This window comes from Solanum dulcamara, chromosome 7 (genome assembly GCF_947179165.1).
Source record: "Solanum dulcamara chromosome 7, daSolDulc1.2, whole genome shotgun sequence".
Lineage (NCBI taxonomy): Eukaryota > Viridiplantae > Streptophyta > Magnoliopsida > Solanales > Solanaceae > Solanum > Solanum dulcamara.
Window position 1 is genome coordinate 27,714,934 of NC_077243.1, and position 72,089 is coordinate 27,787,022.

The following is a 72,089-nucleotide window of genomic DNA, read 5'->3' on the forward strand; positions in this document are numbered from 1 at the left end:
ATGTATAATATATTTTGATTCTAACTTTTATTTTTAATATATATATATATATATATATATTTATTGATTATAATATTTATTTTTTAATATGCAGTAAGATTATGAGCGGCACATACGTGATATGGGAGATTCGATCCAGCTAACGCCTGAACATTCCACTCAAATTTTGATAGAAAAAGTTGTTGGAGGCAGCCACAGGGGCCGAATAAATGGAATGGGCTCTACGAATAATGTACGACGACTCCAATCAGGTTTAGAAAGTATTGGATCATCGCGTCAAGCCGAGTCCATTAAAGGTGTTCAAATAACTGCAATGTCTCGGCAAATTGCAGAACTTACACGCGCATTGGCAAAATCTGAGAAAAGAAGGGTTAAGGAGCAAAAACATATGGATGAACAAGTTGAGCAAATTAAAGAACAAGTGTTCAACCTCACCCATCAGCCTCTGCCCCGTTGTTCAAGAGGGCCACTCCGGATGAATCCAACGATAGTGATGAATACATAACAAATAGTCCTTAGGTTCCCTATGTTAGTTTATGAACATTTTGAAATTTTTTGTTAACTTTGAAATACTTTAAATCGTTCTAAATTATGACTTTATTCGGTTTAAGTGTTTAATTATGTCTGTTATTATGTATTTTGCGTATTTTGTTTGTTGTTATTTGTGTTTGAACGGGCTGAATTAATATGAAATAAATTGAATTTTGACTAAAGGTTTCTACTGTTAAAAATATTGCAGAAAGGCGACGGACAAGGTCCTTTAGTCCGTCGCTTTTCTGAATTTTTTAAATTTTTTTCCATAAAAGCGACGGACGGAGACTTTAAGTCCGTCTTTTTTCTGCAAATTTTTAAGGGCACAATATCAAAAAGCGACCGACGGAGACCAATAATCCATTCCTTTATATTAAATAATTATTTTTAAAATAAAATAAAAAAATGGAGTTCGTCGTTTTTTATATTTTTTTAATTAAAAAATTTAGGAGCGATGCAGTTCGTCGCTTTTTACTACCTTGTCCGTCACTTTTTTAAAAGCGTCGAGCAAAAAAATAGCTGAAGTGATTGCATCGCTTTTCCGTTGAGTTTGACCAAAAAAGCGATGCAGTCCATCGCTTTTTTGCGTCGTTTTTTTACCTTTTTTTAGTAGTGCTTGCATAACTAGACCCTACATTACTAATACCTACATAACTAAACCCTGTATTACTAATACTTGCATAACTCTAACCAACAACCAAATGGTCCCTTAAGATACTCTCTACGGACCGTATAAGTTTCTACGGTCCGTAGGAACCCACGTAGTCCGATCCGACAACTTTTTCTTCAGGATTATTTTGAAAATTTCCTATTCTTTTAATGTCTAAACTAATTCATTTTGGACTACTTTACCACGGCCTATAAATACCCAAATCCTCCAAAAAATTTCCGTTCTCTCTCAAACTCTCCCACTCAAGAATCTTCTCTCTAAAATTCTCTCAAGTCTTATTCTCTAAGTCAAGCTAGGATTTTAAGCTCAAGTCTCCATTACAAGATATTTTAAGGTTTTGATTCATCAAGGTATATGGGAATTTCATCCATGGATCCTCTTCCATCCATGGAGTCCCAAAGATTCTTCTACTTTTTTCATGAATTTCAATCCAATTTTCTAGGGTTTTGATGATCTTGTGTTGGGTTTATTCAATTATTCTTTTATTCAATCTCAATGATCTTATTATGCATGAATGAATCTTAATTACATGTTTTTGATGTGTTTTACATGAACTCATGCATTATGCCTATTTTCATGAATTTGACCTATGTTTAAGAACTATGTGCATCATGAATTTATGACTATGATTTCAAGGATATTTTTATGGAAAGAATCAATAATGATTTCTATGAAGACAAATGTTACTTCAATGTAATGTATTCTATCATAAATTTTATGAAACTAAGGTTTACTTCAAAAGAGAAATAATCTAATCATGAAGATTTTTCATGATTTTTCTATGATTGAGCTTATCGAGATTTTGATGCTTAGATAAGTATCTCAATGAAAATGTTATGATATCATGATTTACTAAAGGATTTATTCTTATGATTTTCAAATATGCTATGATGAAATTATGACTATTCTGTTGAAAGTATCACCTAGCACCGAGTTGGACTAGTGGCGATTACTCAGGTCCTACAACTACTTGCCCCCGTAGGATTTACCTTAATTAGCCTTAGCTAGTTGATCCACAATAGCTCATGTTTATGATCCTTACCTTGTCAAGTAGGACAATCTCTTTTTGGTATGGGAGGTATGACACCAGACTCCATGTTATAGCTCACATAGTTTATGTCGGTTAACGGTTATCTCTCACTATGTTATGTTCTGTATGAAGATTTACTTATGAGTTTTGCGTTGATCATGCCTCATGTTCCTAATGAGGTTTTAAAAGCTTTCAACTATGTTTTAGCTTGGTCATTGCATTATCATGTTTATGTCATACATTGTACATTTTCTATACTTGATACATTCTATAATACTGAACGCCTTCTTTTACCTATATTATTTTATAATATAGGTCACGACGCTCCCCATCCGGCTTGCGATTAATATTAGCTCCTATCGGTGTTGCTTGTTTGGTGAGTCCTCATGCTTCGAGGGTACAACCACTTTATGATGTTTTTTTTTTATTTCATGACCTTATGTTTTAGATTATTTGACTGAGCTTGGGTTTGTCCTATGCCCCCGTCTATGGTAGTTAGAGGTTATGTCAGACTAGCATGTTTATTTGTTCTTTGCAAGTTCTATTATCATATTCTTCATCTTGGGTTGCTATAAAAGAATTGTTTAAGACTTATCTTCCATATTTCTCTTATTTGATTCTTACATTATTCTAAGTCACACTATGTTATGCTAAGAAGCTTTTTTAGGGTCTCTCGAGATCCTATTCGTCGTGTCATGTTTAGATCTAGCTTAGGTCATGACAAACTTGGAATCAGAACATCAAGTTCAAGTGTCTTAGGGTTTCTGATAAAGATGCATCTAGTAGAATCTTGTTTATGAGTACCAAGCGTGCCACATTTATGAATGAGAGGCTATGAGGCATTTTCTTCACTTCTTTCATCACTCTTAAGTCGTGCGATAGAGTTTCTCTATAATTTAGCACGATACCAATTTCAGTTTCAACACAGATTATTTAAAAGATGATTTTGAGCAAAATCTCATACTTGATTCAGACAAACAAATAACTTATCTATTCATGAGCTTATTAGTATGTACAATTTTTTTGGGGAGAATTATTTAGCATTGAGAGAATGTAAATTCCAAAAATTCAAATCTTATAATAACTATGTGTCATCGTAGAATTTGAGCACACCACCAATCAATACCTTTTGTCCCTCAAATTTTCAAATTCTTCATGGTGCATAAGCTTGAACTCCGTAGTCGCCTTAACCTCTCTTTGCAAAGAAGCACATTTGAGCTTGTCTGATACGCTGCTATATGAATATAATAAGTCAAACCTTTCACGAACTAACAAATCCTCTTGATCTCGTTTGATAGAATCACTAAGGCATGACGAGACAACACAAAATCTAATCTCTTACTCAGTCACTAAAATGCCATCTTTAGTCAAATGTTCAAACTAGTTCTTCCCCTCCTCTCACAAACTATAGGGAATGAACCGCTCCAAGAAATGTTTAAGCAAACTACTCCCAAGACATAGAAGGAGATCTGGTTGGCCTAGTATCAACGTAACACCGCCACTAATGCTAGGCTAGGCCACGAATTGAAAAATGATATAATCCACATTGTGGGACTCCACCAACCCCACATGCTACAACATTTCATGACAACTCACTAGAAATTCATAATCATCCGTTGCCTAACCATCCTGAAATTGAGATGGATCCATTTTTCTAAACCGCTTAAACCTTCTCTGCTCCTCGTTAGATAAAATAGGTCTGGCATAAATGGTGCACCAACCCTTAGTGTGAGGCCCTGAAAGTTGAAAAGTTGAGTTTTAAGTCAAAAACGAAAACTGTGAAAATATATTTTCATTTGAAGCTTACGAAATAGCTTCTGTGACTTACAACAAAGGACCAAAGGCTCGCCCTTTTTTACTGAAAGCATTCTTAGTGAAGTCTTTGGTGACTCGCCAAGTAGGAAAGGTGAACAAAGAGTATCTCGTGAAAATTTTCAAAGAAATTTGCTCAGGAAATCAGGAATTTTGGAGAGCTTATGGTCAGGTTGGCGACTCGCCAATTAGGTTCTGTAAGCTCTTTCTTATCGCCAAAAAATCTAAGAGATTAGAAAATATAAAGGGAGCTTAGGCGGGGCAATGGCCACTTCAGCGACACACCTACTATATCGGCAAGCCAATTCATGCTCGGTAAGATTCCTTGAGGGTTTTTAATCAGAACTCGAGCAAGGTTAGCGAGGACTAGGGAAAAATTGGCGACTGGCCTACTGGGTCAACAAGAACGGACTATCTCGTCCAACTGTCCTCCGCCAATTTAAATAAGGTTACTTTTGTTCTTTCCAGCTCATTTAACTCCTAGACTACTTCATTTTACGCCTATTCCTAAAGACTATAACTACCTAAACTCTTTAAATTCCCCCCAATCACTCCACAATCCTCAATTACAATAATCTTCTCTCTAGAAATCTCTCCCAAAGGTCAATTCTCAAGTCAAGCTAGGGTTCAAGAATTTCCATGGTTTCAAGTCTCCTTTTTCAGATTTTTGAACTTTGTTAATTAAGGTATGTGGAAATTCATCCATGAATCCTTCCATCCATGGAGTCTTAAGGTTTTCTCAAGATTTCTCTAATTGAATTCTATTTATAAAGTCCTAATTCTATGAAATCGCGTTGGGCCAATCTAATTATAGTTTCTTTCATTATCATTTATTTAATTATGCATGAATTAAGTTAAATTGCATGATTTCAAATTGATTTTCATGGACCATGTATTATGCTATTTTCAAGTATGAAATTATGAAGTTGTGATTGCGAATTGATGAAGTATTTATGAAAAACTATGATGATGATGAATTATGATTTCAATGATATTTCAATGATGTTTCAAGCAAAGAATAAAGGTTGTGATGGATTTTCCTCACACACTCATGTTAAAGATGGTGAATGATCCTCTCACCCACTCATGGATTCACAAAAGCGAGAGGTTTTCTTGTATGAATCAATCATGTTTATGAGCTATTCTTATGACTATTTTCATGATGATTTTAATGATTACGTTTTAATGTATTCCGTTAGGATAATGAATAAGTTGCTAATTCGACTTTCTAATTGTAACGCCTTAAAAATTTCCATGTCAAGACCCGAATCATTCTTCATAACCGTATAGGGTTGAAGCCGATGACTACTAATTTCATATATGAATTGGGATCAATTCCTAAGTATTTGAAGTGTATTATATGTGTTTAGGGGTCATAAGGGACCTTTAACACCAAGCCAAGCCTAAAGAACTTCCACCGGCTAAGTTTTCGTACGAGTCCGGAATAAGGTCAACTTCAAATCCCATATCTCCTAGAATACAAAGAATTGGGTGGACCATGAACTATCAAATTAAAGGTCTTTGAGTCTTCTTTCCAACGCCACCAAGTTTGCCTCATTCCAAATTCGGAGTCAAAATCACTACAGAAATTTTTGGCCTGGCGCTTCAGTGGCGCCCGGCGCCACTATAGCGCCCGAAACTAGCCTCAGTAGTTTGGGTGCTGGCGCGGCGCGCCAGCTATCGCTCCAGCAGGATTTTTAGCTCGTTTTCCAGATTTTAAGGTCATTTTAGTCTCTTCTTGTATTTTAAACCAAAGTAAGGTCGTTTTGGGGACTAAATTGACCCTATCTAAAGATCCTAAACCTTCTAACTCTCTCATTTTCTCACAATTAGACTAAAACACTAAATCTTCTCCTCTCAAAGTTCTCCCAAGGGTTTCAAGAAGAAAATCTAGGGTTCCATTCAAGGTTCTTCAAGTCTCCATTACTCTCAAGTTTGCATTTGGGAATTTATTCTCCAAGGTATGTGGGTTTTCATCCATGGGTTCTTCCACCCATGGAGCCCAAATGTTTTCTCAACTTTGTATATCAATTTTAAATTATAAAATCTTATGGTATTTTATATGATGGTTTCAAATGCATAGATTATAGTATATTTTAAGTTATTTACTCCTATTGATATATATGTACATTGACTCTTAATTTCAAGTGATGAGTTGTTTTTTATGGATTTTCATACTATGATTCCAAATTTATAGATTCTTGAATATTGAAGTTTATCTACCTATATTGACTTATGTTGATTTTTATATACATGAAATAGATGATTTATCAGTGTTCTTATATGAAGGTTTGAAAGGTAGTTTTAAAGTACATACGGTGGATTATTTTTTTTAGATGTTTGATTGGATGCATTCATATCATTCTCACGCATACAAGTATCCTTTAAATGTATTTGAAGGTCTCTTTTTGAAATGAACCCACCTAGCTTCCTATAATAAATAAAGTCGAAATGAAGTTTGACTCCAATGAATGTTATGAAGTAAATGTTTACGAAGGGAAGTCTTTATGAAATGATTGATTGATAAAAAGGGCTTCTTAGTCAAAGTAAGGTTTCAATGTGAAAGGACAATTCTCACATATTTGAATCAAATGAAATGTTTTAAGGAGCTATTCCACCGATGATGATTGATGTCTAAAGTTATACAATGCTTATGTTATTATGGTATTCAAATGTTATTCTGTGGGATTGACCTAGCACCGAATATAGCATGTAGATGGGGACTCGACCTAAGGGGTCCTTAAGTAAAGTCTCATGTTGCATTAACTATGCGCCAACATAGGATCCCTTGTAGGCTATTTAGGCTAGTGGATCCACAATAAGCCAATAACATTAAAGTTAAAGAATGCTAAAGTTGACAGAGTTCTACCCGGCAAGTAGTCTCCCCGTGGCAACGTAGAGGGTTATGTTGGATTCCATGTAATAGCTCTCATGGTCTTAAATGTCGGTTAAGGTCACTTCCCCACAAAATGAATGTTTTAAGGTTTCTTATGATGATGTCTAATGCATGCATTCAATATGCACATTGCTTATTCATATTCCTCTTATGTTCTTCATTAAGTAGCATACTCACATACTTAGTACGTTCAAAGTACTAACGCATACTTTTGCCTACATGATATCACCATGTAGGGACCGACGTCTCTCCCCGACCTCCTCCACGCGGCTAGCTTGGGTCGATTGAAGGTTACTTGTGGTGAGTTTCCATATTCCGGGAACAACCTCCTTTATATTCTAAGCTCGTGTTTTGTAAAACATTAAAACTTTTATGAAGACATTTCTTAATACTATTTTGAGGGTGAGCTGGGGACATGTCTTAGCCCCCGCCAAGTTTATTAGTAGAGGTATGTTGGGTCATGAATGGAAAATGTTTTGAAATCGCTAAGGTCTATTGTTCCACGATATTCCCCTTAGTCCCGATTCCCTTTTTATTTATTTACTTTCTGCTTGTTATTGTATGCCATTACCAATCAAATGCTTAAAGAATGCTAAGAGGCTTGGGTGAGGTACCTCTGGGTGTCTCATTCGTCGTGTCACGTCTAGGCCCTAGGCTCGGATCGTGACACTAATAGACTTGGACTTTAAGGTGGAGTTCGGTTCGACAGGCAAGTAGCTACCCAAGGAAATCCTAGATTCAACCTTTAGTCCTTAACTACGTTGCCCGCATAGGTTTGCCTTATAGCCTAACTAGTAGATTTACAAATAGATCAATGTTAAAGAAAGGTTCTCATGGAGTCTACTTTGGCAAAATAGTTCTCGATGTGAGAGTTACGTCGGATTCCATATTATAGCTCAAGGGTTAGGCGACTGCTAGGGTTGTGAATTGTGAGTTTGATTTTCTCTCTTTTTTTATTTCTCTTCTTCTACCTTTTCTGATTTCTCTTCTTCTCCGTACCCACTTTCTCAAAAAAATTGATTTCGATGGTAAATTTGAGTTCGCTGGTAAACAATTAGGAGATTATTTCATCTTAACTGGGGTTAAATCTAATGAGCATTTGAATATTTTTCTTAAGAAATTATTTTTTCTTTTTCAGTAATGTTCAAGATTTCTGAAAATTGTTGAAGAAGTTGTATATTTGTTTTGAAAGCATTTTCTTATTGGTTAAATCGAAAATCAATCCGTTAAAGACCAAAAACTGATAAACCAAACACCGATAAAAATATCTTATTGGTTTAATTATCGATTTAACGTATTTAAAAAACGAAAACCGATAATACTTAAAACCAAACTGAACCGACCAATACATATCCCTAGCTGGAACACGAGCAGCCGCCTAGGCTCTTGCACTAGCGAATGCTGCAACCCTGATACCAAACCTTCATGAAAATATTTATAGAAGCAGTTAATCAACATGGCCGAGCAGACAATAAGCACACACAAATATATCAATATCAAGAGGCAACAACAAAATGTTTTTTATGAAAATAATTAACTACAACATTCTTTTATCGCAGAAGTCATTTCAAAAGTAGTTTTAAAGTTTGTGGTATTTCAAAGATTAATCTTGTACCACTGAAAGAGCTATCTTCGGGTTAGTTTTAAGGATAATTTTCATAGGCACAGACAATCTTACTTTGATTTACATATATATGCATATTAGGGAGGTATATTAGGTCACTTTTAAATATCAACATTTGAATAGTAAAATTAGAAAGTGAAATCATTGAATGAATCTCCATATCCCTTCACATGTGTGTCTTAGATATTAAAATAATATCATGAAGCAAGAAATGCATCTCATAAAGCTAATCATTAGTGCAATAAAACAACTTAATTACAGGATATTCATAAGCATATATGTATTCACATATTTACAGTTAATATCACTTTCCACAATGTGTATCACCTCACCAACACTTAGCTACATACATCGCATTATTAATAAACGACAGTGAATGAGCATAAACCTTTTGCATCATATGCTAGATATTTCTTCACTCTTTTCTTGACTTTTATTTCTTTTTTCTAAAAATAATTGTGATATTCGAATCAGTTTATAGGCACTTTGATTAATGCCATCTTTTACCAACAACATATACTAAACAACTCCATCCATCAAAGCGAAAATAAAATTGGGTAGAACAAAAGTAATTTGTCTCAGTTGGGATCAAAGTAATCATTCTTTATAATTTTAAGTTATATTAACCGCAACTTAAAGTCTGTTTGGATAAGTTTTTTTTAAGTTGGAAATTTCAGCACTTCAATTTAAGCTTTTTTTAAAGCTATTTTGCCTTAAAATAACTGTTCAAAAACACTTTCTTCGTATACCCAAACACCATAAAAAAGCTTAAAAGTTATTTTAACTTTTAAAAGTACTTATAATAAACTGTCTCTTAAGCTAATTGGCCAAATACTCTAAAACAGAAAGAATGAAAACTGTAAAGCACCAACAGACAAAAAATTGGCCAAGCTGCGACATTTTTTAAAACCAAATTAGAACATTCATGTACAGAGGATGGTGATAAAAGAAAGAAAAGATAAAGAACAAATCGCAAAAATGAAAGCATAGCCAATATTTACACTCGATTTCAGAACAAACAAAAAATTGTAAGTATAACGTAAATCAACATTTATATCACAGTAAAAATAATAAATTTAGGTAACTCAAAGAAGAAATACAATCGAATTATGTACCTATCAAACTAAACTCACCAAAAAACAATCATTAATAAATTGGAGAAGAATAAAAAATGTCCTTAAATTATGTGAAATGAACAAAAATATCCTTTTTGCAAATAATACATTTTTTTAAAATCTTACATACATCTTGTTCCGAATAAAAACAATTGCTTTTAAAGAACTCTATTCTTGTTTTCTTTCTTTTAAAATCACTTTAACTAATAAAAATATAGAAAATAATTTTTTTCCTTCTTAATCTCATTTTTAAATTAAAATAAAATAATTTCATGTACCATTTTAACAGATATGTATCATAAATATAAGATTATAGCAAACCCATCATTAATTTTTTATCTAGATAACGATAAAAAATAATTATAAGAAATAAAAAATATTATTAGATTTTTTTTTTCAAATTGAAGTAGGATAAATATTTGCTAACAGAAAAATATTATTAGGAAAATTATGTGTTCAAAAAGAAAATAAATAATAGATTTATTTGGAAAAGGGACATTTTTGATCCATTAAGTAATAATAAGAATATTTTTGGACCATATTATTGACGACAAGAACATTTTAAAACTAAATTATAAACAAACGACATTTTGATATGTTCAGCAGCCCACCAACACTTTTTAGAAACTGCAAATCTCTGACTGTTAGCCACAATTCTAGAAGTTGCACACCATTGTTGAAGCTAGGGGTGTCAAAATGAGCCCAAATATAGGTAATCCGTCCAACCCACCCAAACTTTTATGAGTTGGACTCAGGATAATTTGTAGGGAAATTTACATAAATGTACTACATTAAGAAAATATTTACCATTTATAGTAATAATATTTTTTTCACTGAACACTTATAATACAATTATAATACAATTTTAATATATATTAGTGAGAATAATTTATAAAACTCATATAATACAAGTTTTATTCATGAATAATATATTTATCAAATACTTTAATACACTTATAATATATTGTGTCAATTTCTTACCAAACAAGTATAATATATTTTAAAACACTTATAATACATTTATATTGCATGCATAATTCACTTTTAATACATAGTAGATATATCATAATGTTGCTATATATTGCTATAAATGGTAATAAATAAAGAATATCGCTAAAATCAGTAATTATTTATTAAAAAGTGTTTTTTCTAGTAATCTTTCCTAATTTGTATTGGGTTCAATCACAACTCATTCAAACCTTAACCCGTTTTAAAAAATTCTTCAATTGAGCCCAACTTAATCTCCAAATTCAACTCATTTTAAGGTTCTTTATTTGCATTTATGTAATGTACGTTCTTATATTAAAAACATGAATTACTATCTATTTTATATCTTTTAGGATTAATCTATCCATTTATAATTTTTTTTTATTTTCTTGACTTGAAATTCAAATTGTGGTTATAAAAGGTAATAATAATATGTTAAAATTATTGAGATTAAGCGGGTCATGACTCAACTCAAATTTTAGACCAATTGAGCCCAACCCATTCGAGCCCAAAGTAAATCTGGGCGGGTCATGACGCCTCCATTGTTGAATGAAAAATTCAGCCACCAATCACATTTTTAAGGCTATAAATAGAGCCTTATGATTCACTTGTAAATCAACACACAAAAATACAATCCAAGAAGATATTGTAAGAAGAAGAGAGTGTTTGGTGAGGTTTTTTAGAGAGAAATACTTGGTGTAAATTTTATGTAATTCTATTCTTGTGAAATAGAATTTTTTTTCCTCCTAAATATTCTTCATAGTGATCAGAGAATTACAACAAGTGATATCAAAGCCTTCAATTTTGTGTTTGTCGAAAAATTTCGAAACACAAAAATTTCAAGCCGGAGTTGTATTTCTTAAAAAACATGATTGTTGGTGTGTTTTGATTACTTCATTAGATTTCTTGCGTTCATACGAATTCAACGCAATTTTCTGGAGGCAAAATGGAGCTAAAACAAAGAAGTTATGGCAGTTTAAAGTTTGTTCTGTTTTTGGTGTAGTTTCTGTTGAGAGGAAGAAAAAAGTGAATAGTACCTGTCACATCATCTAACTCCAACCAATCAGAAGTATCCACGTCAGCGCCCAGTCAGCGCTACATCATTGCCCAGTCACCCTGCCACGCAGATGCCATATCACGCCCAGTCAACGCCATGTCTGTGCCTAGTCATCATAAATTTTCTGAAATTTATGAAATAACCCCTGGAGTTACTGAAATTATATGTTTTCCCCAAACATTCAGTATATTTTTAATTTAACCCCAATAGTTTGATGTAAATTTAAATTTTTTCTAGAGACCTGATTTTGATCTAAGAAGAGTCAATCCTATCATTTTTCACCATTACGGATGCGTTGGTGAGTTTTGTTTGGTGAGATTCTGCTCCAAAATTTTGACCAAGTCATTTTAAAGATATAATGAAAGAGTCGTCATCATCATCATCTGGAGCTATGATAAAGCTTATTGCTACAAATTACACATTGTGGAGACATTGGATGGAATATCTCATCAGTTGTAAAGATTTGTATGATCTCATAGAAGAAAAGGGAAAGAACTCCAATTCCACCAAAGAAGCAGAGTGGAAGAAATTAAATAGGAAAACTATCGGTCAAATTTGACAATGGATTGACGATAGCATTTTTCATCTTATTGCACAAGAAACAGACATGTATGCCCTCTAGATGAAGTTAGAATGGATGTATCAAGCTAAGACCGCTCAAAACAAAGCCCTGTTGATGAGGTGTTTGGTAAATTTGAAGTTAAAACACCGAACTTCAATTGTCGAGCATACCAGTGAGTTTTAGATCTTGATAAATCAATTATCATCTGTTGACATGCCGTTCGAGGATGAGATGTAAGCCCTACTACTTCTTAGTTCTCTTTCTAATAACTAGGAGACGCTGGTAGTCTCTCTTAGTAATTCAGCTCCTGATGGAAATCTGACTATGTCGATGGTCAAAGATGCCTTATTTAATGAAGAATCTAGAAAAAAGGACACCGATCATGGTGAGTCGCATACCCTTATTACAGAAATAGGGAGACAACAAAGAAAAAGTCAAGATAATAGGAGAGACAGAAGAAAGAGTAAGGGAAATCCATAGATGGTAGAAAGCCGTTATATGAGTGCTACCACTGTGGAATAAAGGGCCATTTAAAGAAGAACTGCAGAAAATTGCAAAAGGAGAAGAGACAGTTGAAGGAGAAGGATGGAGATACATTAGTCATTACCCACAGAGAAGTAGTCATTTGTTCCATCCAAGAAGAGACATGCCACAACGAATGGGTGGTAGTGTAACACCCCAATTTTGTTTTGGCGAAGACTCGAACCATTCTTCATATGAGTATAGACTCGAACTGAATGACTTCTAGTTGTGTATATGAGTTAGGATCAATTCCTAAGTATTTGAAGAGTATTAGATGTGATTTAGGTTAATGAGGGATCTCTAACACCAAGCCAAGTCCAAAGAATTTCTATTGGCTAAGTTTTCGGATGAGTCCACATAAGGGTCAACTTCAAATGACCATAACTTTCAAAATATTAAGAGTTAGGTGACCCATGACCAAAATTAAAGGTATTTGAGTCCTCTTTTCAACTCCACCAAGTTGGACTCATTCCAAGTTTGGAGTCAAAAGTTATGATTGTTTTACTAAATACTACCACTACAGCAGTTTATGGACTTAGCGCGGTGCGCCAGCAAAGCACCCGAAACTAGATACAGTAGTTTGGGTGATAGTGAGACGTGCCACTATCGCACCTTCAGGGTTTTGAACTCATTTTTCAAATTTTTTCTTGAGATAGAGCATTTTGGACTTTTCCCTATCTATCCGAAGTATAACCCTAGCCGTTTTGGGACTGAAAATCAGTTCCCTCATAATATTCGAGGAGGTTTTCCTCTTCTTCACCTTAGGAGATTTGAGAGAAGAGACTAGAAAGGAGAAGAAGAGTTAGGGAAAACAGACTCGAAAACGGAACCCTTTCTCTAGCGGCCTCTTGGCTTCTTTGTTTACAATTAGTCCAGGCCAGGCCACAAATTGGGAGAATTTGCACCTACATTAAATTTTAGAGGACATTCAAAAAGCGATAATATATTTCGTCGTTAATATTAATAAAAAAATCTCATCCACTTGAAAATTCATATAAAAATTGCTAATTCGACTTTCTAATAGACTTGTTAGTTCCGCAGCTCGGGGAGAAAGTTCCATAATGAAATTGTCCTTGGTTTTTAGTGAGATAATCTTCATTCCAGGTATGTAAGGCTAACCTAAAATATGGATTGAGTTCTTCCATATGCCCCATAGATATGTTGGATGGAAATTGTGAAAGACTTGAACCTTCTATGAATATTTTCTTGATTTTTCCTAAACTCTAGAATATTTTTACATACTATTAATTAATTGATGATTTTCATGACTTGAATAATTACTTTTCATAAACTGTAGCTACATATTACTGCAAATAATTATGTATATGTATTGATTGGAATGAAAAGAATGAATTGGGATACCTATGAAGGTGAATGACATAAATAGGAATGAAACCTTGGTGGAGCTAGAATTTCCTTTGTGTCTCTATAAATTGAACATAGAATTAAATAAGAATTTTGTAGCAAGATATTTGATGATGATGAAAATGATGTTCATCTTTAACAAGTGTAATGGTTGATGAAGATGTAATGGTGATGATGATGTTTTGAGATGTAATGGATTGGAGTCTAATGTGACTACATGATATGATTTGCATAATTTGATTTGATTGGAGTCATATGAGGATCTTGAGTATAAATGATTGTTTGAGGAAGAGTTTTAAAAAATGATTTATGAACGTTTTTGAATAAATTATTTATGCACTATTTTGAGTTTAAAGAATGATTATTTTCATCTTTGATTTAGAAAGAATTTAAGCATGATTTGAGTTTGTGAAGTCTCTTAATTATCATTTTGAGCATGAGTATTTTGAGTATAGGTGATATAAAAATACAAACAAATGTCAGGAGTACAATGATAATGAAGGATGTTCATTGTGTGCCAAATCTTCGGCTAAACCTAATATCAGGGATAACTCTTGACAAACAGGGCTATGAAAGTCATTTCAAAAAAAGCACATGGAAATTGCTGAAAGGAGTTATGGTTCTCTCTTGAGGACATATTTATGGAAACCTATGTAAAACTCATGTGAAGGTATGCTCAGACAACCTCAATGTTATGGAAAAAAAGGCGTCTCAAAATCTGTGGCACCAGAGACTCGGTCATATGAATGAAAAGGGGATATCAATTCTAATTAAAAAGTAGCTTATCAGAATGGATAAAAATATTGCTTTAGACCCTTGTAATTATTACTTATTCAGAAAGCAACACAGAGTCTCATTTATATTTTCTTCAACCAGAAGATTAGAGTTACTCAATCTGGTACACTTTGATATTTGTGGTCCCATAGAGGAGAAATCACTTGACGATAATAGGTATTCTCTAAATTTCATTAATGATACTTCTCGAAAGGTGTGGGTGTAATTCTTAAAGACAAAGGACCTGACATTTGACTATTTCAAGATATTTCATTTCATGGTAGAGCGTGAAACTGAAAAGAAATTAAAATGTCTTCACTTAGATAATGGAGGCACGTATACTTCTAATGAGTTTGATTCCTATTGCAAGAGACAAGGGATTCGACATGAGAAGATGGTCCCACACACCTCATAACACAATGAAGTAGCCGAGAAAATGAACCGGGCAATCATGGAAAGAGTCAGAAGCATGATCACTATGGCAAAGCTGCCTATGCTATTCTGGGGAGAAGTTGTTGGTGCAGCCTGCTACCTAATCAACCGATCACCATCAGCCCCATTGAGTTTTAAGGTTTTAGAGAAAATATGGTCTGGTAAAAATCCCTCATATTCTCACCTAAGGGTATTCGGTTGTATAGCAAACGCATATGTATCCAAGGAGCTTAGGAAGAAGCTTGATGGTAGAACTATACCATGTATCTTCATAGGCTATGGAGATAAAGAATTTGGATATAGATTATGGGATCCAATACAGAAGACAACACGAAAATCAGACAATAGAAGACATTGAAAAGCCCACAATGTCTCATGAAAGAAATTCTGGTGCCCAGAAAGTTGGTCCAGATCCACTGCCATTGCAGTTTGCCACAAATAGCATGGAGGAGCATGAAATAGTACCAGAAGCAGAACAACAGGATGTTCGGCAGGGGGAGGCACAAACCCCTCTAGAAGCTTCAGAACTATCACAAGGGAACAATGATGGTACACCCCCTAAAGCTAGTAATCAACAATTTCGTCGATCTGAACGAGGTCGGATTCCATAAACTCGATACTCAGAATTTGAGTATATTTTACTTACTGAAGATGGAGAACCAGAGAGTTTCCATGAAGTTATATCTCATAAGGATAAAGAAAAATGGATGCAAGCAATAACTGAAGAGATGAACTCCTTACAGAAAAATAACACTTATGAGATTGTGAAACTTCCATAAGGAAAAAAGGTATTGAAGAGAAAATGGGTATTCAAGCTCAATAAAGATGGCACCGGAAAGGTGGTGAAGCACAAAGTCCGGTTAGTAGTCAAAGGGTTCCTACTGGAAAAAAAGGAAATTGACTTTGATGAAATATTTTCATTAGTTGTAAAATTGACTTCAATCCATATCATCCTTGGATTGGTAGCCAGTTTGAATTGGAGCTTGAAAAATGGGGTGTTTAGACAACATTTCTTCATTGTGATCTAAATGAAAAAATCTAAATGGAGAATTCAAAACGTTTTGAGGTTTTAGGAAAAGAAAACCTCATCTATAAGTTTACGAAAAGCTTATATGGCCTGAAGCAAGCACCGAGGCAGCGGTACAAGAAGTTTGACTCATTCATGATAAGTCAAGGATATAAAAGGACTGCTGCAGATCAATGTGTTTATATTTAGAGGTTTTCGGATAGCAAGTTTGTTGTACTTCTACTTTATGTGAACGACATGTTGATCGACGGACAAGATGCCACAAAAATCAGACAGTTGAAGAAAGAACTCTCTCTAAGACCTTTGAAATGAGAGACTTAGGTCCAGCTCAACAAAATTTGGGATTGCAGATAACTTGAGATAGGATAACGAGAAATTATGGCTATCTCAAGAAAATTATATTAAACAAGTGATCAAACGGTTCAATATGAGTAATGTCAAACCGATAGGTGTCCCTTTGATAAATCACTTTAAGTTGAGCAAGAGTTCGTGCCCCTCATCCAAGAAAGAGATTGATGAGGTGTCTAGAATTTCATATTCTTCAGTAGTTGGAACTCTAATGTATGCCATGGTTTGCACGAGGCCAGATATCGGACATAAGGTAGTGTGGTGAGTCATTTTCTTTCTAACCCTGGAAAGAAACATTGGGAGACAGTTAAGTGGATTCTTAGGTATCTTAAGGGTACTTCAAAATAAAGTTTGTGCTTTAGGGGAGCTGATCCAGTCTTGGAAGGCTATATAGATTCAGATATGGTCGGAGATCCTAATGGTAGAAAATCAACTTCAGGATATCTTTATTCTTTTGTAGGAGGAACTGTGTCATGGCAGTCAAGATTGTAGAAGTGTGTTGCACTATCCACAACTAAAGTAGAGTATATTATTATAGCGGAAACTGGTAAAAAAATATTATGGTTAAAGCGGTTTCTCCAAGAGCTAGGGATGAATCAAACTGAGTAAAAGATACATTGTGATAGTCAAAGTGCTATTGGTTTAAGCAAAAACTCAATGTATCAGTCTCGGACAAAACATATCGACATTCGCTCTCACTGAATACGTGACGTGATGGATCAACAACTGTTGAAACCAGTGAAAATCCATACGAAGGAGAATCCAGCAGACATGTTGACAAAGGTGATCACTCAAGAAAAGTTAGAGTTGTGCAGAGACATAGTTGGAATAACTTTCAGTTAGTAATTGTGTTGGAATGCAATTGATGGGGAAATTGAAATGTTCAGCAACCCACCAACCCATTCTAGAAGCTGCAAATCTCTGACTCTTAGCTCACAATTCCAGAAGCCGCACACCATTGTTGAAACCATTAGCCACCATTCTTGAAGCCTCCATTGTTGAATGGAAAATTCAGCCACCATCCACATTTTTAAGTCTATAAATAAAATCTTATGTTTCACTTGTAAATCAACAAACAAAATACAATCCAGGAAGAGATTGTGAACTGAAGAGAGTGTTTGTTGAGGTTTTTTTTAGAGAGAAATACTTGGTGTAAATTCTCTATAATTATATTCTTGTGAAATAGAGTTGTTTTACCTCCTAAATATTCTTTATAGTGATCAGAGAATCACAACACATTTTTATTCATTTCACATAATTTAAAAATATTTTTGAACATTTTTGATTAATAAATTGATGCAAAAAATTGGTAGGTAATATACGAACTAGAAAGAATGACAGAGATGAAGAAAGCAAAGCACAAAATTACAGAAATACCCTTGTTCTCGGAACTTAAAAAAGTAAGCTTTTTTTTCTTAAACTAAAAAAGAAAAAAAAGAAAAGGTGAATCAGAATTGAGAAAACGCTCCGCCGTAAGCTCGACAATGGCAAAGCAGAAGGAAACTTCCGCCATGGAAATCGACGATCAGAGTTCTATTCCTTCTGATCAGATCAGTAACCCTAAGTTCTCTGTCAATGGTACCCTCCTTCTCTCCTTCCCTCCCCAGAGGCTTATCCGATAAAACTTCTTAATTCCTTTCTCCAATTGCATTGAAAATTGTGGTATATTTTTTTCTTCTACTTTACTGAATTTTAGGTACATTTGTATGTTTTATAGTGTTACAGCTTTTAAAATCTGCTCAAATGCAGCATGGATTGCGATTCGGCGATTACGCTCGTTATAGGTGCTCTCCCGTTACACACCATATGCTCCTCAGAACAATGAATAAATGATTTAGGTCTGAATTGTTTTGAGTGATTTTTTTAAGGTTTAAGAAAATTGGAATTTGCAGGAGGTATTGTACGGCTCGATTAAGGAGATTATATAAATCGCTCAAGTTTACTCATGGACGTTTGAAGTACACCAAGCGTCCAATTTCAATAACTACAGTCACTGAAGTGAGGTGTGTGTATTTGTATTTTGTTTGTGATGTTTTGTATTCCTAGTGTTAATTTAGTTTACTATTAAATTGATGGATTCATTGAAAATTTCGGTTTTTTCTTGTTCTTTGAAGTAAGGGACCCCTAGCATGCCACAACATATAGAAATGTGTTTTGAAGATTGTATTTACTTGTTACAACAACAAAAATAACCCATCATTCTCAAACTAATTAGGGTAAATTATATGAAGTCTCTACACTTTGTTGGGTCCAAAAGCTTACTCTTTTCTTTTTTAGATTACGGTGGTGTCCAAGCCAGCTTGCGCGCCACTCAACAATTCCACCACGTACTTGCTACCTCCCACTAGTAGAGTTAGTTGATAAATTTATCCACCAGGGTTTAGGCAATTGGAGAGAAATCACGTAGTGTTTCTCTGTTGGGATTCAAATCCTAGTCTCACTTGATTTTCATCCCACTTCATTAACCAATGGACTACACTTATTACTACAATGATATATATCTTACTAGACTAACAAAGAGATCAGTTGAAAATTCACACAGGCATTGCCTAGTGAAGGTTTATCAGAGAAGGGAAAAAGAGAGGCGAGTAGAAGAGTTTCTGCTGTATTGGGTTATTTTATTCAACAATTGTATGTTTAGAAGTCTAAAAAGATCTAATTTCTGTCATTGTTTGATGTTGATTAAGCTATCATTACACCTTTTTTTGGAGCTTTGGGTGCATTTTCTTGAGTTAATTTCTAAAAAGTTGACATGTTAAAGATCTAGTTCCTTGAACAAGTATAAAGAGAGAAGTATTATACTTTTTTTTTGTAGTGTGATCTATATTTTCTGGGTTGGATTGGAATTGAGTAATGAACAATCTTACTCTGCCTGATATGAATCATATTTTCTTTGTTATCTCCTGAATGTACATACTTGGTTAAAACTTTACAATGTCAATGATTTACTTGTTGTAGGTTTCTTCACGTGGTTCTCTATACAGCTGAGAGAGCTTGGAGTCATGCTATGGAAAAGAAAACTTTGCCTGATGGACCAAATGCACGCCAAAGAAGTTATCTCATTGGTCGGTTGAGAAAGGCGGTTAAATGGGCTAGTCTTTTCCAGGAATTATGTTCCATCAAGGGAGATTCGAGAACATCTTTAGAAGCGGAGGTATGCTTCTTGTGTCATGATTCTCGTATACATAGCATTATGCTTGCTCATGAGAGCTTTCAGTTTTAGTCATTCATCCAAACCTTTGGTCATTTGGCCCTTGAGGTGCTGCCGGAGGTGTTGAGTTGTTGATCTTCTCAAAATGCTTTTCCTTGCTATTCCTGAAGTCTCTTTGTTCATTTTTCTTTTGATTAGGATAATCTTTCTGAAATACATTAAGTCAGGGAAAGGAAACTCAAGCCACTAATGGATAAAATTGTAGTGTGACAGGAAAGCCATTGGGTCTTTCTTTACCAAAAAAAAGGGAACAGGAAAGTCATTGGGTCCTTTAGAATAACTGTGTTACAGATCTTGGTGGATAGGCTTGATTCATATGTTAATATCTTACAACAACATACAACAGACCTAGTGAAATCCCACTAAGTGGGGCATATGTTAATAACTTATGACTTAAAATTGATACTGAAAGAACACAGATGCTTCTGTGACTTATTTCTCTATTTACCTTTCAAACTTTGCTTTTCTTGGTGCTAAGACTGGATTTATTTCTACTTTACCAATATCCAAGAAAAAGAACTGGATTTATTTCTAAAAAAGTCTTAAGACTTATTTCACAGAATTACCGCCTAATAGCTGACACTACCACAGCTTTATCCGGCAACAATCATTTTAGTCCATGAAGATGTTTTACTTCCTGTTAAGAACCTGACCCTTTAAATGGTGTCTGAAGTTTTAGCCTTTAGTAAGGCCATTTGCTGTATGAAAGTTTCAGGAATTAGCATTTGAAGAGCTTAGATGGGAGAAGTTTCAGGTCATCTTTTGTTATTTATATGTTTCTCTTCAACTTGTTAATCAATGATCAACTATACCTCAATCCCACATTAGTTGGGTTTGACAATATAAACCATCTATATATTTCATTCTATTTGGGTCCGTGCCATTATAATACTGGTAAGTAATTTGTCTTTTGATGCAAATTAGATGTTCTCTAAATCTTGTATTTATCTCAAAGTGGATCTAATGTAAGTGTAAAAACAATAATTGAGTATTAACCCTGACTAGTTGTTATTGCCTATATGGATTTTTTCCTTCTACTTGATCAACAAATGGATCTTTTGCTTCTATTCTGTTTTATTCTTAGTTAAGTCGGCAGGGATTCCTAAAAATTGTATATCTTTTTTTTTTCTTCTGAATTTGGTAAAGATTGTATTCCTCAGCATTAAGGGTATGCTGTCCACCACCAAAAAGGGTCAGTTACAAGCTTCCTATCAAATCTAATATCTGCTCTGTATCTACTATACACAGTTGTTTACACCAAAAACTAAAGATACTATACAATTCCATTTAACCTTGTGTATGAAATTGGATCTATCTTCAAAACATCTACTCCAAACTGTCCACCATATGCATGATGGTATTAACCTCCCTCATCTCTTTTGATTCCTGCTGCTTCCTCTCCTAACCCAACATTTTAGCAGCTCTGATGTATGTTCTGGCATACTCCAGTTAACACTAGAGATGCTGAGAAACAAATTCCAAATTTGAGCAGTGAAGTTAAGTGCAAGAATAGGTGGCTATTAGTTTCTCCTCTCAAATTGCATAGCAAGAGTAGGTGGCTAAAAATTGTATATCATTTGAGGCAATTTCTCTCCTTGTGGTTTTAGTTTTACCTCGTGGTGCACCTATAAGCGGATATGACCCAAGCAAATACTATTACTATGAAGATTCATCACAGTATAACTAATTCTTTTTATACTGACCATCCACTTACCACAAGCATCTTTAATTTGTTAATGGAACTGGCTTTGAATACATAGTGGAGTTGTCTTGTACTTGCTAATGACTTCATAAATTGAATAAGTTCCTAAGTATTAGTATCCTTGTCTAGGTTGTAGCTTATACTCTTGGAAGGATAAAACAAACTAATCCAAGTGACTTACTTGGATAGAAAGGATAAAAGTGAAGAAAAGAGCTTCATTTGGATGACAATTAGAGGGCCAAACTTGCAGTTGAAATTGAGGAAAAGAAATATACATACATTAGCTGGTGTATATGTGTAAATGCTTGAAAGAAAAGGTGGTCTACTTGTAGCTATATTGAGAGGTTGTTAGTCAATTGTGGTGGTCACGGGACTGTACCGATCTGTTCGACTACAGTCATTAATGTTGGCTATGGTCAAGGATGCGATATTCAGCTACACTCTCGGAAGATGAAAAAATGTAGCTCCTTTCCTATCAACCCGGTTCTAAAGAACGGTTTAAAAGCTGCCGATTTCACTAATCTGTCTGCCCTTTTGCGTGGATGATCATTTACCCAACCCAGTTTATCAATTTTGTTTGCTTAATGATAACTTAGTACAGTGTTAGATCCTTTTTTTAAGCTTATATAATTGGTAATGCCTTTCACCTTTCCTTTTTGGCACCTTACCTTTGTATGTTGGCGGTAGAACAGAGAATCAAACGTAAAGAATCAGATCATGTTGTTAATTCTCTACTTTTTTAATGTACTGCTTTTATGTAGGAGATTTTTCTATAATTAGTAAAATTATTTACCATGTATAAAAACAGAGAATCAAACTTTGCATATCTTCAGATTGTCGAAATAGGAATATTCTTTTGAGATTTTGCATAGACAATAGTTAATTAATCTAAATTACTGAACACCCCAATCACTCCATTCCATTTCTAATCACATCCTTTTAGGATTGTCATTATTCTTTTTCATTGCTCTTGTGTAGGCGTGGTGTTTCATTTTGTGTTTCAATGCTAAAAGTGACTCAATATAGTGTTTAATTATTGACCCAAATATTCAATAGTTTGATTTTATAGTGTGATTCAGCAATCTGGTTTCCTAATCCACAGGCTTATGCTGCATACATGAAAGGGAGTTTATTGTTTGAACAAGATCAAAACTGGGACGTTGCTCTTAAGTGTTTCAAAAGCGCCAGGTACCGTAGCCTTTATTGAGATGTATACTTCTCTATTACTGACAGTATAATGACCAGAGTGTCTAGTTTGCTTTCAAATGATATCCACAGAGAATGTTGTAGAATAATCTCTTCATTCTGTTCGGCATATCCGCTTCTCTTATTTGAATTATAATATTGTTTCAACAAGGTCCTGAATGCTCACGATCTGACTAATTTGGATAGGGCTGTGTATGAGGAACTTGGAAAATATGGAGATCTAGAGAACCAAGTATTGTGCCGTGAGCGGGTTGAGGAACTAGAACCTAGTATCAGATATTGCTTACACAAGATTGGTGAGTCTAATTTACAAACTTCTGAACTCGTTTCCATCGGTGAAATGGAAGGGCCTGCACTGGACCTTTTCAAAGCAAAGTTGGAGGTGAGCTGTCATTTCTAAGTGTATCTAAATATATCCCGATAAAAATAAAAGAGTATGGTTTATAGGAACTATATTTTTGTACGAGAGTGCTTCCATTGTACTCTGGGTGCTGTGTTTCTCAAGAATTTTTTGAAAAATGAGTTTTGAGGATTATTTGCTCCTTATTGATCTATCACTCTCTTTTCTTTGTTTACAGGCTGCTATGGCAGAGGCAAGATCTCAGCAGGCTGCATCTATGACAGAATTCCATTGGCTTGGAAATAAATTTCCAATTTCAAATGCAAAGACACGGGTGTCCATTCTGAAAGGTATGTAATTACTTCGATGCAAAAGGTAGCTCTTCAAAAAATGCATCAATAGCCAACTTACTGGAGGTTCTAGGATTTTTAGTCTCTGAGTTTGAAATTCTTCCAGTCTTCTATTTTGAATCAAATTCTCTTCTTTCAACCTAGTTTCAGATTTTGGTCTGCATACTTTGTTCTTTATGCAACAAAGCATTTCTAGGGCATTCTTTGATATTTTCCACTTACCTTTTGGATGTCTGTACTTGAGGTCCTTGTACGTGCGTAGCACTCTCTATGATCCTTGTGAGTTGCCTTCTAATGTTAAGGATGTTAACAGTTGCAGGTTTTCATGTCTAGTCCCAGCGACAGTGATGATAAATATAATGGAGTATGATATAGGGATAGTTTCAAATATATACAATAAAGTAATTAATTAACAAATATAGCCATGTTTTTATTTACATAAAGTCATAGAAAGTATACACTGATTATACACTGACTATTGATACACTCAAAAGTTGAATATAGCTTACCTATACATGAGCCATACACTGACTATACATTGTGATACACTAAAAAAGCTGAATATAGCTTAACCATACATGAAGTATATACTGACTATACATGGACTATTTATCGAACTAATTTTTTTCGAATATTTATTAGGCTAATTAAAGAAGGAAAAGCATGAAAAGTAGTTAAAGGGAAGATTGATTATGAAGGAGAAGGTGATTTCAGAAACAAAAAACGATTTTGTTGCATGTAATTTTAATTCTTTCTATTCAATCCTGACCAACTCAAAATCTCCTCTAAACTGTCCCAAATTTTAGATATGAAATTCTCTCGATGTTTCGAGTCTTTTGATATATAATTCGCTCTAAATGATTCACATTTGCAGTAGGTCAAACTTTTAAATAAAGCTTTGAAACTTTAATGGTTGATTGATCATGGAAGAAGAAGGAAGACTGAAAACAACAAAGAGAAAAGGAAGAAAAAGGAGGTAGAGGAGGAAGGAAGAAGAAGCCATTAATGGCCAAAGTGGAAGGAAGAAGAAGGGTATGGCCGAATGGCCAGTTCAGCTATTTTTCTTGTAAATAAAATGTCCGAGTGGCTCTTTTGTATAATGATCCCTACAAAATATGTAACAATATGAGGCAAACCAATATTCTAAGGAATTGTCCTCTAGGAACCTATGTTATACAAACCAAATTACAAGCCACCCTTTTGTATAATTATCCCTATAAAATATGTAACAAATATGAGGCAAACCAATATTGTAAGGAATTGTCCTCTAGGAACGTTATGTTATACATAATGCAATGAGTTTGTTATCTTACAAAGAATGAATTATACAGATGCATACCTTAAAAAATTACATCAACATTGTTGCTTTTGCAAACCTGAGTGGGAAATGAGAATTTTCACTCGCTTTAACTTAAGAGACTCGTAATTTTAGTTTTAAAATTTCTCCTCCTCATTTTTGCTTCTCTAGTGAAATACTCCAAAAACAACATATTCCGTGAAATCCCACTAAGTGGGGTCTGCGGAGGGTAGAGTGTACGCAGACCTTATCACTACCTCGTAGAGGTAGAGAGACTGATTTCGAAAGACCCTCGGCTCAAGTGTAGCAAACCCAAGTGGCGGAAGAAGAAAACAATGAAGAAAAACATTGTAAAGTCTATAAGAACGAAACAATAACAACAAAATGGTGTGAAAGTCGAAACACAATAAACAACATATGGCAAGAATTACAAGGGTACGGAAAAAAGAAGAAGCTACATGGGTATGACTAGTACTACAACAGGTACAAACAATTCTAAAGCTTCACAAAGCAAGACAACACTTTACCCCTACTAACCTTCTATCTTAATAAGCGACCTTCACTCTTTTCTATCTAGAGTCGTGTCCTCAGTAATATGAAGTTGCGCCACGTCCTGTATAATCACCTCTCTTCAATACTTCTTCGGTCTACCCCTACCTCTACCCCTCCGCGTACCTTTACAACCAGCCTCTTGCACCTCCTCATTGGGGCGTCAACACACCTCCTCTTCACATGTCCAAATTATCTCAATCACGCTTTCCTCTTCTTGTCTGCACAGAGGCCACTCCCACCTTCTTCCGGATAACCTCATTTTTTATCTTGTCGCTCCTAGTATGCCCACACATCCATCTCAACATCCTCATCTCCGCAACATGCATCTTCTGAAGTTCTTAACTGGCCAGCACTTCACCACATACAACAAGGATGGTTTAACCACCACTCTATAGAACTTACCTAAGTTTGAGTGGTACCTTCTTATCACACAAAACTCCAGCGGTAAGCCTTCATTTTATCCATGCCGCCCCAATGCGATGTTACACATGATCTAGTTAAATGCTCCATTTGTTCAATTTTATGGAAACAATTTGACTTTAAACTTCTCATTTTACCCTTAATGACATGCGTTTGTGACCACAAAAATATCATGGCATGTATAAGACCACAAGATCTTAAAAAAATTCTTTCTTAAACTTTGTTCTCAGTCAAACCCTTCCACATAAATTGAAATGGAGGGATTAACATTTAACCACTTCTTTGCATTTTGGTCAACTAATTGCATATTTGCGTATTTGCCTTTAAAACATCATGTTGGTTTTATCTTTATTTCAAGCTTATATTATGCACTGTGCCATTATCAGCCCAGGAACTGGAGAAAGATATCCATGGCTCAACTGCTGATTCTCTTCCAGCAGAGAAGAAACTTGCCTTATATGACAAAATATTTGCAGCATATCACGAAGCCAGGAGCTGCATCCGGAATGACCTGGTGAGCGACTACTCCTTATATTTACATGGGAGTAGCTGACTCTTGGAAATTTCAAGTTGCTCTTGAATATTGCATACATCTATTTGAAGTCCTGATATGGTTCATCTTACACTTGGTTTTTCTTCTAGGTTACGGCTGCTAATTCGGAAAATGTGAAGGATGAGTTAAGTGGACTGGATAAAGCCATTGGTGCAATTTTAGGGCAGCGAACTATTGAGCGGAATCAGTTGCTAGTTAAAATAGCTAAAAGCAAGCTCAACAAGGTCCGTGATGATAAAAATGAAAAGGTCACAAAGCCAGAGGAGCTTGTTCGGCTGTATGATCTACTGCTACAGGTAACAATTATCGAGTGTTATTTTTTTTTAATTACAGTCTTAATCAGTGCATTTTAGATCAGAGTTGGCAATATGGAAAGGCTCATTTATATGGCTAATGGACTGCACTATTAACTACTTTCTCTGGTGCAGAATACCGCTGATCTTTCTGATCTAATTAGTTCTGGTAGAGATAGAAAAATGGAAGAAGTTGCCTTAGCTGAAGAGTGTGAGCTGAAAAGTATGGTTTTCCGAGCAGAAAGGTTTGACTTTTATTATTTCATTCAATGAAATGTTTTCTTTGAGCTGAGGGTCTATTAGAAACAACCTCTACCTCCCAAGGTAGGTGTAAGGTTTGTGTACAGACTACCTTCCCCAGACTCCATTTGTGCGACTATATGTTGTTGTATTGTTTCTTTCATTATGTGATAGTTGAACTGGCATTTCTGGTGAGAAGGGGAAAGTGAAAGACTATTTTCATATGGTTTTAGCACTTCTTGTAGCCATCTAAAACTGATATTATTGGTGAATTTACTGAAGAAAGATCTGGAACTCTTAGTGTCCCAGATAAGGCAGTTGTACAACTTCAATGTACAAAATGCTTAGGTGATGATCAATGAAATCTGTAAGATTGTACTTTGCCTGTTTGGAGTAATTTGAAATTGTGGTTCCAGTGCCAGTATCTATTTCAACTATAATCAAATGTTCTTCATCTTAGATGAAGGGAATCATTGGATTAATCTATTTGCCTCCTGTCAGTAACTTCACGACTTGGACTGAGTTTCATTCCGCTCTTATATCTTCATGTGCAAAATTTTGTTCAATTTGATGTGGGTGGTAGACCTGTAGTTTGGTGCTTTCATTTCAACTTCTTGCTAACCATTAGGATCTTCTCGATCCTCTTATTTAAGCCTGTTCTGCAAAATAATTTTGCCTTTGCACTGTGATGAGGTTTTGTTATTATCCTCTTGCCCCTCCTCCCTCTCTTCCCCCATGAAGCGCTAGTCAGCTTAGCTTTTCAGGATCTTACTGGGCTTTCAGGGTTGCAGCTTTGTGCATCTTTAATGTTGTCCTAGATTGAATATTTTCTTGTTTGAAATCAATTAAAAGCTTCTATGTCAATTTTTTGTTTGAAACTGAGCTTTTATGTCAATTTTCCTCCAGGTGCTTCTACTTAGCGAAGTCCTACAGTTTCGCGGGAAAGAGGACAGAAGCTTATGCCTTGTACTCTCGAGCTCGTTCTTTAGCTGATGCAGCTCTTATGAAACTGCAGTCCACGAATGCTGATCAGGTAGGCACTTTATCAGTCTAACTACCTACTTTTATTATTAAATTATTGTGCATGTGCTCTTAATTTATTTTTTTGATAGAGCTTCCTAGCTGCTTCTTATAGGATGAACTAGGGCTGGGCATAAAATACCGAAAACCGAATTACCGAACCGAACCGGCTATTTCGGTATTCGGTATTTCGGTTTGGTATTCGGTACCGAAATTGATATTTCGGTATTTCGGTTTCGGTATTCGGTATTTCGGTTTCGGTATTCGGGATTTCCCGAATACCGAACTTTTTAATATATATATATATATATATTTTTACAAAAAAACTAGAAAAAAAATTACCAAAAAAATAAGAATATAGTAAGAGGAAACTATCTCATTTTTTCATTTCCCTTACCATTTTCATTTCAACTTTCCCACGTTTACCGTATATTATATGCACACTTACACGTACATTATGGATAACTGCTAAAATTTAATTCATGTACATGTAAAAATTATAAATTCTAATTTCAAATTTATGCAATTGATTAAGAATTCTAATTTCACTTTGCATGATTCCCACGTTAGTTATCTACATAAATTGTTTGGTAGTTACATTGAAAACGAAAGATTCCTCTTTCATATCTTTGCAGGAACTAATTAATAATTAGTGCAGTGATGTAGAGTTTTTGGATAATTCAAAGAAAAACATATGTATAAAAATTATGTATGATATATTAGAGATTTTTGTTTTCACTCTTTTTCATTATTTTTATTACATGGTAATATTTTTTTTATTCTGTATCTATTCATAAATTATTTTCTCTTTGTTTACGATGTATCATTTCTCCTCCGTAGAATGTGGCTTACGAGCAATTTCGATTTCGATATTCGGCAAGTTAAAATGCATATATTACTTAATTATGGTGTAGTAATAAAAATGTAAGTTAAGATATGTATTCTTTAGGTTAATGTAAATATTAAATGCGGATAAATTTTTATTGTATATTAACTATTAAAAAAATATGGTATTACCGAATACCGTATCGAACCGAAATTTGATTTACCGATTACCGAATTACCGAATCGAAGTTTGAAAGTTCGGTATTTGGTATATACTTTGAATTACCGATTACCGAATTACCGAACCCGAACTTTGAAAATACCGAACCGAATACCGAACGCCCACCCCTAGGATGAACTAGTACGAAGATGCCCGTGCTAGACGCGGGCTCAACTCCAAAAGAATTCTACTCCAAAATTTTCAAATATGTATGTTTATGTATTCATAATTTTCCTTACTTCCTCAGAACTTTAAATCTCATTTAATCTTTCTTTTAACGTATAGTATACTACAATATTAAGCGTTAGTTGACTAAATTTTTCCGGAAGGATAAAATGTGATAGAAATTTCTATGGTTTTAAATTTAGTAATGTATCTTTGTACTCTTTAATATTTATGGTTGTTTTTTTATATGTTACTAAAAATTTAAAATATTATAGCCCATAGACATGCTTGGCATTTAAGTAAAAGATTCCTGATGTTTTCATCATTTAAGTGCACAACAAATCACTGAAGCCTATATTACAAGTAAACAATGCACAAAAGTACGACAAATGACCATAATGCCATAAAAATGGATTTTATGACTTTATGCAGCCATATTGACCTTCAAACTGCTAACTCTCCCTTGTGTATACAGTATCGATATATAAATAGCAAATTCTGATGCATAATTATAGCATTCTTATATTTTCTACTGATGTCGCTTCAATCAGTAATATGAGTGTGAATGATTCTTCTTTTCTGTATCTCCTTTTTGTCATTGTTTTCTCTCCATCTGTGTCAGGTCATGATCAAGGAACTGAGAACACTTTATAATGAGAGCAGATCTAACAGCTGTGTTGAGCATGCCAAAGGAATTATGGAGGAGGAAAAGGCTCCAGAAAATCTTTCGAAAAGGATATCAAATATCTCATTGAATGGAGCTGATAAGAAGGTATAATTTGGCCTTCCCTATGTCTGTTGAGTACTTTTGCAATCATTCCCATTAGTTAATTTGTTGTAGTATTCACCTACCACATATTCTTAGATTACCATATGAAACTGGGGAAGAAACCCATGGAGATTTTCTGTGTCGTTGAAATACTTCCAACCATCTTCTTCTATGACCTTTTCTTATTGGGTTTGATGACATTGAAAACAGAAATTTTGGATTTCTTCTGAAGATAATTATTGACTGCTGAAGTATGTGAATAGTGAGTTGGAAAAAAATAGTTTGAATACTTCGGAATTCAAAATCTAGTCAACATTAGATGAGCCTCACTTATCTTAGCAAAAGCATTAATGATTTTCTCCATCTTATGTCCTTCAGAAGATACTGTATTTTGTGTGCATGATACCTCAAATTAATGGCATATTGTGAAATAAAGTTGTAATTCTGTTGCTTTTCCAGTGTTTGTGCTGGAAAAGGTTTCTTCATTGATAATTCTTGCTGAGCACTTCACCATTGTGGTTGACACAAATCCCCACCCACACACAGTAGATGCTTCAGTTGTAGTTCATTTCAGGTTTTTATCCATTTAGTACTATGTAGATGCTCCCAACTGTTGGTGATATTTTCTTGGTAGTTCTATATATGCTAGTACAACATTAGGGTAACCTGAATGTTTGAAGCACCAAGTATGACAAACAATTCTGCCTTGATAAATTTTTGATACTCTATATGTGGTAGTTACTAAAGTGTTCATGCTACTTCTCTTTCATTAATTCCATGCTATGTTGCTCGGACTCTTCAAAATGTCAACGGGTTCGTGTCAGATTCTCCAAAAGTAGTGTATTTTTGGAGAATCTGACACGGTGGCGGCATCAAAAGTGGTGGGGCATCAAAAGTGAAGAGTCCGCGCAACTTAGATTCCATGGCAGTTGATTGCCTATCTGTTTTGTACTCCAAAAACTGGGTCCTTTATCATATCCTTATTTGTTTTTAGGCATTATATTTTTCCTTCTCTTTTCTAGTTTGTCTTGTTTCTGCTTCCCCTGACGTGTGTAATCCATGTTTTTTTACTTCTTTTAGATGGAGAAACTTCTCATGGAAAAATTGGATACATACGAATCAGCTCTTGGCGAATCCAACATGAAGGTTGTTCCTCGAATTGAAACTTTTCCACCTGCCTTCCAACCAGTTCCTCGTAATCCCATCGTATTGGACCTGGCTTATAACCTTATTGAGTTCCCATCACTGGATGCTCGTATGAAGAAAGATAAGAAAGGTTTCATTAGTAGGTTTTGGGGATGAGCTTCTATTTTCCTTGGTCATTGATTTATCAGTTGCACCATAGAGTTGAGACAATTTTTCAAATTTTAAGCTGCGAAATTCTTCGACATGCCTTTAGAAAATTTCTCTATACCTGAGAAGTCTCAGAAAATTCATTCTATGTACTCTGTTTTTTTCTGAAGTTGTAATTTTTGAACAGATTTCAAAAGAATCTTCAAGAGGGACTTCATTTGGTTTCATAAAATGGTTTGTTTGAATAGACAGAATTTATTTGTTAGTGCATTCTACTCCTAAGTTGCATCTCTCAGTGTTTCAACCAAAACGAAAATTAACCAAGTTTGTTTTGGAATAAAGGGGAACATCAATGAGCTTTATTGCAATTTGGAATTAAAGTTAATTGTAAAACACTTTGGGTTGGATTGTTAAAGATGTGATTTCTCTGTACTTCTCAAATTTTTTAACATCTTGCTATGATTTGATGTCGTTCCTACCTAGTATTGGAAGTTACATCATACTGGCAATGGCTCAACTTCTGTTTATTTACGTTTTCTTGCAACTGGTTAACTTACCTAAAGGATCAATTTGACAGTCTTTCTGTGTTCTTCCCTGTTTACGTGAGGGCAATTTCTTTTGGACAGATTGGTTAATTATCTGTACGCACTTCAAATTTGCCCTTTAAACCTATGTTTTGGTATGGATATATGTGTAGAACAATACAATCTCTAGATTGATTTTGGTTACATGAGCTCTACGTCTAACAATAGTCGTTAAACATCTTTCACTCTAGAGCCAAAGTCATTACCAAAATGCTCAACGTCTTCTGAATCAAATACTTACGAAAATTTCATGTATTTAAGACTTCCAAGTTTAGATAACAATTATTGATCAAAATATTGTAAATGCATTAGTCTTTGGTCGTAGGAAGGCAATATAAATGATGTCAACTGATATCCGAATCGCACGTTACAAAAGAGAGGGACGAACGAAGAATAAAGAAAAGCACATTGTAGTGTTTATACCTTCCAACGTCAACTTGATTAGTCAATAAGATGTTCTAATTTCAACAAATTTAACAATATTTGCTGTTGCAAGGACCGTCTCTCTGCTCTTGTTTTTCAATTTTAGCATCTAAGTTGATCAACATTGTCGATAGCTATGTTCCTTACAAGTACTAGAAGTTGCATCTCATGGAGCAAGTTTCACTTTCACATGCGCATATTTGCTAAGACCTACCCTATATGTTTGGTGCCATTTACTGTTCACTGCTTTTGTTGGGATACTTGTGACATTTCCTAATTAATTAATAGAATTCAAGCGCCAATGTTAGATGAGAATACTAGAGTAGAAGAACAAGCAAGCAAGAAACATAAAGAGATAAGCAGAGAATTCTTGCATCTTATTTCAAATTCAATTCCCACAAGTGCATTAATTCCCAGGAAATTTTAGCATATCACTGTTTTCTCCATAGTTCAAAACAATCAGATATTCATCTGATATATAGCAAAATGCTTTAGAATGCTCTGAAGCTCACGCAAAATCATAACACTTGATCTAACCATGGGGTTGAATCTGCTTAACACATACATTCCATGCTCGACACAGTTATGATTCACACAAGTACCAAATGCCAAAATGTTGATTCAAAACAGAATTGCAAACACTTGTTTCCTATATGTTTGACACGAATACACCTGCGCAAAATGAAGAGTTCATGTACCCTAAGTACAAAGAGAAATGTACCTGCAAACATCAGCCACTGTGATAGCAACATATTCAGGTAGGTAGAGCTCCACAGAAAGAGTGCTTTTCGCCTGAACGAATGAAGAACCCTATGAAAACAGCAATTATCCACAGCAAGAAACTCAGTGTCACCAAATGGAATTTCTTTGAGACAATGGCATTACACCAGTCCTTATCTTCAGGCAGTCCATAGAACTCTTCAATTACAGTGTTCATGACAGCATCGAGAAGCTTCTTATACCGAATATCAATATCTGTTGCATTCACCATTTTCATTTGAGCTTCTCTTAGGTACTTTACTGCCATTTCGGCCTCAACAAAACCAAACCTCACATCACTGATTTGTGAAATTCCACCACGGCTATTTGAGCCAGTGCATTCTTTGAACATGTCAGAAGTTACTGTCGATGACAATGGAGTCAGATCAGCAAGAGGATCCGCTGCCTCTGTTGAAGGAGAAGATTCTGGAATCAACAACAAGTCCTGGGAGCAATATGGTCCAAAAGTTACATCTCAAATACTATAAGGAATAGAGAATTTCGCATACCTGAAACGCAGTTCCAAGATCTCAAAATTGAAAACATACATAATTGGGATGCAAATAGCTTATAAATCGCAAAAGTTTTTAAGAAATTATGGACAGATTTTAAATAAACTAGTGAAATCTAAGCGAATTGCATACTTCGACCGTAACAGACACACACTGTACTGCTGAAAAGTGACAACAGAGTTCATAGTCGAAACAGTAGATTGTTTCCAACATAAATAAATACAGAGAAAAATAACACTTCAAATCAAAGTAAGTTCAAAAAAATAAAAAAATACAAACGAAATTGGATTCAATGAACGGACTCAGCTAAACTCAATTTTGTGTAAATACTACAATTACTGATGAAAATTCGCGCAATCATCGTGAATTATCTCAGCAGCGGTTTCAGTGAATGAAATTAAAAAATTAGAGAAGAAATTGGAACTTGTTTGCTATTAGGCTCGTGTGAGAAGTACAATTAGCGATGAAAATGCAGATATATAGCTAGAAAATTGATGAAGCAGGAGGCATTTCAGAAATTTACCTCAGCGGTGGATTCAGTGAGTAGATTATGATCATCTGAAATCAGAGAAGTGCCGATCGATGATTGAGAAAATGAGGAAGCAGCTTGCGATTCAAACACAGAATTCAAGTTCTTCCTAGTGGTCTGCATACAAATAAGATGAATATAACAAGAGAAAACAGAGGATACTGTTGATTGCTGTAGTAGAGAGATTATGTATATATACTTTGATCGTCTTCTTAGTTTGATCAGCGGATATGGATTTGGATCGGCGATTTCCGAGCTCCTTCAATGGCGTTTGAAGTTGATGCTCTCTCATGTTTTTGATGTGCGCCAAACGCTTTAGCCTTGGAATTTCAAATTAAGCTTTGGGATCTCTTATTTATATATATGGGCTAGTTTACTCTACAAGACAATAAATGATTTATGGGACTTTTTTTTTTTTTGTTGTTGTTAAAATCTTACGGTACGTACTTTTATAGTTGGAGCAGTGTTTCTTTATTCGTTAGGGATTTTATTAAAACCATTAAAAATATTCAAATTTACTTTTTAATTTTATCTTTCATTATTAAATTGGACTAATTAGACCCTTATATTCAAGCAACAATGTTTATAAATCAATTAGTCCTTTACGGGTTGTTTGAAAAAAAATTGAGATTAATTTTATCCCATTTGTTTTTTAGATATTAGCTAATCTCGAAATAATTTTATTCCATCAGTTATACTAAATTGATGATATTATTATCTCATAGAGAAGGTGGATAAATAATCTCATAAAATGTCTCAACTTATGGAATATCCTTGCTTATTTCATTCCACATGTCAAATTTGGGCACTCTCATTCAAATCAAGCTCAAACCGGTAAATTCCGTTTCCGTCAGCGTCCTTTTTTTTAAAAATAAGTCCTATAACGGCTATTCAATAATTTTTTTCTTTAAGTAGATTTACCAAATCACATATAAATTAGGGACATTGTGTTAATTCGTAAAAAAAGACTCATAAATAAGTGGTGGGACTATTCTACTCCTAATCAGAGATTTTGAATTCGAGTCTTAGGTATGAAGAAAATTCTATTGAAAGTGTTATTCAAAAATAAACCCTATAATATATGATTTAGATTTAATCGGAACTCTAAATGCGGGACCGAGTGGACAATACTGCATCAAAAGCTGCCAGCGGAACTGGTACAGGAGCAAAAAGAGTAACAGAGAGATACAGAAAGAGTTCAAGACTGAAAGCTTGAGGAACAACATGCAAGTTGGCTTTTTCTATCACTCATCTCTCTGAGTTGCACCCTGTTACCCAACATTTTTTTTAATAATATAAAAAAACGAACTACTCTTTCTTTAAAAAGAACTGGTATACGTATGATATTAAACTAATATTTCTGATCATTTTATATTGAAATATCTTGTTTGAGCATGTTAAAATTATATAACCTTAAAATAAAAGTTCAACTATCATTATTCTACTCTCCCCACACCTCCACTCCCCACGACCTCTCCACCATCCATGACTCTAATACCCCGACCTCTAATCCAATTTATACAATTTTTTTTATGTAATCTTAAAAAGAAAAAACTTTTATTCTTCATATTTTTAATTATATTATTCAAAATCTAAAGATAGAAAATTGTTAATATCCCCCCCCCCCCTTCATTTTTTTAAAAAATATTCTACCCTCTCCATATCTCCACCCCCACGACTCCTCCACCATCCCATGACTCTAAGACCTTGACCTCTAATCCAATTTATACGAAAAAAAATATTCATGTAATCGTAAAAAGAAAAGACTTTTATTGTTCATATTTTTAAATTATATTATTCAAAATCTAAAGATATTAGATGGAAAAAGAAAAGACTTTTATTGTTCATATTTTTAAATTATATTATTCAAAATCTAAAGATATTAGATGGTTAATCCCCCCCCCCCCCTTCCTCGTCCTCCCTTCCTCTACCTCTAATCAAAATCTATATGAGTGAAAATAATTATGTAATTAAAATAAAACTTGTGTTTAATATTTTTTCTTATTATATTATTTACAATATAAAGACTTTATGTAATCAACATATTTATAGTTATCAAAAAACTAAACGAGCAAAATTAGAATAAGAAGTATGACTTACTTGAATTCAGGCCTGGATATAGTAGAAAAATAATTTAGTCTATAATATGATCATCACCCATCTGCATACGAAAATAAAAATATTAAAAAAAAACTTTAGAAAATAAGAAATGAAGTAAATAAATAAATTCACCAGTATAGCTAATGATCATCTATATATAAAAAGAGAAAAAATTTAATATTAGATATAATTATAGGAGCATATATAAGAAGAGGTTAAGAAGATAAAATTTCATTCCAACTCAAATTTCATTTAAGTTTAAATTCAAATATCACATCTATTTATTAAAATAAAATCAATTGATTATTCTTCCTTATTTTTAATTTTTTAAATAGAGACCAATCTTTTTCCAATATTTTCTCCCTCTTTTTCTCGTTTCTTCTTCTTTTCTTTATTTTTTTCTCGTTTCTTCTTCTTTTCTTTCTTTATTTGTTTACTTGCTTCTTCTTTTTTTTTTCCTCGTTTCTTCTTCTTTTCTTTCTTTATTTTTTTTCTTGTTTCTTCTTCTTTTCTTTCTTTCTTTCTTTATTATTATTATTATTATTATTATTATTATTATTATTATTATTAAAATAAAATCAATTTATTATTCTTCCTTATTTTTAATTTTTAAAAGACAATCCAAATATTTTTTTATAGTTAACATAAAAAGAGACCAATCTTTTTCTAATATTTTCTCCCTCTTTTTCTCGTTTCTTCTTCTTTTCTTTTTTTATTTTTTTTCTCGTTTCTTCTTTTCTTTCTTTATTTTTTTTCTTTTTTCTTCTTCTTTTCTTTCTTTCTTTCTTTCTTTTATTATTATTATTATTATTATTATTACTACTACTACTACTGATATCATATATTTATTCTTTATTTAAAATTTAAATCAAATGTAATTAAATATATTTTATAACAACTTAATAATAAGTTTATGGAATAGTTTGTTATGGATTTTTATAAATATGTATTTATATAAGTTATTATTGAACATAAATCGTATCTTTAATTTTCTAATTGAATTAAATTTTTTGAAATTATCCATACTCCCAAATACAAATTTCAATATATTTAAAATTCAAATTAAATATATTTATAATATATGTAAAAGAAAATTTATGAAATAGTAAAAGTTCTAAAAGTAAGAGTTCATTTAATACTCTACACTTTCATTTAACACTCTTCTATTGTGTATTTATTATGAAAGTGGATGTCTACTATGGACGTCCCTTTCCCCTTTTCCTCACTTTTCTTCCTTCTTTTACTTTTCTCTCTACTTCAATTTGTCCCTCCCCCCTTGTATATTTTTTCATTCGCAGTGACTATTTATACAACAAGAAAAGACAAGAAATTCTCTCAATTTTCTCATTCTTTTACTATCTATTTTCTTAATAAATTGCTAAGTTAATTTATTTTATAACACGTTATCTGCACGAAGCTCTAATTTTTTCCATACATATTAACTTCTATATCAGATATATTTACTGAAGAAATTTTATTTTAGTTGTCTTTGTTATTTCTAAATTAATTTCTATATCAGTTGTCATCATGTCAAATTTATCAAAACTCGAGTTTGTGGCACTTGACATTTTCGGAAAAAAATATTTATCATGGATTGTTGATGCTGAAATTCACCTTGACGCTAAAGGTCTTGGTGATACTATTAAACAAGAAAATAAAACATCAAGCCAAAATAAAGCAAATGCCATAATTTTTCTCCGTCATCATATTCATGAAGGATTAAAAACTGAATATTTAACTGTGAAAGACCCTCTTGAATTATGAACTAATTTGAAGGATCGATATCACCACCTAAAATTTACGGTGTTACCAAAAGCCTGATATGACTGGATACACCTTTGATTTCAAGATTTTAAAACTGTGACAGAGTATAATTCTGCTGTGACAATTATGTGGAGATACTATCATTGATGATGACTTACTTGAGTAAACTCTTTCCACTTTTCATGCTTCAAATGTGTTATTACAACAACAATATCGTGAAAAGGGTTTAAGAAGTATTCTGAATTAATTACATGCCTACTTGTGGATGAGCAAAATAATACTTTGCTGATAAAAAATCATGAAGCCCGTCCACTAAGTCTGCTCCATTCTCTGAAGCGAATGTTGTAGCAGCAAATAATCAGCAGCAAATAATCAATTTGAATCAAGACAAAATAATTATCTCGGCCGTGGACATGGGTGAGGACGTGGAAGAGGATGAAACAATTATCGTAATCATGATGAAAATAAACATGAAAACAATTAAGTTCCTCAAAATAATCTTTCCATAGGTAAATCTAATATTTACCACCGGTGTGGTATGAAGGGTCATTGGACACGTGAATGTCCTATGCCCGATCATTTTGTGAAACTTTATCAAGCCTCTCTCAAAAGAAGAGATAATAATGTAAAGGCACACTTGAATTTTCAGAATGATGATGATGAAGCAACTCCCTCAAATAAATATGAAGATATTGAGGTGAATTTTGCTTATAAAGATGATCCTTTCAAAGATCTACTAAATATTACTCATTTGGAAGCTGGAGATTTTATGAATGTTGACTGAAGAATTGATCATCTAACTAGGGATAAAAATAGTTATTTTTTTATTATGTTTGATATTATGTTGTCCTTCGTAAAAATGTTTCTTAAGGCAGTACAGTTTCTTAAGTTTCCTATGTTGTTAGTTTTTTACATTCTTATCATGTATCTTTTTGTTTATGAAGAATATGGAAATTCTCCAGTCATCAGTTGGATCTAAAAATAATTATGATGATATATGTCTTATTGATAGTGCCACAACACACACTATTTTAAGAGATAAGAAATATTTCTCTTATTTGATTATGAAAGAAGCTAATGTTAATACAATATCTGATAGTACAAGATTAATTGAAGGATTCAGAAAAACTAAAGTTATTCTTGTCAGAGGAATAAATTTAACAATGAATGAAGCATTATATTGTAGTAAGTCTCAAAGAAACTTATTAAGTTTCAAAGACATTCGTCAAAATGATTATCATATTGAGATTACAAATGATGAAAAAAATGAATATCTTTACATTACTACAATAATGTTGGGCAAAAAGTTTATGCTTGAAAAGTTACCTGCTCTTTCATCTAGCTTATACTTCACAAGTATTAGCAAGGTTGAAACACATGCCATAGTAAATCAAAGGTTTACTAACTCAAATGATTTTATTATTTGGCATGACCGGTTGGGCCATCCCGATTCTAATATGATGCGCAAAATAATTGAGAGTTCACATGAAAACTCTTTGAAGAACCAAAAAATTCTTCAATTTAAAGAATTCTCTTATACTACATGTTCTCAAGGCAAATTGATTACTAGACCATCAGTAATCAAAGTAGGAAATGAATCCCCAGCATTTCTGGAACGTATACAGGGTGATATATGTGGGACCATTCACCCATCATGTGGACCATTTAAATATTATATGGTTTTAATAGATACATCTACAAGATGGCCACATATGTGCTTATTATCAACTCGTAATATGACATTTGCGAGATTATTTGCTCAAATAATCAAGTTAAGAGCATAATTTCCAGATTATGCAATAAAGACAATTCATTAATACTAGCGAGTTCAAATCTCAAGAATTTAATGATTATTGTTTGTCTACTGGGATAACAGTTGAGCATCCGGTTGCTCATATTCATACTCAAAATGGTCTAGCAGAATCATTAATTAAATGTCTCCAATTAATTGCTAGACCAATGCTTATGAGAACAAAATTTCCCATTTCATTATGGGGTCATGCTATTTTGCATGCAGCAAGTCTTGTGCGGATCAGACCCACAAGTTATCATAAAATCTCCTCATTAGAATTGTCTTTTGGTCAGGAGCCGAATATTTCTCATCTTAGAATATTTGGATGTGTAGTATATGTTCCAATTGCTTTACCACAACGCACAAAAATGGTACCCCAAAGAAGAATGGGGATATATGTTGGGTATGAATCTCCTTCTATCATAAAATATTTGAAATCTATGACTGCAGATTTATTTACTGCAAGATTTATTGATTGTCATTTTGATGAATTAGTTGTAACACCTCGGAATTTTTTTCGCAAAGATTCAAATATTTCTTCACGTGTGTGTAGACTCGAACTGAAGGGCTTGTAATTTTATATATGAGTTAGAACCAATCCCTAAGTATTTGAAGTGTGTTAGATGTGTTTAGGGGTCATAAGGGATCTCTAACACCAAACCGAATCCAAAGAATTCCAATCGATTAAGTTTTCGGATGAGTTAGTATAAGGATCAACTTCAAACGACCATATCTCCTAGAATATAATGAACTGGGTGGCCCATGACCTACCAAATTAAAGGTCTTTGAGTCTTCTTTACAACGCCACCAAGACTGTAAATTTTGGAGTTCGGAGTCAAAGGTTATGCCTATCCTAAGATGAACTAGTACTGCAAGAATTTCAGGCCTGGGTTATAACTGCAGGAAACCTGGGCTTGGCGCCGCAGTGGTGCGATGTGCCACTATAGCACCAGGAACCAGCCTCAGTAGTTTGATCTCTGGCGCGGCGTGCCACTATTGGATGTGCAGGGTTTTTAAGCCTATTTTCCAGAACCCAGAAAACTTAGGCTTGGCGCTGTAAGGGCGCGACGCACCACTATAGCACCATAAAACAACCTCAGTAGTTTGTTCCTTGGCGCGACACGCCACTATCAGATGTGCATGTTTTAAGCCTATATACACTATTTTTGAGTTTAAAGAATGATTATTTTCATCTATGATTTAAGAAGAGTATTTAAATGAGTTGAGTTTGAGAAGTCTTTTAATTATTTTTGAACATGAGTATTTTGAGTATAAATGAGTTGAGCATTTTTACTTTAAAATATCGATTTTGAGATTGAGTTGAGATTGTATAAATTTTAAAGAGAAGAGTTTGATGATTTGAGATGAGTCGATTTGAAAGAAGGTCTAATGAGGCCAGATTTGATTTGAGTTTTAAAAAGAGTCCAATGAGACTAAATGAGTATTTTGAGTATTTTACTCACTTGATAAATATGAGAATATTGAGTCTTGGAAGGAGTATCGAGCACCGAATTGGGTAAGAGTATAGTCCATACTCGAACCAATAAACTACGTTGCCAAACGTAGGAGAGGATTGAACCGTTAAAGTCGGATGTTTCCCAAATTATTGTCCTGACATGATAGGACTTGGTTGTATTGGATCCATGATTGGTTGATTCGTTCATACTCTGGCAAAGTATGAATGGACGCGGCAACAACGTTAGCTTGTTGTACTATCACTCGCTCATATGGTGATAGTTGTCGGTTAGAGAAACTCCCAAATTGAGTGGATTGTGCATGATATGATTGATTTGATTGAGATTGTTTGATGATTGAATTGGATTGTATAACATTACTAAGTTCTAATTTGCATATTTATTTAGTTGAGTCCTTTGACTTGATTGTTGAGTTTATTGTTGAATTGATTGCATATGATTGGATTGGATTGGATTGGTTACGCGATATGATTGGATTGGATCGGATTGTACATGATTGGATGGGATTGAATTGTAAATGATTTGATTGAACTGTATTGTATATGATTGGATTGGATTGTATGGTATATGATTGGTCTCTGTCTAAAATGTATTCTTACTTTAGACTTATGACACTTTGATTGAGTCTCTCTTATCTTTCTGGTTTTGAGATATTTGAACCAACGTTATTCTTCCTTGAGGTATGTTTTATTCTGCCATATTACATACTCGTACATTCCATGTACTGACATCTATTTGGACCTGCATCATTTCATGATGCAGAGACAGGTTTAAGAGATCGTCAATAGAAGCACCATTGAGGATCTATGCACATTCAGCGTATTAGTGAGTCCTTCCCTACATTCGGAGGACACCGCTTATGTATTCTTGCGTCGAGTTAGCCCTTTTTATTTTAATTTGAGATAGCCATAAGCATGTCATTGGCACCAATTAGATAGTAGAGATAGAGGCTTCATAGACTAGATAGTGATGGGTCGATCGAGTATTTTATTTCCTTAAATCATTTTTGTCAAACTATTTTAAACGACATAGATTGGAGTTGATTTGTTGGCCCCTGACCTTTCTTTCTTGAGTTAGAATCGTTGATTTGGATTGCCCACTAAATTATTTCTTTATTTTAAATTTTCCGCTGATTGATTGATATGAACAGATGTATGATTGGATCAAGTGGTTCGCTTGGGGACCAGCAATGGTCTTCGAGTGTCGGTCACGTCTAGGTACCCTCTCAGGGCATGACATTAATATACTCAACATTAGGGGGAGAAAATAAGCAGCTGAAAAGAAAAATAGATTGGAATGCATTATCACTATCTCATTTAGATCCTTGTACAAATAAATGTGAACTAGAAGTTCAAAAGATAATTCATTTGCAAAATATTGCAAATCAACTGCCAGGTGCATTCACTGACCTATCAAGAGTTACTAAATCTCATATTTCAGCTGCTAATGCTCCAATTCGAGTTGATGTCCCAGTAAGATAATTAATTAATGCAAATGAGTCTAAACCACATTTAAAATATGGTAGATCGATGGGTTTCAAAGATAAAAGTCCTCGAAAAAGAAAAAAGAGCAAACAATCAAGATGGTCATGATATGAAAAATCTTGCTCAAGAAAAGCGAGGAGACATAACAATTAATAAGACCTTGGAAGAGGTTAAGACGCCTAAAAATGATAAAGAAATTTCAATAAATTATGTCTCATAAGGAAAAATATAGAACTGAAATAATGTAATTATCGATAATAGTTTTGCTTATAATGTTGCTATTAAAATAATACAAAAAAATAGGGATCTTGAATCAAGATCTGTCGATGAATGTAGATAGAGGAATGATTGGCTGAAATGGAAAGATGCAATTCAAGTTGAATTAGCTTTGCTTGAAAAACACAAAGTTTTTGGACTGATAGTCCAAATACCTAAAGGTATAAAATCAGTGGGGTACAAATGGGTCTTTGTACGAAAAAAAATGAGAAAAATGAAGTCGTAAGATATAAAACACGACTTGTGGCACAAAATTTTTCGTTAAGACCCGACATTGATTATATGGAAACATATTCTCCTATGGTGGATGCAATTACTTTCAGGTATCTTATAAATCTGTCAGTTCATGAAAAACTTGGCATGCATCTGATGGATGTCGTTACAACCTATTTATATGGTTCTCTGGATAACGATATTTTTATAAAAATTCCTAAAGAATTTAAAATGTCTAAAATATATAAAGATTCTCGGGAAACTTGTTCAATAAAACTTCAAAAATCATTATATGTGCTAAAACAATTAGGGCGAATGCGGTACAATTGTCTTAGCGAATATTTGCTAAAAGAAGAATATAAAAATGATCCAATTTGCTCTTGTGTCTTTATGAAAAGGTCTGGATCTGAAGTTTTTCATATTAGCAGTATATGTTGATGATTTAAATATTATCGAAACTCCTGAAGAAGTTTCAAAGGTAGTAAAATATCTGAAAAGGGAATTTGAAATAAAAGACCTCGGAATGATAAAATGTTGTCTTGGTCTACAAATTGAATATTTTACAAATGAGATATTTGTCCATTAATCAACATATACAGAAAATATTTTAAGAAGATTTTACATGGATTAAGCACACCCACTAAATACCCCAATGGTTGTGAGATCTCTTGATATTAATAAAGATCAATTTCGACCTCATAAAAATAATGAAGAGCTTGTTGGTGCTGAAATACCATACCTTAGTGCAATTGGTGCATTAATGTATCTTGCCAACAATTCTAGATCAGATATAGCTTTTTCAGTAAACTTGTTAACAAGATTTAGTTCTTCTCCAACACGAAGACACTGGAATGGAATTAAGCATATATTTAGATACCTCCGATGGATCACAGATATGAGATTATTTTACTCAAATTAATCCACGTCAAAATTGATTGGTTATGCAGATGCAGGATATTTGTCTGATCCTCATAAAGGTCGATCGCAAATGGGTTATTTATTTACATTGGTGGTATAGCTATATCATGGTGTTCAACAAAGCAAACTATGATTGCCACTTCTTCAAATCATGCATAGATAATAGCCATTTATGAAGCAAGTCGAGAATGTGTTTGATTAAGATCAATAACTCAACACATTCAAGAAATGTGTGACATTTCTTTGATAAGAGATGCTCCAACAATATTGTATGAAGACAATGTTGTATGTATAGCTCAATTAAAGGGAGGATAAATCGAAGGAGACAGAACAAAACATCTTTCATCAAAATTCTTTTTTACCCCTGATCTTCAAAAAAAAGGTGAAATAGATGTTCAACAAGTTCGTTCAAGTGATAATTTAGCAGACATGTTTACCAAGGCATTGCCAACTTCAACTTTTGAGAAATTGAGATACAAGATTGGAATGAATCATCTTTGAGATATTAAATGATGTCTTCATCAAGGGGAGTATAATACGAGCCACACTCTTTTTCCTTAATCTAGGTTTTGTCTCACTGAATTTTTCTTGCAAGGTTTTTAAGGTGTACTCTTTTTCCTTCATTAGATTTTTTCTCACTAGGTTTTTCCTAATAAGATTTTAACGAGAAACAACATCTATGGGGGTTCAGAATAACTACTATATATATTATTTCTTGTAAAATTTTTAATGAAGCACACTATACGTGGACGTCCAAGGAGGAGTATTATGAAAGTGAATGTCCACTATGGACGCCCCTTTCCCTTTTTCCTCATTTTCTTCCTTCTTTTACTTTTCTCTCTACTTCAATTTGTCCCCTCCCCCACTTGTATATTTTTTCATTCGCAGTGGCTATTTATAGACACTACAATTATACAACAAGAGCAGATAAGAAATTCTTTTAATTCTCTCATTCTCTTACTATCTCTTTTCTTAATAAATTGCTAAGTTAATTTATTTTATAACAATATTTTTATTTTTTAAACTAATTATTTTTTGTTTCTTTTCAAAAATCTAATGTATTTTCAAATTCAATTATTATTAGTCTTTCAATTCAAAACTTTTATTACAATATTTATTAACTTTGTCCTAAAATTGCCAAGTGGCTCTTCAAAAGCTTGCCACTTGGCTTAACCACATTGCAAGCTACTCCATTTTATTATATATATATATAAATGATCTAGTTTGACTTGATACGATTATTTTATTATTTTAAATATCTATTACAAAAAAATATAATTTTATTTTTATTTTTATTAAATTGAAATATCCATATTCAAATTTTCAATCAACATTATACATAGATAATAACAAATAAATTAAATATTAATATAATATTAACATGATGATTTAAATATAATTAAAAATATCAAAAAATTTAAAAATTATTCCATAAATTAAATCAATACATACGAAAAATTCACCACAAAATAAATAAAATCCTTCGTACATCACAAAAATTTTCAGCGATTTCATCCCTAATTTTGTCACGCAATATATCCATAACAATAGTAGATTTGTCTTGTATTTCTGGAACGTATACGTGAATTTTCATCTTCTTCTTCGATCTCTATGATAATGTTTTCATTAGAATAATAGGAGTCAATTCCATAAATGGTCACCCAAGTTTAGAGAATTGCCTTTAAATATCACTTTTATTTCATTTAGGACACAAATATCACCCAACTATCATATTTTTTCTCAAAATATACTAAACACTTCAAAAATCTCTTTTTCTCCTAGTTGGCATGCCATGTCATTTAAGCCTTAATTTTTAATAATAAACTTATTTAATTCATTTAATTAAAATTATAATCTTATTCATTATTTTTTTTTAAAAAATAATTGGTTTATTAAGAAGGAATGCATGCTTCTGAATCTTTTTTGGTGCTTAAACTTTATATTATTTTCCTAAATAATCACGCATGTTTTGAAAATTGGCTACACAAATAACTTTTATTTTTTTAAAGACAATTGTAATCATTTACAATTTATTAAATATAAATTTATATAATGGTTCAATTTATATTAAATTCAAGATATATTAGTCCAAATAAATATTTTGGATTAATAAAATTGGGTCAATTATTTAAGCCCAATAAATGTGGATTTAATTAAAAATCTAAATCCATTGATTTGGCCTATAAAGATGACCCACTTTGTTAAGCCCATTATCATCTTATCCTAGAGGCCCATTTTCATGCCACATGTCAAAATCATGTGACAACTTAAGTCAAATTAAATACGCCACTAGAATTATGCCATGTGTCAAAGTTAGGTGGCAATCCAAGTCAAATTAAATAAGCCACTAAAATCATGCCACATGTCAAAGTTATGCGGAAATCTAAGTCAAATTAAATGAGCCACTAGAATAATGCCACGTGTCTATATGACATGTTCTGACCAATCAAATTAAAACTCTTCAACAAAGAAATCTGATTGGTCAGTTCTGTAACACCCCTTAAAATGTTATTGATTCATGGATCCTTTCATTCATGAAGTCCAAATAAATTATCAAAAAAACTATTTAATTCAAGCATGAAACTTTATGGATTTTCATATCATGATTCTAATTGCATAGATTATTAAATATTTGAAGTTTAATCACCTATCTTATGTTAGTTTATGTTGGCTCTTAAATGCATTAAATTTTTTTTGATTTATGAAAGGTCCTTATATGAAGACATAAAAATGTTTTAAAGTATTTTGATTATATTATGATCTCTCATGCCTAAAGTATTTTGATCATAATTATTTCTCTCATTACTAAAGTATTTTGATTATATTATGATCTCTCATGCCTAAAAATATTTTTATCATATTATGATCTCTCATTACTAAAGTATTTTGATCATAATTATGTTCTATAATGACTAAAGTATTTTGATTATATTATGATCTCTCATGTCTAAAGTATTTTGATCATAATTATTTCTCTCATGACTAAAGTATTTTGATTATATTATGTTCTCTCATGACTAAAATAATTTGATCATGTTCTAAAGTATTTTGATCATATTCTAAAAGTATTTTGATCATGTTCTCTAATGACTAAAGTATTTTTATCATATTCTAAAGTATTTTGATCATGTTCTAAAGTATTTTGATCATGTTCTCTCATACCTAAAGTAATTTGGGCATAACTTTTCATAGGATGGTCCAAATTAGGTGATTCAAATTTCTGAGTAACCACAACATCATTACCTACAACTTTCATGAAGAACACATCTTAAGATTCGGAGTTTAAGTAGATCAAATAAATTGATCTTTTCAAGATATAGTACTGTGACGGAATGAAGTATTTGTAGAATAAAATTCATATCTCGATGTAGAATTCTCCAAATCAGATGATTCTTGAACTAACTGAAACTAGACTTCTATATCTATAATTCTTATGAAGACACTAAATTCTAATAAGGAATTTATCTTATTCAAACGCAGCTTCGAAAATGGATATTCCGTTAAAAGAGATTTCATCTCACATACCATAGAAAAATCTAGAACCATTTGACATCATCAATGACATCAAAATTCTTCATTGAATTTTCAAGATCATCCTTTATGATTATGTTTATTTATTGTTAGGTCCCTCCTCCACACCTATAAATACCCACCTTATTTCCTCATTTTATTCACCAAGCTTTCTTAAGCAACTCTTCTCTCTATATACTTCTTTACTCCTTCTCAAATATAGTTTTAGTTTTAGTAGTATAAAAATACTACTCTGGTGATTCTTATACTCCGGGTAGTACACAAAACAAACCGGTGAGAAGAAAAGGCTAGGGGTCCAAGAGTGTTCCAATTCGAAGTAAAGCTTTCGATTTAAGGTATGTAAGACTTTCATAGCATTGGATTGAGTTCGTCCATGCACCCAATATTTAAATTCATTATAATTGAGTTTTATCCAAATCTTGAATTCTAAATAAATTAATTCTTCTTCTATTGATTTTGATATATTTATGCATTAATACTATTATTATTGTTATCTCTCATATTATTGGAATTATTATTCATGCCTACTTTCCCATAAATCCTAATTGATTTGATGTTCATGAATATTTTTACACATGTTTTGAGTAAAGATGATGGTTTTTATTATTTTCATTGATAAAAAGAAAGTTATATGAATTAATACTATATATGTATTTTATTGAGTTTTGAAAAAGCAAAAGAGTTGAGTTTGAATGAATTGAGCAAATGATATTTTGAGCAAGATGTTTTAATGAGATGTAAATGATGTTTTTGGAAGTATAATGATTGATGAACATGAAATGAGATGAGTTTGATGATTTAAATTAAAGTCCAATGAGACTAGATGATGAGTTTAGTATGAGCACATATTTTGGGAGTAGTATTGAGCACCGAGTTGGGTAAGAGTTTAATTGACTCAAACCCCAGAACTACGTAGCCAGCGTAGGATGGAGGCTATGCCTCTTAAGTCCCAAAAAGAGGACTCTGATGAGTGGATCCAAGATAGTGATGTCCTTTACCCTGGCAAGGTATTGGATGGATGTGGCAACGACATCGCTTCGTTGTATCATTGCTAGCTCATAAGTGATGGTTGTCGGTTAGAAAAACTCCTAACTGAGTAAGCATTGCTTATTACTATTATTTTTATTATTATATTTTAAACTTGCATTACATATTGATGTTGAGATGATGTTGAGTTCTGAGCTGAGTTTTCTTGAGAGGAGTTTCTTGATATCTGTCCTTACCTTCCTGCCATTTTACATACTCGTACATTCCACGTACTGACGTCATTCGACCTGCATCATTTTATGATGCAGATACAAGTGTTAGAGATCCTCAATAGGTGCATCGTTGAAGATCATTTCTTTTCGGCTATTTGGTGAGTCCTTCTTGTATTCGAAGGAACTCCTTATCCTTTTATTATTGTTGAGTGTGATGTTTCTTTTGAGGTAGCCATGGACATGTCATTGGCACCATCTAAGAGTATTAGAGGCTTCATAGACAGAGTTTGATGATGTAATCCGGGTAGTTCTCCTTAGAAACTACTTCTTCTAAGAATTATCATTTTTTTTCTTTTAATATTGATGATGACAAGCCCATATTAGTATTCTTAAGTCTTCCGCTGATGAACAAATGAGTAATGAGACCAAGTGGTTCTCTCAGAAGCCAAAGATGGTTTCTGAGTGCCGGCCACGCCTAGGGTACCCTCTCGGGGCGTGACAAGTTCAAATCAACCAATCAAATCACACCCTCATACCACTCCCTACAACTATAAATAGGGGTCCTCATTATTCTGAAAAGGTTTTTTTTTCAAGAACAAGAAGCAAGAAGAGAGCTCGTGGATCAATAACCGCAAATTCTCTACAAAGCTACAAAGTTCAAGTAATCAAATTTAAGTTCAAGTTCAAGATCAAGAACGAAGAAGAATATCAAGAAGATCAAGATCAAGTTACTTGTTCATATTACTATTCGTCATAACTATACAAGTGTTCGTGACGAATAATTCAAATCCAAATTTGAAGACGAAGATTCAAGATCAAGCTATTCAAGCCCTTGACTCTAAATCAAATTCAAGTTCAACGTGTTTCATATTATTTGAAGAATCAGAGGATTATCATAGAGATTGTAACACGCACTACATTTTAAAATCAAATATTACACTTTGTTACTCTAATTTTCCAGTCTTGATTATTTATTTTTCTCGGCTCAAAAATTTATTGTTTACAAATTTTGGCACACCCAGTGGAACAATCTTTACCTCTCATCTCTTTACATCGATCATCAAACTTCAAGAATACTTAAAATGACATCTAAGAAGTTTGACTCCAGGGCTATTATTGCTAAAACTACTTATTCCAAGTTCTTCTCTGAGGTGGAGAACATACTAGATGCGACTTTGAGAAGTTTGGGACCCATCACTAGGAACAGAGCAAACTTGCTAGGATAACAAGCACTCCAAGTGTCGTCTGCATCGGTTTTTATTTTTGATCCTTCATCTTCAAAGGGGGCAAGATTCTTTCCGAATGAATTAGAAGAATGAGAGAATATAGCTCATATTGTTGAAAGGATGTTGGCTTGACTTAGTCCTTTTAACACAAGGAATTGCACTATTCAAGATGAAGATGATGTCCTTATCACTAGATCTGCCCCAGTCATTCTACGTAACTTATTTCAGACAAATTTCAATTTAAGGGAAAATCCATGTTTTTCTCCATCATCCATAATGGCCATCCAAGCGATGATGACTAACACCTCAACTGTTGAAGAACAACAAGAAATTTTGACAAAGGCAATTGAAGGTCTAACAAAATATGTACAAGATCAAGATAATTGAATTATCAAGTTGACAGACAGAGTTGAGAACATTATGGAGGGGGACTCAAGTCATGCACCTAGAAAATGTCCGATGATATAAGAAAAGGGAGATTCAGTTACAAAGCAAATAAATATGGGTGATGAGCTGCAAATATCTGCTGAAGGAGGAATTCCCATTCATCAACTGAAGGACTTCATTATGGGAACCATCAAAGATAAGTATGACATGTCTTCAAAGTCATCATTTACGTATGCAAAGCCATACACTTCAAGAATCGATGTTTTGAAGATGCCTGCAGGTTATCAACCTCCAAAATTTCAACAATTTGACGGAAAGGGAAATCCAAAGCAACACATTGCCCATTTTGTTAAAACTTGCAATAATACTGGAACATATGGAGATTATCTGGTCAAGCAATTTATGCGCTCCTTACAACGAAATGCCTTTGACTGGTATACGGATCTCGAGGCAGGCTCTATTGATAGTTGGGAACAACTTGAGCATGAATTTCTTAATCATTTCTATAGCACAAGGCGTACTGTGAGCATGGTTGAACTCACAAATACACGTCAATGGGAAGATGAACCCATGATTGAGTTCATCAACCGATGGAGAAATACAAGCCCCAATTATAAGGATAGGCTTAGTGAAACCTCTGAAATAGAAATATATATTCAAGGAATGCGTTGGAGACTTCGTTATATCCTACAGGGTATTAAACCCAAATCATTTGAGGAACTAGCCACACGTACTCATGATATGGAGTTAAGCATGTCTGCAAGTGGGATTGAAGACCACGACTTTTCAGAATAATGCTGGTAGAAAGATGACTTTGAAGGAAATGTAGGCAAAAGAGTATCCTTTCTTGGACTCAGATGTTCCAACAATTTTTGAAGAGCTTCTGGCGTTAAAACTCTTTGAGCTACCTAAAATAAAGCATCCAGATGAGGCTGGGAGGACTAATGATCCAAATTACTGCAAATATCACCGTTTGATGGGCCATCCTATCAAAAAATGTTTTATCTTTAAGGAAAAGATCATGGACTTGGCTCGTGAAGGAAAGATATTGCTTGAAGATGAGAAGGAGAGTTCATATCAAGTCTCTGTCACTTTTGGTTCACTCGACCCCATAGTTCTTTGCAACTTTGTCGAAATACATAATAGTGGTGATGACCTAGCCACATCACCACCAAAGATGATTAAATTTGGTGACTTCAAACCAATAGATGTTAACGCATCATCGCTTGTTCCTTTGATAAATAAAGTAATAAGGGAAGATAAACCTCTAGAGAAAAACCAATCTTGCGGTGCTTATACTGATGATGAAGGATGGATTTTAGTGACACGACGAAGACGTTGTAAAACAAGCTTGCAAAGAGAACCAAGTAAGCAAGCGACTAAAGCAAAGATGAAGAAACTACCTAAAACTCAAAGGGTAAAGAAGAATGTAAAGAAGTCAAGAGTTGAAGGAAATTACTATCAAAAGCAACATCCTCCGATGACATTAGAGGAATTCTTGCCAAGTTGGTTTCGTGAAAAGATTTCTCATTGTGACACCAAGTCCTCATGTTGTAACATTGATAGAAATGAGACAATGGGAGAAAGATCATCACCATCATTACCTCCATCACATGAAGGCCTTATAAAGCCTCACTCTGAAGAAGTGGACACTTGTGATGCGAAGGTTACATTCACTAATGATGATCTTTTATTGGGTTAAGTGTTGCATAATCGTCCTTTATATATGGTAGGTTTTGTTCTTGGACATAAAGTAAATAGGATCATAGTGGATGATGGATCTGGGGTCAATATTCTCCCTATTCGTACTATAAAGGAACTTGGAATCCCGATAAATGAACTGTCTGAAAGTCGTCTAATGATTCAAGGATTTAACCAAGGGGGGCAGAGAGCAATTGGTGCCATCAAATTAGATATAATGATGGGAGATATGCATTCGAGTGCATGGATGCATGTTATTGACTTAAAGACCTCGTATAATATCTTATTAAGAAGGCCATGGATACATGAGAACAAAGTGGTGCCGTCCACCTACCATTAATGTTTCAAATACTTTGAAGATGGGGTTCAAAAGAAGGTAGTTGTTGATGATGAACCTTTCACCGAGACAGAAGCGCACTTTGCTGATGCAAAATTCTACTTAAAGAATCATGCTTCAAAAGAAGTCAAAGTTGATAATGCGATACCTGCTGACATTATAAAAAAGGTTGATATAGCACCTGATAATGCGAGGGTCATAATTGAAAAGAGTAAAACGCTTTTAGACATGAGTAAAGTACTTAAGATAAGTAAGGCATCTTCAAGTAAGAGAATGATTCCTATTTCTCACTATGTCCCAAAGAAAAACAAAGTCAAGATCCCACCCTCTGTGTTGCAGAGTAGCAAGTTGACATTCTCTATCAAGCAAATTGATGCAATCAAATCACCTTCAAAAATGATACAAGGATTTATCAGACCATCGAATCATGATTCACATGAATTACTTCCTAAAAAGCGTACAAATGAGGGTTTTGACCTGAATGCTTATAAGTTGTTGGTGAAAGCGGGATACAATCCCATTGAAGCTGCTAAAGTAGGGACGCTTCCAAATGAAGTTATTGAAAGGGCAAATCATGACCTAAATCCAACTCAAAGGATGATGATAGAGAGAGGGTATGATATCAAGCAATCGCGTGAAGGCTTGGGTTAAAAACAACCATCACCACTCCGAATCTCTATAAAAAGAATGAGCATCAATTACATTACCCTTGTGGAAGAACTGATGATGTTCAACAAGAAGCCTTCTGTGTTTGATCGACTTAGTGGCATGACTCCTAACATTTCTGCATCTGATTGGCTAATAGAATCAACTTCAAAAACTTCAGTGTTTGATAGATTAGGACCAATGAAGAAGAAATACAAGCGCCAAGGAAATTATAGAATAATGGAAGAACGGGTACATGCTCGGGAGCATAATTCACCCAAGAATTAGCCCAGTTTGATCCCTTCTAGAATGAGGCGAGAAACAAAACTTGTAGTTTCATGTGGAGATGTCCTGAGAGCAAGAACTCATACCATAGTTCACACTAGGGAGCGAGATGAAGATGAAAAAAGTGTGGGATCATCAAATTATATATTATTTAGTGATGGTGATCCTCAAGAAGATGAGGATGTTGAAGATGCGCCACCTGAACTCGAGGAAGGGATAAAGAATACTGTTGATGCATTAAAGGAAGTAAATCTTGGGGTTGATGATGATATAAGGCCTACATATGTAAGTTCTTCACCTGATGAAGATGAAGAGAAGAAATATATTGAGCTGCTTATGGAATTTAGGGATGTATTTGCTTGGACTTACAAAGAAATGCCAGGATTAGACCCTAAAGTTGTAGTTCATCGTCTTGCTGTGAAATGAGGCACTCGTCCTGTTAAACAAGCGCAGCATCGCTTTAGACTTGAACTGGTTCCTTTGATCGAAATTGAACTTAACAAGCTCATTGAAGCAGGTTTCATTCGTGAAGTCAAATATCCTACATGGATTTCAAGCATTGTACCTGTAAGAAAGAAGAATGGCCAAATACGAGTTTATGTTGATTTTAGAGATCTTAATAATGCATGCCCTAAGGATGAATTTCCTCTTCCAATACCTGAGCTTATGATTGATGCTACAACTGGATAAGAGGCAATGCCTTTCATGGATGGTTCATCTGGATATAATCAAATTTACATGGCACTAAGGGATGAAGAACTTACTGCATTTCGCTCTCCTAAAGGTATATATTGCTACAAAGTAATGCCTTTTGGTTTAAAAAATGCTGGAGCCACTTATCAACGACCATGTAGAATATTTTTGATGACATGCTTCATAAAAATATTGAGTGTTATGTCGATGACTTAGTGGTGAAATCAAAGAAGAGTTATGACCACTTGCAAGATATGAGAATGGTGTTTGAACAACTTTGAAGATATCAACTCAAAATGAACCCTTTAAAATGTGCCTTTAGAGTTACTTCGAGAAAGTTTCTCGGTTTTATTGTTCGACATCGAGGAATTGAGATTGACCAAGATAAGATAGATGCTATTTTGAAGTTGCCTGAGCCAAAAAATATTAATGAGTTGAAAAGCTTACAAGGAAAATTAGCATATCTTAGAAGGTTTATCTCAAATCTGGCTGGGAGATGTCAACCATTCAGTCGCCTTATGAAGAAAGATGTTCCTTTTGAATGGGACTAAGCTTGTACCAATGCTTTTGAGAACATAAAGTCTTATCTGATGAAACCTCCAGTACTTGTAGCTCCTATTCTTGGAAAACCATTGATTTTATATATTGCAGCACAAGAAAGGTCAGTAGGAGCACTTCTCGCACAAGAAAATGATGAAGGGAAAGAAAATGCCCTACATTACTTGAGTAAGATGATGACACAAAACGAGATCAAGTATTCACCTATTGAAAAGTTATGTCTGGCACTCGTATTCTTAATTCAGAAGATGAAGCATTACTTCCAAACTCATATTGTGCAACTTGTCTCTAAAGCGAATCCTATCAAGTTTGTCATGTCCAAGCCTGTCTTAAGTGATAGACTAGCAAGGTGGTACCTCCAGTTACAATAATTTAAAATTGTGTATATATCTCAGAAGGCAGTAAAAGGACAAGTGCTAGCAGATTTCTTGGCCAATCATCCAATTTCGAATGATTGGGAGTTATCTGATGAATTACCTGATGAAGACGCAATGCTAGTGGAAATTCAACCACCTTGGAAGATGTATTTTGATGGTGCTGCACATCGTGAAGGAGCTGGTGCTGGAGTGGTATTTGTCACTTCCCATGGAGAAGTTTTGCCATACTCCTTCACTCTAACACAACACTGCTCCAATAATATTGCTGAATATCAAACACTCTTACTTGGGCTTGAGATGGCCATTGATATGAAACAATTGCAACTATAAGTTTTTGGGGATTCCAAGTTGGTGATCAATCAAGTATTGGGTAATTATGAAGTAAAGAAGCCTGAGTTAATTCTATACTGCAATTACGCTTAAAAGATGATAGAGTGGCTTAGAGAGGTGATTATTCACCATGTCCCAAGAAAGAAAAATAAAAAGGCTGATGCATTGGCAGCTTTAGCTTCTGCATTAGTATCTCCTGATGAAATGCAAGTTGTGGTTTGCCAAAGATGGATAACTCCGCCTCCAGATGAGCATGAAGAAGAATTTTGACAAGTTATCGCCACTTCAGAAGCTGAAATTGACGATTGGCGACAACCAATAATAGATTATTTATGTTACGGAATATTGCCAGAAAACCTTCGAAGAAGAACAGAAATCTGACGACGAGCCCCTCATTTTCTTTATTATAAAATACACTTTACAGGCGGTTAGGGGTGCTCACGGTTCGGTTTGGATCGGTTTTTATTTAAAAAATAACCAAACCAATTGAGTCGGTTTTTCAAATTGTCAAACCAAACCAAACCAAACTATATCGGTTTTTACTATTTGGTTTTTGTCTGTTTTTATTATTTTTTTTGGTTTTTGTCGGTTTTTAAAATACCTTGTAGTCACTATTTGAATAAACAGAAAATAAATTTTAAAAGTATTTTCTTATTATAAATTTCATTGTAGCCAGTAGCTACTAGCCAAGATTGACGCATACATGTTTAATAATAGAGAATGACTCACCTAAAGTTTTACTATTTGTAATTGTGAGTAGCTTTTCTGCGTATGAAGTCTATATTTTATTTATTTTTACTTTATTTAGTATAATTCAAAAGAATGGCCAAGATCAAAAATATAAAAACTCAATATAAATTGTATTTTTTTCATAAAAAAATTAAAATACACACACATATATATACAAATTTAATTTTTAAAAAAAATATATATAAAGTCGGTTTGGTTCGGTTTTTTTGGTTTTTTTTGACTTGAAACCAAAACCAAATCAAATATAGTCGGTTTTTAAATTTAAAAACCAAACCAAATCAAATCAAATAAATATCGGGTTTTTTTCCGGTTTGGTTTGGTTATCTGTTTGGTTTGGTTTTTTAATTTTTCGTGTTCAGCCCTACAGGCGGTCATTCGATGGAGTTCTCTTACGATGTTTGGGGGTAGATGAATCTACTCAAGCTATGCAAGAAGCACATTCTGGAGTGTGTGGAGCGCATCAATCTGGGCCAAAACTTCATTTTCACTTAAAAAAGATGGGATATTACTGGCAAACCATGGTGAAAGATTGCTTGGATTACGTCCAAAGATGTAAAGCTTGCCAATTCCATGCGAATTTTATACATCAACCCCCAGAAGTATTGCACCCAACTATTGCCTCATGTCCATTTGAAGCTTGGGGTTTGGATGTTGTTGGACCATTGCCTAAGTCCTCTAGTGGACATTTGTACATCCTGGATGCAACTGACTACTTCTCAAAATGGGCAGAAGCTATTTTTCTTAGAGAAGTAAAGAAAGAGAATGTCACCAACTGCATTCGAGTCAATATTATCTACCATTTTGGTATTCCTCGATACATATTGATAGATAATGACAAACCATTTGATAACAAGTTAATGACGAAGATATGTGATCTTTTTGGCTTCAAGCAACGTAATTCCTCTATATATTATGCGGCTGCTAATGGTCTCGCTGAAGCATTTAACAAGACACTCTGCAACTTGTTAAAAAAGGTTATTTCCAAGTCTAAGAGAAATTAGCATGAAAGAATGGAAGAGGCTCTTTGGGCATATAGGACTACGTATCGCACGCCAACACAAGCGACTCCCTATTCTCTTGTTTATGGAGTTGAAGCAGTTCTTCCACTTGAATGCCAAATTCCGTCATTGCGCCTTGCTATTCAAGAAGGGCTCACTGATGAAGAAAATGCTCGGTTACACCTTGAAGAATTGGAGGCTCTTGATGAAAAAATACTAGAGGCCCAACAAAGTCTGGAATGTTATCAAGCTCGTCTAGCTCGATCTTTTAATAAGAAGGTTCGTCTTAGATGCTTCCAAGTGGGTGATCAAGTTCTTGTTGTAAGAAGGCCCATTATTACTTCTCATCGGTCTGGAAACAAGTTCTCCACTAAATGGGATGGACCATATGTGGTACAAGAAGTATACTCAAGTGGCACTTACAAACTGGTTCACTCAGAAGGATTGCGCATTGGCCTCATTAACGAAAAGTTCATAAAGAGATACTATCCCTGAAGAAAAGAAACACACTCCTTAAGGTACGAGTATAAACTGCATGTTACTCCTATCCCATAAGAGTATAAACTATGAACGACACCCAAAAAAAATGTCCGCTAGGTTGAAAATCTCGAAAGAGGCGGCCTAGGCAAAAGTTAGGACAAAAAAAAAATAAAAATAATCATTCTCTCAGAACTACGTTATGAATTGATCCTCTTCACTGAGGTACGTAGGCGCTTATAATTACATTCTTAGTTCAGTCGTATGAGTATCCAAAGAACTTATAGTCTCTCTTGACCCTCTCCACCATAGTCCATGAGTTACATCCTAATTTTAGTCTCATAAGTTCAAAAGAAATGGGGCACACCATTATTTGAGCTTCACAATATTCTCGTAGATTGTCATATAACATGTGAATTAGAGAAGGCTAATCAAGACAGAATTTTAATTGACTTCAAAGAAGTATTTATACAAATCCATAAAGCTATTAGCTGTGATTATTGTACATAGTGTAGTTTTATGAACCTTCTTTTCGGCTTCTCTACGTTGAGATATGATTTTTTTAATAAGATCATGCGAATATGAATCTGTCAGCTTTCCTGCATGTGAAGTTCATTTTTGAAGTTTCTTTAGAACGATCCTGAGGGACTTGAGCTACATTTTGGATATGTTTTAGATTAAGAAGGTTGGTTTTTGATAAATTAAGTCTCTCCTGGCTTGGTGCTCTCATACAATGATATATCTCTTGTACTATCGAAACACAAAAGGTATCGCAACTCTAAAGAAGAGGAAGTCAAATCTCTAAAGTAAACCATGATTCAATCTGTAAAAAAAAATGTGTGTTAGCACTTAAATTAGTAATTCAATAATCATAGTAATGAATCTCAATAATGAACGATTATATTCATTGAGAAAAACCTATGTCTGATCTAGATAGTGGAAAGTCTTTACAAATCAGGTAAAGTCTTTGCCTCAGACGGTGTAAAGTCTTTGCCACAAATCATGTAAAGTCTTTGCCTTAGACGGTGTAAAGTCTTTAGCTCAGACTATGGAATACCTTTGACTTAGACGGTGTAAAGTCTTTGCCATAAATCATGTAAAGTCTTTGCCTTAGACGGTGTAAAGTCTTTACTTGGACTATGGAATGCCTTTGACTCAGACGGTGTAAAGTCTTTGCCACAAATCATGTAAAGTTTTTGCCTCAAACGGTGTAAAGTCTTTAGATTGGACTATGGAATGCCTTTGACTCAGACGGTGTAAAGGTTTTTCCACAAATCATGTAAAGTCTTCGCCTTAGACGGTGTAAAGTCTTTAGCTCGGACTATGGAATGCCTTTTGTTGACACCCAACTTTGACCAACCCATAACTACTTTTCGGAATGCTATCTTAATAAATAGACATTTTTCAAAATTATTTCTTTATTAAAGAAATAAATTTATATTAAGTTTTACCCAAAAAATCATATATTTTGACATTCGTAATTTATAATATTGTTTCTATTTATTAATATTATTACTATTATCTTTATTATTTTTATTTTTTATTTATTTATTTATTTATTTATAATAATAAGAAGCTTAATACATTCATATATTCTTACGTATCTATTTAGTGTATATTATATATGTGTGTATTTTCTTTATATAAAAAATAAAATAAAAAATATATATATTTCTTGACTAAGTTTATTTTATAATTACTTATTCATATTAATATATACATATTAAGTATCTATTTTAATACGTCTTGTATACATGTGCATATAAAAAGTCATTAATTAATTAAGTTTATCATATATTTTAGTTAATTATGTTAATTATGCATCTATTTTAATACGTATTATATACATACGTACGTCATATATCTATTTATATATATATATATACATACATAGTATATACATAAGTAGTGATTTAAATCTTAAATCCATTTTTTAATCATATCCATCCATCCATCTTTATCAAATATCAAGATCTAATCCCAACCGCTCATCAAAATTGATGAACGGCTAAGATTGCAATTTCTATATGTAATTACTAAATACCCAAACCCTAACCAAAAACTTTTTTTTTCTTTTCTCTTTCATTTTGGGGTCATCTTCTCTAGATGAGAAGAAGGAGAGGCCACCGCTCCTCCTCCATTATCTCTCTCTCTCACGCCGCCTCTTCTCTCTCTCCCTCTATACCCTCGCGCACCACCATCAACCTCAAGCTGCAACAAGCTGCAGCAACCAGCAGTAGAAGCTGCACGAGCAGCAACATCCAACCAGCAGTAGCTGCACGAGCAGCAACATCCAACCAACAACATGCGCAGTAGCTCCGACCATCAACGACAACGTGGACAGCAGCGACATCAACTCCGATCACCTGTAAAACCAACAGCTAGCACCTCCAGTGGTGGCTCTAATAGATGCAGCAGCTCTTCGATCTTCTGGCGAACCGCTCCTCCTCCAGCAATCGCGAGAACGACAACGAGCATCAGATGGAGTTTGCGGTTTTAGTCGCTAGAGAGAGATCTTAACAGATTTGTGCTTGGTTAGTTCTTTTTTAAATTATGATCTTATTTTTCCTAACAAATTTTAATTTATTGTTGAATTCTCAGCATAAGATTTATGATTTTCCTTGCATGTTTGTTTATTTGAAAATCTATAGTGGTTGTGAAATTTCTCTTTGAGTAAGAACTCTTTATGATTGTGAGCTTTCGGACTTGTGTATTTTTTAGCGGTGTATTTTGATATTTGCTTGAATGAAATAGGTGTTAATATGTTCTTAAACTTTTCCTTTACACTGGTTGGAATTATCGGCATTGATATGGCTATGTGTTTAATTTGGTTTAGTGATTTTAACGTAACAATTGATTGATTCTCGCAATTTGTGATTACTTAATGTAATCACTCTTAATTAGCCTTAATGAATAATTTTCTGCTGTTGTTATTTTTTCGAGTCAATCTTCTGGTTGAACGATTTTCATTTTTCTGTTACTGATCTCATTGTGGTTAATTTGCTACAATTTTGGATGCTAAACACATTGGTGAATCAACTTGGCATATTTCGTAAGATTTTTCCTTTATTTGAATGACTTCGATGTTACCATTACTCATATATTAGTACACTAATTTGGTCTTTCCATTAATAGATCTGATTGCTTCATTTGTTTTATTATGATAAATCTCAGTATATGTTAGTGTAACACCCCTCAAAATTATTCTCTAAGATTCAGACCCTTCTTGTATTCGGGTAGGGTCGACCTCGAGTATTGTGGAGCATTTGCAGGAGTTAAGATGAGTCATTGAGAAATTGAGAAGTGCTATAGGTGATGTGGGGTCACAAAGGACCCCTAAGACCAAGCTAAGTCTAAAATATTCGTCGTGGCTAAAGTTTAGGATGAGTTCATATGAGGGGTCGATTTCTAACGATCCTATCTTTTGAAAGACGACAATCTGAGTGGCCCATAACCCATCAAATTAAAGGTCGTCGAGTTTTCTTTCCAACGCCACCAAGAATGTAATTTTTGGAGTTTGGAGTCAAAAGGAATGACGATCCTAAGATGAACTAGCACAGTAGAGATTTTCAGGCCTGGGTTGCAATTGCTGGAAAACTGGGCTTGGCGCCGCAGTGGCGCGATGCGCCACTATCGCACCAGAAACATGCCTCAGTAGTTTGGGCTCTGGCGCGGCACGCCACTAAAAGGTGTGCAGGGTTTTTCAAGCCAATTTCCAGAACCCAGAAAATATTGGCCTTGGCGCTGTAAGGGCGCGACGCGCCACTATCGCGCAAGAAACATGCCTCAGTAGTTTGGTTTCTGGCGTGGCGCGCCACTGCGAGGTGTACAGGTTTTAGGCATAATCAGCCTGGCGCTGCAATGGCGCGATGCGCCTCTATCGCGCCAGGTGCAGTTTTGCCTATTTTTCAGAACTTTTGAGAAGGGGCAATTTGGGAACTTACCCAAATTATATATGTATCACCCTAGACTATTTTGAGATCATATGTTTCAGCCCCCACTCTCTCTCTAAAAAGCCCTAGGAGTTCTTCTCTCTCTCTCTTCTTCTTCCTCTCCAAATCCTCCTCCAACAAGAAGAGTTCCAAGAGCTTCAAGGTTTGAGTTCTCCATTGAAGACCCAACCACAAAGTTTTCTTCAAGTCTTCACTAAGGTATGTAAGGCTATCCAAAACATGGGCTGAGTCCACCCATGTGCCCTACCCTTGCTTTAAGGTTAGATGTCCATGAAAATGGAGTTTCTTGGTATGGTTTAGGTTTGAATGAGGTTTGTCCCCTATTTATTTGATGCTATATGTGTTGATGTTGTTGAGATAAGAAGTTCCTAAAACCTCCATGTTAGTATGAGTTGATGGAGATGACCTGTTATTATGTTTTGTTGATCTCTTTAGCCATGTGATTATGTTGCTTAAGTCAATTTCCTTAAATGTGTTATTTTACTTGTGTTGTTGAGCTAAAGTCATAGAGTTGTGATGAGTCTTGAGGAGATATCATAAATGCTTACCTAAATGAGGCTTGATTGAGTTAATTAGAGGATAGAATTGACGAGTGGATGAGGTCCTAAATGGAACTTGCCATTATGACTTAATTGAGTTGAAATGAGAATAGAGTTGATGAGTTGGCAATGTCCCACATAAAACTAGCTGCAAGGGCTTGTTTGAGATGATTGGAGGGAGTTTTATGAGTATAGAGTCATGGGAGGAGTATCGAGCACCGAGGCGGGCGAGAGTATAGTCCGTATTCGAACCCCAGGAACTACGCCGCCAACGTAGGTAGGGATGAAACCATTAAATTTGGATGCTTTCCATGGGATCGAATCGTTAAAGTCAGATGTTTCCTATTTATTTGTCCTAAAATGATAGGACTTGACTAATCGATGGTATCCATGATTAGGGAGGCGTTCATGCCCTGGCAAGGTTTGGACGAACGTGGCAACAATGTCTGATTGTTGTACTATCACCGGCTCATAGGTGATGGTTGTCGGATAAGAGAAACTCCCATATAGGTCTTGATAGTGCTCCGAGTCAGTTGAGTTGAGTGGCTTATGAGTTAGTCCCATCTAAACTATTCTTGTTAGACTTAGGACATTTGAGTGAGTTGTCATGTATGTATGAGTTGAGACCCTGAGTTGATGTTGATGTTTTCTTGATGTTTGTTTTATCCGACCATTTTACATACTCGTACATTCCATGTACTGATGCCAGTTGGCCTGCATCGTTTCATGATGTAGAGACAGGTACTAGAGATTATCAACCAATGCTCCGTTGAAGATCCACATACACTTCCCGTTAGTTGGTGAGTCCTCCTAGTTCCCGAAGGATGTTGAGCCTTCTTGTACAGTTTTATTGTCATTTCCCTTATTTTGATTGTTGGTAGCCATGGACTTGTCATTGACACCTTTTAGACTTTGATAGAGGCTTCATAGATTGGAGTGTGGGGAGGTTGAATAGTTATTTTGAGGAGTCTTATTATATTTGTTTGTTGAGTTGATGAATGTTTGGCCTTCGGCCCCCATATTATGAATAGTATTTCATTAATTGAGTTTCCGCTAAGAGAATGTGATTGAATGAATGTGTGACTGGACCAGGTGGTTCACTCGGAGGTCAGAAATGGCCTTTGGGTGCCAGTTACGTCTAGGGTACCCTCCCGGGTTGTGACAAATATGGTATCAGAGCCCAGAGTTCAAGTGTCCTAGGGAGTCTATGAAGCCGTGTCTAATAGAGTCTTGTTTATGGGTGTGTTGTGCACCACACTTATAAGCAGGAGACTATAGGACATTAGGAATTGTTTCCCCTTTTTCATACTCTGATTTCGTGCGATGGTGTTAAACTCTATGAAACTTCCCTTCTAATTCGTGCATTTATTCGTTACAGATAATGTCTCCAAAATGTACTGCTAGCCAGAGGAATGCCGATAATGCAGAGATGCCCCAGTCTGAGGTACGCCCGGCAAGGGCTAGAGGCCGACCTGCGAGGTATGCGGAGGCGCCCTAAGTGCCTTCTACTCCGCCTACACCCATGTTAGAGGCAGAGTTTAGAGGGACAATTGCAATGCTCACACAATTAATGGCTGCCCGAAATGGTAACCAGAGTTCGCCGACTCTTAGCTCTAGTTCCAAGAGCCGTTTGCTGCCGCCAGAATTTCAGACTTTCTGAGAATGAATCCGCCGGCATTCACGGTTTCTAAGGTTGATGAAGACCCTCAAAACTTTATTGACGAGATATGGAAAATTCTGAAAGCTATGCATGCTATGGAAATTGAGGGGGTTGAGTTGGTGTCTTATCAACTCAAGGATGTAGCAAACATTTGGTATAACCAATGGGAGCAAGGTAGAGGTGAGGATGCTGAACCTGCTATGTGAGATGAATTTGAGGGAGCCTTTCTTGACCACTTCTTTCCCCGAGAGTTGAGGGAAGCAAAAATGGAGGAATTTGTGAATCTGAGACAAGAGGGTATGACTGTTAAGGAGTATGGCCTGAAGTTCATCCAGCTGTCCAGGTATGCTCCAGAAATGATCCCAGATATGAGGTCAAAGATGAGGAAGTTCGTCTCCGGATTAGGGAGGCATGTGAAGAAGGAGTGCAAAGCAGCATTGTTAATCTCGGATATAAATATTTTCAGATTAATGGTATATGCTCAACAGGTAGAGGATGAGAAAAAAAGAGACAGAGAAGAGCACCTGAGCAAGAAGGTAAAATCAGCGGTCCATGAGAGTGAACAGAGGCAAAAATAGGGCAACAAGTCCTTCTTCCAGAAGAGGCCTTCCAACTATGCCTCATCTATCGCCAGTGCTTCTATGCCGCAGAACAGGTATGATCGGCAGGGACAGAGTTGCCAGAACCTCAGACCACAGAGTTCTCAATCCCAGTCCAGCGTAAGTCAAGGCTCGAGAGGGAAGCCACCATGCAGCAAGTGTGGTAGGCTCCACTTGGGAGAATGCATAGCAAGAAGGGTTGGTTGTTATAAATGCGGCCAAATAGACCATTTTCAGAGGGAGTGCCCGACAGGGGGAAACAGAGTCCAGTATTCTTCCACCGCACCATCGGCTAGGGGTAACCAGAGGGGCACTACTTCAGGTACGAGTGGAGGTACAAACCGCCTGTATGCCATGGGTAATCGCCAAGATCAAGAGAACTCTCCAAACGTTGTGACGGATATGATTTGAGTCTCTTCTATTGATTGTTATATGTTGATGGATCTGGGTGCCACCCTATATTTTGTGACTCCTTATGTGGCTAGTAAATTCGATAAAGTTCCTGAATATCTTCTTGAGTCTTTCAGTGTAACAAATCCTGTGGGTGATTCTGTCTTAGCTGAGGGAGTCTATAGAGATTGCACTTTGTTAATTCATGATAGGGATACCTTAGCTGACTTGGTTGAGTTAGACATGGTTGATTTCGATATGATCCTTGGCATGGACTGGCTTTATGTCTGTTATGCCTCCATTGATTATAGGACTCGAATTGTTAAGTTTAAATTCTCGAACGAAGCTGTCATAAAGTGGAGGGGTAGTCCTGTTATGCTGAAGGGTAAGTTTATTTCATACCTTAGGGCCAGGAAGCTAATCTCAAAAGGGTGTGTTTATCACATTGTCCGAGTGAAAGATGACAGTATTGAGTCCTCATCCCTTGAGTCAGTTCCGATTGTCAACGAGTTTCCGGATGTTTTTCCTGAAGATCTGCCTTGAGTCCCTCCTGATAGGGAGATCAAATTTGGGATTGATGTTCTTTCTGATACCCATCCTATCTCAATTCCTCCCTATAGAATGGCTCCAGCTGAGTTGAAGAAGTTGAAAGAGCAGTTGAAAGACTTGTTAGATAAGGGATTTATTAGGCTGAGTGTCTCACCATGGGGTGCTCTAGTCCTATTCGTGCGAAAGAAGGATGGGTCCCTTAGAATGTGTATTAACTACAGGCAGCTAAATAAGGTCACCGTAAAGAACAAATACCCTCTCCCCAGAATAGACGACTTATTCGATCAACTTTAGGGTGCCACTTGCTTCTCAAAGATAGACCTGAGATCTGGCTACCATCAGTTGAAGGTGAGGGAGTGTGATATCCCAAAGACAGCGTTTCGGACCCGTTATGGCCATTTCAAATTTTTGGTCATGTCCTTCGGGTTGACTAATGCCCCCACAGCTTTCATGGATCTCATGAACCAAGTGTTTAAACCATATCTTGATATGTTTGTGATTGTATTCATAGATGATATTCTGGTCTACTCCAAGAATGAAGAGGAGCATGCCTATTATCTTAGAGTCATTTTACAAACCTTGAGAGACCAGGTATTATATGCAAAATTCTCTAAATGTGAATTTTGGCTTACATCAGTGGCCTTCTTAGGCCACATTATATCTAGAGACGGTATTCAGGTTGACGCCCAGAAGATTGAAGTTGTGAAGAATTGGCCCAGACCCACATCCCCAATAGAGATAAGAAGCTTCTTGGGTCTGGCTGGCTATTATCGAAGGTTTGTAGAGGGATTCTCATCCATATCATCACCATTGACTAAGCTGACTCTAAAGAAGGCTAATGGTCCGATGCTTGTGAGGAGAGTTTCCAGAAATTGAAGACTAAGCTAACCACTGCTCCTGTCCTGACCTTGCCCAATGGAACAGAAGGATTTGTGGTCTACTGTGATGCATCCAGAATTGGTTTGGGTTGTGTGTTGATGCAAAGGGGGAAGGTGATAGCCTATGCATCGAGACAACTTAAGGTTCATGAGAAGAATTATCCAACTCATGACCTTGAGCTGGCGGCTGTAGTATTCGCGCTTAAAATCTGGTGCCACTACTTGTATGGAGTGCATGTTACCGTATTCACCAATCACAAGAGCTTACAATATGTCTTCAGCCAGAAAGAACTCAACCTGAGGCAAATGAGATGGCTTGAGCTACTCAAGGACTATGACATGAGCATCCTCTACCATCCAGGTAAAGCTAATGTTGTTGCTGATGCTGTTAGCAGGTTGTCTATGGGTAACACTGCCCATGTGGAGGAGGGAAGGAGGGAATTGGCAAAGGAGGTACATTAATTAGCCCGATTGGGAGTTCGACTCGAAAAGAACAATGAAGGTGGAGTAAACGTTCGAGATAGGGCTACGTCCTCACTTGTAGTAGAGGTAAAGGAGAAACAAGATCAGGATTCCATCCTCCTCCGGTTGAAAGAAGTTGTTCACAAATAAGGGGTGATGGTTTTCACCAAAGGAGGAGATAGTGTGTTGAGGTACCAAAGTAGATTATGTGTACCTGATGTCGATGATGTTCGAGAGAGGATTATGGCCAAAGTGCATAGTTTTAGATACTCTATTCATCCAGGCTCCACAAAAATGTATCATAACTTGAGGGAAATCTATTGGTGGAGTGGGATGAAGAGGGATATTGTGGAATTTGTTTCCAAGTGCCCGAATTGCCAACAGGTGAAGGTTGAGCATCAAAGGCCACGTGGTTTAGCCCAAAACATAGAAATTCCAGAATGGAAGTGGGAGATGATCAACATGGACTTTATTACAAGCTTGTCGAGGTCCCAAAAGCAACACGATTCCATTTGGGTGATTGTGGATAGAATGAAAAAATCAACTCACTTCTTGGAGGTTAAGACTACTGACACCACAGAAGATTATGCAAAGTTGTACATACAGGAGATCGTCAGATTGCATGGGGTCCCTTTGTCTATCATCTCAGACAGAGGAGCCCAATTCACTTCCCAATTTTGGAAATCCTTTCAAAAGGGATTAGGTTCGAAGGTGAACTTGAGTACAGCCTTCTATCCCCAGACAGATGGCCAAGCAGAGCGCACCATCCAGACATTGGAAGATATATTGAGGGCATGTGTGCTTGACTTCAAGGGAAATTGGGATGATCACTTACCTCTCATAGAGTTTGCATATAACAATAGTTATCATGCAAGCATCCAAATGGCTCCTTATGAAGCTTTGTATGGGAGGAGGTGTAGATCACCCATTAGGTGGTTTGAAGTTGGTGAGATTGAGTTGATTGGGCCTGACTTTGTTCACCAAGCCATGGAGAAGGTGAGAGTTATCCAAGATAGGCTAAAGACAGCCCAAAGTCCAAAAATCTTACACCGATGTAAGGAGAAGAGACTTGGAGTTTGAGGTGGGTGATTGGGTGTATTTGAAAGTGTTACCCATGAAGGGTGTCATGAGGTTTGGAAGGAAAGGGAAGCTCAGTCCTCGATATATTGGTCCTTACCAGATTTTGAGGCGGATTGGGAGTGTTGCCTATGAGTTGGAGTTACCTTCAGAGCTAGCCTCTATTCATCCGGTGTTCCACATTTTGATGTTGAAGAAGTGCTTGGGCGATCCCTCATTGGTAGTCCCCTTTGATAGCATTGGAATTAAGGATAGCTTGTCTTATGAAGAGGTTCCGATCTAAATCCTGATCGCTAAATTCGCAAGTTGAGGAACAAAGAGGTTGCCTCAGTCAAAGTCCTGTGGAGGAACCAATTTGTTGAGGAAGCCACATGGGAAGCGGAGGAAGCCATGAAATCTAAATATCCATATCTATTCGTGCCTACCGACGAGAATGTTGAAAGTAATGCCCATTTCCTTGACTTGAATTCATTTGTGCCTTTTGAGTCTTAATTGATAATTGTTTAAGAATTTGATTGATTGAATGACTAAATTCTTGATTGTGATTTGCGCCCCGAGTCCATTCTTGGTAACTCGTCATTCGAGGATGAATGATCCCAAGGGAGAGATAATATAACACCCCTCAAAATTTTTCCCTAAGCTTCGGACCCTTTTTGTATTCGGATAGGGTCGAACTCGAGTATTGTGGAGCATTTGTAGGAGTTAAGGTGATTCCTTGAGAAATTGAGAAGTGCTATAGGTGATGTGGGGTCACGAAGGACCCCTAAGACCAAGTTAAGTCCAAAAGATTCATCGTGGCTAAGTTTTAGGATGAGTTCATATAAGGGGTCGACTTCTAATGATCCTATCTATTGAAAGATGACAATCTGGGTGGACCATAACCCATCAAATTAAAGGTCGTCGAGTCTTCTTTCCAACGCCACCAAAAATGTAGTTTTTGGAGTTTGGAGTCAAAAGATATGACGATCCTAAGATGAACTAGCACAGTAGATATTTTCAGGCCTGGGTTGCAATTGCTGGAAAACTGGGCTTGGCGCCGCAGTGGCATGACGCGCTACTATTGCGCCAGAAACATGCCTCAGTATTTTGGGCTCTGGCACGGCGCGCCACTAAAAAGTGTGCAGGGTTTTTCAAGCCAATTTCCAGAACCCAAAAAATATTGGCCTTGGCGCTGTAAGGGCGCGACACGCCACTATCGTGCCAGAAACATGCCTCAGTAGTTTGGTCTCTGGTGCGGCGCACCACTGCGAGGTGTGCAGGTTTTAGGCATAATCAGCCTGGCGCTGTAATGGCGCGATGCGCCACTATCGCGCCAGGTGCATTTTTGCCTATTTTTTAGAACTTTTGAGAAGGGGCAATTTGGGAACTTACCCAAATTATATATGTATCACCCTAGACTATTTTGAGATCATTTATTTAGCCCCACTCTCTCTCTAAAAAGCCCTAGGAGTTCTTCTCTCTCTCTCTCTTCTTCTTCCTCTCCAAATCCTCCTCCAACAAAAAGAGTTCCAAGAGCTTCAAGGTTTGATTTCTCCATTGAAGACCCAACCACAAGGTTTTCTTCAAGTCTTCACTAAGGTATGTAAGGCTATCCAAAACATGGGTTGAGTCCACCCATGTGCCCTACCCTTGCTTTGAGGTTAGATGTCCATGAAAATAGAGTTTCTTGGTATGGTTTAGGTTTGAATGAGGTTTGTCCCCTATTTATTTGATGCTATATGTGTTGATGTTGTTGAGATAAGAAGTTCCTAAAACCTTCATGTTAGTATGAGTTGATGGAGATGACCTGTTATTATGTTTTGTTGATCTCTTTAGCCATGTGATTATGTTGCTTAAGTCAATTTCCTTAAATGTGTTATTTTACTTGTGTTGTTGAGCTAAAGTCATAGAGTTGTGATGAGTCTTGAGGAGATATCATAAATGCTTACCTAAATGAGGCTTGATTGAGTTAATTGAAGGATAGAATTGACGAGTGGACGAGGTCCTAAATGGAACTTGCCATTATGACTTAATTGAGTTGAAATGAGAATAGAGTTGATGAGTTGGCAATGTCCCACATGAAACTAGCTGTGAGGGCTTGTTTGAGATGATTGGAGGGAGTCTTATGAGTATAGAGTCATGGGAGGAGTATCGATCACCAAGGCGGGTGAGAGTATAGTCCGTATTCGAACCCCAGGAACTACGTCGCCAACGTAGGTAGGGATGGAACCGTTAAATTTGGATGCTTCCCATGGGATCGAACCATTAAAGTCGGATGTTTCCCATTTATTTGTCCTAAAATGATAGGACTTGACGAATCGATGGTATCCATGATTAGGGAGGTGTTCATGCCCTAGCAAGGTATGGACGGACATGACAACAACATCTGATTATTGTACTATCACCGGCTCATAGGTGATGGTTGTCGGATAAGAGAAACTCCTATTTAGGTCTTGATAGTGCTCTGAGTCAGTTGAGTCGAGTGGCTTATGAGTTAGACTCGTCTAAACTATTCTTGTTAGACTTAGGACACTTGAGTGAGTTGTCATGTATGTATGAGTTGAGACCCTGAGTTGATGTTGATGTTTCCTTGATGTTTGTTTCATCCAGCCATTTTACATACTCGTACATTCCATGTACTGATGCCAGTTGGCCTGCATCATTTCATGATGCAGAGACAGGTACTAGAGATCATCAACCGGCGCTCTGTTGAAGATTCACATACACTTCCCGCTAGTTGGTGAGTCCTCCTAGTTCTCAGAGGATGTTGAGCCTTCTTGTACAGTTTTGTTGTCATTTCCCTTATTTTGATTGTTGGTAGCCATGGACTTGTCATTGGCACCTTTTAGACTTTGATAGAGGCTTCATAGATTGGAGTGTGGGGAGGTTGAACGGTTATTTTGAGGAATCTTATTATATTTGTTTGTTGAGTTGATGAATGTTTGGCCTTCGGCCCCCATATTGTGAATAGTATTTCATTAATTGAGTTTCCGCTAAGAGAATGTGATTGAATGAATGTGTGACTGGACCAGGTAGTTCGCTCGGAGGTCAGAAATGGCCTTCGGGTGCCGATTACGTCTAGGGTACCCTCCCGGGGCGTGATAGTTAGTGAACATTAACTTTAGATTTATTTCTACTTATAATTTGACTATTTCTCTAATTAAGTGAATAAGTTCTTGTACAATTATTGACAATGGGTTCCTCTTGGTATGATATTTGAGACTTTTTCCGACAAATGAGTTGCTCTTTCTGACCTTTTCACCATTTTTTTTGTATATATCTGACCAAATTGATTTGGATATTGAAAATCTGGACAAATTTTATGGTTGAAATTTTATTAATTTTGTTGTTGAAATTTGATATCCCTTTTTGAAATATTGGCTCTTTTATTGACTTATGGAACAAAAATTTTGAAAAAAGGTGAGGCTACTTTGGTTGATTTTTTTCTTTCTTTTTGATGGTTGATTACTATAAAATAAAGAGAAGGGAGAAGAACAAAAAAAAAACGGAGACAAGAGCAAAATTAAAGAAAAGAAAAGAAAAGAAAAGATTTTTTTACTTCATATTTTAATACCTCCAACAAAAATGAAAGAGTTTAGAGCATACTTTGATATTCTGTTTCTAGCTTGTCTTCACGGTTCAGATTTTTATATACTTATTTTTCCTAACTAAATTATCCAGGTTAGTTCCAATATTTTTTTATATGTTAGTTTATAGTTTTAAAAATGTTTTGGCCTTGTTTGTTTACTTTATCGAACTAAAATCATATGATCATGTTATACCTCTATATTTGTATATTACTTGCATTTTCTTTATGGTTTAGCAGACTTTGGATTTTAAAGTTCAAAACATGAAGAGTTCATTTGGAACAGGATCTAGATGATTTTAGTTTCCCGTTTTATTATTTCTATTTGTATATTATTCTCTCTTGATTATTTTGGCATGTAATAATAAACTCTGTACATAATAAAAAGGGGAAATACATGGGGAGAGAATATATTTGCTACTTGCTTATTTTATTTTTTAGTTTATCATAAATTTATGTGTGTTTGGGATCAGGTGATCTAGTTATAATACTCATATCCACATGCTTAGATTTATTTATTCACGATATAAATATTCTATTTTTTTGCAGGATTTTGCTTCACTCAAAAAATAAAATAAAATGATCTAAGGATAGTTTGTTGAATATTGTTTATCATCATATATGTTTCAAAAAATAATTTATCTATTTTTATATGTGTTATCTTTGTTTATTAAATTTTAAACCTCATTAGAATAATTGCTTTGATGATTATTATACATTATAACTTGTCCTTTAAGCTTAAAACCATGTTTATAGTTTCAAATAATAACTTTGTCATATTAACTATTTAGGCATTTATATGTAGGATCTACTAAATAATTTTGAACATGATGATAATCATATTTAGATTCGAATGCCATTTCATATAGATATCATGCCCATAGAA

At 35.0% G+C, this 72,089-nt stretch overlaps 2 protein-coding genes across 3 annotated transcripts; one reads left to right on the forward strand and one right to left on the reverse strand.

The window, feature by feature from the left end:
* The first annotated feature begins 18,175 nt into the window (after positions 1–18,175).
* On the forward strand, positions 18,176–31,440 carry LOC129894196 (uncharacterized). The gene is made up of 13 exons (XM_055969756.1): positions 18,176–18,330; positions 18,470–18,536; positions 18,645–18,755; positions 19,711–19,906; positions 22,768–22,853; positions 23,058–23,253; positions 23,450–23,561; positions 26,217–26,344; positions 26,473–26,679; positions 26,812–26,921; positions 27,823–27,949; positions 29,769–29,918; positions 30,996–31,440. The coding sequence occupies exons 1-13, from the start codon at positions 18,237–18,239 to the stop codon at positions 31,215–31,217; spliced, it is 1,806 nt and encodes a 601-aa protein (XP_055825731.1). The 5' UTR covers positions 18,176–18,236; the 3' UTR covers positions 31,218–31,440.
* A 1,283-nt stretch (positions 31,441–32,723) lies between these two features.
* Positions 32,724–34,328, reverse strand: LOC129894197 (uncharacterized). 2 transcript variants are annotated; one of them, XM_055969758.1, is made up of 4 exons: positions 34,215–34,328; positions 34,010–34,132; positions 32,937–33,419; positions 32,724–32,765 (listed from the first exon to the last, which is right to left on the reverse strand). In XM_055969758.1, the coding sequence occupies exons 1-3, from the start codon at positions 34,305–34,307 to the stop codon at positions 32,970–32,972; spliced, it is 666 nt and encodes a 221-aa protein (XP_055825733.1). In that variant the 5' UTR covers positions 34,308–34,328; the 3' UTR covers positions 32,724–32,765; positions 32,937–32,969. The 2 variants fall into 2 exon arrangements, with proteins under 2 accessions (XP_055825733.1, XP_055825732.1); XM_055969757.1 differs by having other exon boundaries at positions 32,724–33,419.
* Positions 34,329–72,089: the final 37,761 nt, after the last annotated feature.

Excerpts from the sequence above, each read along its gene's own strand:
- LOC129894196 (XM_055969756.1), top strand. The coding sequence starts at position 18,237 with ATGGCAAAGCAGAAGGAAACTTCCGCCATGGAAATCGACGATCAGAGT. Across the intron at positions 18,331-18,469 it reads CCCTAAGTTCTCTGTCAATG|TGTTACAGCTTTTAAAATCT; the intron begins GTACCCTCCTTC and ends TATGTTTTATAG. Across the intron at positions 29,919-30,995 it reads TGAATGGAGCTGATAAGAAG|ATGGAGAAACTTCTCATGGA; the intron begins GTATAATTTGGC and ends TACTTCTTTTAG.
- LOC129894197 (XM_055969758.1), bottom strand. The coding sequence starts at position 34,307 with ATGAGAGAGCATCAACTTCAAACGCCATTGAAGGAGCTCGGAAATCGC. Across the intron at positions 34,133-34,214 it reads AAACTAAGAAGACGATCAAA|ACCACTAGGAAGAACTTGAA; the intron begins GTATATATACAT and ends ATTTGTATGCAG. Across the intron at positions 33,420-34,009 it reads TCACTGAATCCACCGCTGAG|GACTTGTTGTTGATTCCAGA; the intron begins GTAAATTTCTGA and ends TATTGCTCCCAG.